This window comes from Gymnodraco acuticeps, unplaced genomic scaffold, assembly GCF_902827175.1.
Source record: "Gymnodraco acuticeps unplaced genomic scaffold, fGymAcu1.1, whole genome shotgun sequence".
Taxonomy (NCBI): domain Eukaryota; kingdom Metazoa; phylum Chordata; class Actinopteri; order Perciformes; family Bathydraconidae; genus Gymnodraco; species Gymnodraco acuticeps.
In genome coordinates this window covers 82-72,170 of record NW_022990720.1, presented here as the reverse complement: position 1 = coordinate 72,170, position 72,089 = coordinate 82, and the positions used below count along the sequence as shown (strand labels likewise).

The following is a 72,089-nucleotide window of genomic DNA, read 5'->3' as shown; positions in this document are numbered from 1 at the left end:
ATGGATTATAAATTCAATCATTTTTTTATACATAGACGTTAAAAACCTATGGATTAACCGATTCAGCTGCGTTTTTTCTCATTTTAATGCCATTGAACACGTCTTTTGATCAGATTGACAGCTACGGTGGTGAGACGATCTCCCTAGAAGCTCTGTGAAGGTACGTGTTGTGATGACTGTATTTGATTCCCCTGTCGCGAGTCCGGATCACTCAGTGATGATACTATATACCTACATAATCTGTGGAGTCTCAGCTTTAATCGGATATATTGTATGTGCAGCTACGATAAGTAATAAGGGTACTTTTATCTTGAGTTCTGTGCCAATGTCCGTTAGCATTTTTCGCTCAGGGGTCATTTAGATGCTTCTTATGAGACTTGTGTTTTGTTTTGGTAAACATGGTTTGTATCGTCAGTTAGCTGAGATTATTTCCGTTAATCTGGTATAACACATTAATAGGTTCTTAAATATTAAGATCCCCTGAGACACAGTATCGTGAAAAAATTTTTTTTTACATTACGTTTTTTATGAATTGAACAACAGAAAAATAATCGTTAGATTAGTCGACTAATCGATCAAATAATCGCCCGATTAATCGTTTTCAAAATAATCGTTTTCAAAATAATCGTTTCCCCCCAGCACTATTGATCACCCACCCTGCTGCCCAGAGTGTATCGCCCGGAGTGAGGAGTAGCTGGTCTTGTGTCACAGAAGAGGCAAGCTCAGTAATGGGAAGAAATGTGATGGTGTTTATCCATGTCCTTGTTCTGTTGGTGAATGGAAGAATCTTCACTTCAGCTCCTCTGAGGATCTTAGCTTTGTCAAGTGCCTTCAACTTCACTCTGTGGACAGCTGCTGTCGTCTGGGGATCTGGCAAAGATGGTGCCGGAGAGGTGACTTTGATCCAACCCATTGAATGGAAAGGAGTGTTTCCCTGAATAGAGACAATGTTTAAATCTATATTGTCTCCGACAAACTGAGTGAATACATTGGTTGTTTCCCCAACCTCCATGGCCTCCATGACCACCCGATTGTCATGGCTAGTTTCACTTCCACTGGCTGTCATACATGATAGATCCTCAAGTGCAAGTTTCGTGTCTCGGAATATGACTGTGTATCCAAGCTGGTGTAACTTGTTCAGCATCCATTTTGACCCAAATCTATGATCAAGTTGTATGGCAAGCCCCATCTGGTATGGCAAAACTCCTGATCGAGGCCGACAGGCCTTTATGAAGTTCTGCCCCCAAATGGCTACTCTTTCGTCGGTCTTCACTATTGGCCTCAGGAACATCTGAAGACTCTCAGGAACAAGAGCCAGCTGACTCTGGATGTCAGTCATACTGTGTGCTGTGGGGTATGACTTTGGGTCTAGATCGACCATGGCGATGTCATTGCATACGAACTTTAGTGCAGTCTTTATGATCTGAGTCTTCTCATCTCCATGCTCAAGATTAGCATGATGCTCTCGCAGAATGTTGTCTGTGTCATCTTTGAGGCAGAGCACATCTGCCCTTCTCTCCTGTGATGTGAAATACAAGGTGTCATGGAATTTATCTTGGAGTTTCTTCTTTAGCCAATACTTTGAATAAGAGAGGCTCTTATCTGGTGACGGATCAAACTGCTGTAGCTTTTCGTGGACTTGGTCAAGAGTCATCACCCCATGCTCGAGTTCTGAGTCTAACCAATCACAGAATTCAACAAAAACAGCCTCTCGTTCCTCATCAATTTTCTTTTGTCCTCTCTTCCTTTGTCCTCTATCTTCAGTCTTGGAGTAATGGCCACCTGTCTCAAAAAGAGTTTTGTAGCGCAAATGGTATAGGGTTTCTTCTGCCACAAGGTCATTGATCCCTTCCAGACGTCCAACAACTTCAGTGCCCCAGTCATCCCCGCGACTCTGTGCTGCTGCAGTCAAATTATCTGGCACTCTGTATCTCTTTCTAGCTTCCTCTGGATGAGTTTTGTAGATCTGTGCAGGTTGGTTGCAAAGAATGCATACATTCTTGTACAGAAGCTGAACGGACCGTGCACTTGTAGAACTGCATGCAGAAGCTGCACTGAAGTCAGAGCAAGTGCGTCCTCTCTTCTTCTTAGCTGCCTCTTTCTCTGCCTTTTAGACCCTCCAGAAAAACGCGATTCTGCGATCGCAGAATTTACCGCATAATCAGCAAAATGGCGCAGATTTTAAAAAGGCCGCATATTTATGAAAAGGCCGCATAATCCCCGCATTTTTCCACACAAAGTTGAGAAAAAAAAAAGTTAACTCGTGATGATGATGATGACGTCATCAGCTCGCGCATCTCAGAAGGTAAACAACACCGTAGAGTGAACATGTGGAACTCAGAGAGAGAAAACACCAAGATGAAAAAATCTAATCCATCTAATTTACCGACGAACATTTCTGCTAAAGACCGGGCAAAGCAGTACCCCGATGTCTCGCACGAAAGTGGGGGGAAACTATTCTGCACCCCGTGCAACTGTGTGTTGGAGCATTAGAGAACATCAACGGTGACGACCCACTTTGATTCATTCAAAGATTCGAAAATGCGTTCTGCTGCTGCGGACAAGAAAGCCAAACAACTCGCGTTCACCGAGGAATCGACCTCCAAAACCCTTTCGAGGGCTACAAGAAACGAGGTGAGAAGCCTACAAGATTGAAGCTGGTCAGATAACGAACGAGTAAATGAAAACAGAATGAGGCGGAGAAGTAAGTGTGTGTGTGTGTGTGTGTGTGTGTGTGGGTGTGTGTGTGTGTGTGGTGTGTGTGTGTGTGTGTGTGTGTGTGTGGTGTGTGTGTGTGTGTGTGTGTGTGTGTGTGTGTGTGTGTGTGTGGTGTGTGTGTGTGTGTGTGTGTGTGTGTGTGTGTGTGTGTGTGTGTGTGTGTGTGTGTGTGTGTGTGTGTGTGTGTGTGTGTGTGTGTGTGTGTGTGTGTGTGTGTGTGTGTTAGGGGTTTCACAACTACCAATATTTACTAGTCGACACGTTTTTCAAAATAGCAGTCGACTATTCGACTAGTCGTTACGTCATAATAAAGACACACAAAGAGAGGTGTACAACTGTATTTTATATCGGAACTCATACAGTTACATTAAACACTGCATTTTAATTTGTGTTACATGGCTGAGTAAATAACAAACAGTAACTGGACTTAGTAAATAACAAACAGTAACAGGACTTAGTAAATAACAAACAGTAACTGGACTCACCAAAATCGACAGCAAAAAACTCTTGTTTACTGAAATGCCACGCAAATCCAGTGCGCAACAGCGCATTGCGCAACACTTTACTCGCTGTCCTCCACGATAACGTCCACCTTTCCAGATTTTTGGTTTGCGTTGAGGAACACCAACGCATCGACATGTGAGGGAAGGAGGCTTGACCGCTTTCGGGTGACAGTGTTGCCTGCCAGGGAAAAAAACCCTCTCACTCGGGGTGCCTGTGGCTGGAATAGCTCCTCGAAAGCTTGGCTAAACGGGGGACGCGGTGCACGTTTTCTGCCCACCACTCCAGTGGGTTATCCATTGTGGGGATATGCGGTGTCAGCTGGCAGTAAACCCTAGCTCATCATCCGCATCACTGTAGACCCGTTTTTTCTTGCTGCTCGTCTGCCTCTGTCCTGTGCTGATGCCGGTCCGTTGCTCACTGGTGCTAGCATTACTGCTAGTGCTAGCTGTCGGCAGCGGGTGTCTCATCTTCAGATGGTTGCGCATAGCAGATGTATTTTTGTTGTACTTCAGTACAGCTGTACACAACTGACACTTCACTGTGGAGTTGGTTACATATTTGTTGAAGTACTGCCATACATAAGAATGTCGGACGTGTTTTCAAGCATTTTGCAGCACCTCGTTTACCTCCATTTTTTTCACGACTAGTCGACTAGGGCCTACAGCGCCGACTAGTGGTAAAGGTAGTCGACTAGTCGATTAGTTGGTGAAACCCCTAGTGTGTGTGTGTGTGTGTGTGTGTGTGTGTGAGAGAGAGAGAGAGAGAGAGAGAGAGAGAGTGTGATTAAAATAGCCCAATTGCTTTTACAATAAATAAACATTGAATGTGTTTAATTGAATAGTAAAGGGGTTTAACGTTAGTGGCAGGTTGTGTGTGTGAGAGAGAATAAATAACTAAGACAGTCCAATATTTATTTATTTCGCAACTTTCCGCATATTTCGCAATTTCACCGCATAAAATCACATAAAACCCTGCATGTTTGATCGCATAATCAAGGATTTTAGCCCGCATAATCAAGGATTTTAGCCCGCATAATCAAGGATTTTAGCCCGCATAATCAAGGATTTTAGCCCGCATTTTTCTGGAGGGTCTAGCCTTTAATGTTTGGCCTGAGTTCTTGGTGACTTCAAGAAACCTGTTGTATAAATCATCTTTACACTTTTTGTGGTACCTGAGTCTTCCTATGTTCTGAGCCTCCTTCAAACGCTCCAAAATCTTAGCATTTTCAACTACTTGTGCTTGTTCCAAAAAAGTAGGGTATCCTTTAGGAGTTGGCTGTATCAGCCTCTGAGCTGGTGTCTCCGGGCTTTCACAGATGAAACCATTTAGCAAAGGTGGAGTCGAGTCTTCATCAATACTGCTAGACTAATATGTCCTACAAAGTAGAATAAACATTGTATTATTCAGTCATAATATCATTATTTTGTGACATTAAAGACAATCTCATGTACAGTAGATGATTAACATTGTAATAGATATTATTGCAAAGGAAAATAGAAGGTGGGCGTGGCCGTTTTTCCACAAAGGAATGATTTTAGTGAAAAATAAATGATTGCAATCAACTCAGAATCATGAAAAACCCCTAGTTTGACCCCTCACAAGTTACCCAAGGCCAAACTGAACATTTTAGATTTTTCGAAAATCGGTATTCGGTACCTCAACTTTGAGCAGTTGTTATGAAAAAACATACAGGATTTGAACTTCAACTTTTTAATACATCTTACTACACACCTTTACAAACACATTAGTGAAGAAATTGATTGGTAAGGATTTAGTTTGCAGATCGGTCAAATATCTGATAAAATGCCCTTACTATATGTGGGTTTGTTGAATCATTGAACTGTAAGGAAACACCTCTGGTGGCAGTGGATGGCGCTCTCATGTTTCAGCTCTGATCTCCCTGAGGGGTTCTGGAGAGGAAGCTGCTAGTCGGCCGCCGGCTGAACAGCAGATAACATCAGAAATCGAGTTAGGGGAGAAAACAGGAAGCAGATGTGGGAGCAGCAGATCTGATGAAGATATCAACTCTTCAAATCATCTCCTGAACCACTCTGAACATCTGCTGATTGGACGGAGGTGAGCTGGAGCGACCTGTGATCCAACATGAGCTCACATTTGACCTTGTTGTAGCTAAAATAAAAGATATTTAAACGGATAAAGGGATGATGTTGTATGTTGAATAAATGGTGTTCTGAGGATAAATCTATTGAAGACGGTAAACCTTAGCGGCCCTGTAGCTGTAGTTGGTAAATGAATCTGGAACAGGATAGGGGAGAAACGTATTACATCTAACGGGATTACTTGATTGTGATACAACAAAACAACTGTATTCCCTTACAGTTGTATAAAAACGACATCAATTCAATTCAATTCAATTCAAAACCTTTATTTATCCAGGTAAAATCCCATTGAGATCAATGATCTCTTTTTCAAGGGAGACCTGCAGCATCAAATTACAGTTACATTTGTAAAAGACTAGAAAAAAGCACTCTGTCAATGCAGTCCATTTAAAATGTGAGATCTCTCTGCTCACCTTAGTGTGTGTGTGTGTGTGTGTGTGTGTGTGTGTGTGTGTGTGGTGTGTGTGTGTGTGTGTGTGTGTGTGTGTTGTGTGTGTGTGTGGTGTGTGTGTGTGTGTGTGTGTTGTGTGTGTGTGTGTGTGTGTGTGTGTGTGTGTGTGTGTGTGTGTGTGTGTGTGTGTGGCCTAGCATTACTATACTTGTGGGGACCTAAATCTGTTTACACAGTCACGTGTGGGGACTCGCCTCCCTTATGGGGACCAAAATGGAGGTCCCCATGAGGGGAATCATTAATTTTAGGGTGAAGACTTGGTTAGGGTAAGATTAAGGGTTAGGCATGGGTTGGTTATGGTTAAGGTTAGGATAAGTCTCCAGGAAATGCATGTAAGTCAATGTAATGTCCCCTGAAGTGATGTATACATGGGTGTGTGTGTGTGTGTGTGTGTGTGTGTGTGTGTGGTGTGTGTGTGTGTGTGTGTGTGTGTGTGTGTGTGTGTGTGTGTGTGTGGTGTGGTGTGTGTGTGTGTGTGTGTGTGTGTGGGGTGTGTGTGTGTGGGTGGGTGGGTGCAGTCTCTTGGGTCTATAATGTATTCCTTTTGCTTTTTATTTTATTTTAAACTCTCAAATGAATATGCATAGAAACAAAAAATAGACCCTTTAAGGTAAAAATCTCTTTGGATTGTTTTTTTGACTAATCTCAGAATAAAATGACATTGACATTTTGTTCATGCATCTCCTTTTACTCCTTTGAGCTACTCTATCAATCCCTGCTGCACAGAGGACATGCTGGGCTGTCCAGTGATGTCACTGGTTAGAAATGCATGCTGGGAAGTTCCTCTTTCTTTCATCCAAAATGTCCTGCATACCAACAACAGCATTTTATAGGAGGGGGGAATGGAATGTCAAATATTGTTAGTTTTACCATAAGAATCATTATGTTCTTGTTTATTAACATGTGAGGAACTATATAATTAGTTATGAAAGCAATTTAATAATTAGCGTTTTGAAATAACAGCTCTTTTAAAAATGTCCATTCTAGTGGATGTCAGGACCATCTTCATGGACTTAATGACTCAATATTGTTGCAGGAGACGGAACTAAAGCAGACATTTTCTGTACCAGATAGTTAACCTGTTCAGCCCTGAGCCTGTTTTCCAGGTCTCAGGCATGAAAATGACATTCCCAGAACAAATTACTATAACTTCACTTCTAAAAGGGTTAAATTAATAATCTTTTTTCTCAAAGCAATGATAAACCTGTGAGTTGGATGTAGAAGAGTCAGAATCAATATAGATGTTTTTTATTTTAAAGTAAATTCAGACAGCTAGTTTAGCATCGGGAGAACCGAGGGAAGCTAAAGCTAAGCTAACAAGGACCTAAGCTAAGCTACTGAAGCTACAAACGCAAAAGCCATGGAGAATGGAACCACGAGGAAGAGCAAGTGGCCCATGTTCGACGGGAAAGCAGAAGAGTATGAGCTCTGGGAAGAGAGGATGCTGTGTTGCATGCACGGAGTGAGATTGAAGGAGACCATCCATCGAGCACCCACTGAGGGCTCAAGACGACAAGCTCAATGCTGACGCCTATTGTGAGTTAGCGCCGCTACTCGACAATACCAGTTTAGGCCTGATATTCAGAGACACGAAGGACAAGGGCCGAGAAAGTCTCCGAATATTAAGGGAGCACTATATTGGAAAAGGCAGACCCAGGATCATCACCTTGTATACAACCATGACTGCGCTGAAGAAAGCTGATAATGAGACGGTAACAGAGTACATTATCCGAGCTGAGCAGATCATTACGGCACTCAGGAGCGCGGGAGAAGCACCGAGTGAGGGACTAATAATGGCGATGGTTATGCGGGGATTACCCGAAAAATACAAGCCGTTCACTCTAATGGTGACACACGGTGACAGTGAAGTAACGTTGGGAGAGTCCAAGGCGAAGTTGAGGAACTTCGAGGCCTAAGAAGATTCAGCCTCAGACGAGACGAGCGAGAGGGTGCTGAGGGTCCAAGCAGCAACAAAGAGAAAGCCCGCCAAACGATTAATCCCCGATGGCGACGGAGAACACGTCGGCGCATGTTGGCGATGCAGAGAGAAAGGCCATCGAAAAGATGACTGCAGAAAGAAAGTCTGGTATAGCTTTTGTAAAAGCAAAGGGCACACAGACAAAGCGTGCACAAAGAAGGACCGCGGTGATGCCGCTCGGTGTGCGAGCATGCCAGGTGGTACCGGAGAAGCTGCGGGAGGAGGTGACTACACCCTCAAAGTGCGAGCTGAAGAGACCAGCCTACACAGACAACAACTACAGACCCACAGAAAAGGATTGATCGTGGACACGGGAGCGTCGTCTCACATCATCAACGATAAGAAGAAATTCAAGATTTTTGACAGCATGAAATTGGCAGACGGGAGGCGCACCTTCGGAGTGGTGCACGGCAGAGGAGAAGCAGAAATGTGTCTGATAGACAGCGAGGGACGACGGTGTAAAGTGACTCTGAAGAAAGCGCTATACATCCCATCGTACCCCCAAGAACTCTTTTCCGTGAAGTCTGCTACAGCTAACGGAGCCAAGGTGTTCTTCGACGAAGGTAAAGATGCTCTGATGTTACTGGATGGTACCAAGTTTGACATTTATGTATGTAAGAAAATGTACTATTTGCAAACAGAGTGTGATGTTGAAGATAAGTGTCATGTCAGCCATGATATCCAAACGTGGTATGAGATTATGGGTCACTGTAATTATGAGGATGTGTTAAAGCTGCAGGATGTAACTGTAGGTATGCATATTAAGGGTACAAAGCGTAAGCCTGATAAAGATTGTACAGTATGCATAGAGGGAAAGTTCACCCAAACGAGAAACAGAGATCCGACCGATAAAGCAAACACACCACTTGAGTTGGTGAACACTGATCTAGCTGGTCCAGTTAACAACGAGTCCATAAATGGCTTCAAGTATATGCACTCATTTACAGATGTGTGTACAGGGGCAGTGTTTGTTTATTTCCTGAAAGCGAAGAGTGACGCAGTTCAAGCCACTGAGAAGTATCTGGCAGATGTAGCTCCCTATGGGACTGTGAAATGCATTAGATCAGATAATGGGACTGAGTTCACTAGTAAGGAGTTTCAGACACTATTGAGAAAGAACAAGATCAGACATGAGACGTCTTGTCCTTATTCCCCACATCAAAACGGGACAGCTGAAACAGAAGGGCGCACTCTTTTTGAAATGGCCAGATGTATGCTTATTGACAGTGATCTGCCTAAAAACCTTTGGCACTATGCCATTCAGGAAGCAGCACATACCAGAAACTGGTGTTTTAATAAGCACACGGGCACTACGCCATATTCAGCACTGACAGGGAAGAAGTGTAACTTAGCGAGGATGCATAAGTTTGGAGCAGTGTGCTATGCGTACCAGCAGGACAGGGGAAAATTAAATACTAGGTGTGAGAAAGGACGTTTTGTAGGGCATGACAAGGGAAGCCCCGTCTATCTAGTTTACTACCCCGACAAGGAGAAGGTTCAGAAGCACAGACTAGTAAAGTTTATCACCAGCACAACTTGTGATAGCGAGACTCAGACACAGTGGTTAGAACAGGATTCGGAGGAAGAGACTGTGAAGAGGGAGTAAAGGCCCCACAGCCTAGTATACTGAGCAAAGATGTACAAACTAACGCTCCACAGTCAGCACCAGAGGATGATGGCGAACAGCACCCTAGGGCAGTGGTTCCCAAACGGTGTGCCGCGGCACACTGGTGTGCCGTGAGGCAAGTCCGGGTGTGCCGTGGGATTTTGTGACAACCATACGTTATTATTGCAATATACAACTACACAAAAATAATTATTTTTTAATTGACTATATCAGTACTTTGTAGGTTTATAAGTACGTAATCTGCGCGACTTGCGCGTCCACATCTCCACGTGCAGTGCTGCATAAACATGGCTGAGTCAGCGATAGCTTTCGAGGGGTGGAGGTATGCCCATTATTTTGAGTTCGTCCGAAGAATAGACAGGAATGTGACGGTGAGGTGCAAACTGTGTCCAGGCCAGAAGCTGTTATCCACTGCTGTAAACACCACGTCAAACCTCAACAAGCACCTGCAAAGAACACATGCTAAGGTGAAGCTAACGCACACGCTATTTGTTGTTTGTTTATATCACGTAGTCTGTTCTTCTTCTCTGTCTTCCGGTTGTTGCCTGTTTTGAATGACACATACACACTACCGCCGCCTGCTGGTAAGGAGAGTTATTGCCACTCACGCATGCACAGTTCGTACGTGCTCGGCGAGTATAGTAACAAATTACTTTATGTAGATAGTTACGAAGTAATGTAATATATTACTTTTTTAAAAGTAATATGTAATCAGAACAACAGGAGGTCACGGCTCTCTGTTGAACAGGACTTGCGAGTGGCCCTCTCCTCAGCGCCCCGACACGCACATGTATCTCACTAATTTGTAAGTCAGCACATGTTTCAATGCTGATTGCTGAAATGTTACATTTATAATTTGTAGTTCAGGACCATGGACAATGCAGCTTCCTTGCATTGACAGTTCTCTGTGCTGAATTTCTGCTGAGTTTCCTTTGCCTCATTTTTAATGTTGTGACCTGTCTGGTTTAAATGAGTGTGTTGCTGCTTTGATGAAGCCTAATTTGATAAAGTTTCAAATTAATTTCTGAAATATTTCGTTAATAAATATTTCATGAGTAATATAGTTGTCTTTGTCACATTTTATTTGGCATTAGTAAATAATTATGCACATTTACAGATATTTTACATGATATGAGTGATAACACGTGTTATAAAGGCTATTTTGCACAATAGGTGTACCTTGAGATTTGTACTTGTCCTTTGGTGTGCCTTGGGCACAACAAGTTTGGGAACCACTGCCCTAGGGTGTCGTCACATGCCTCAGACAGTGGGAGATATCCCAGTAGGGAGCGCAAACCCCCAGAGTACTTTAGAGATTATACTCAGGAAGATAGTGATGAAGAGGATAAAACACTCACTAGTATAGATTATTGTTACAGAGCAGTTTGCGGTGTACCTCTGACCTTTAAAGAGGCCATGACATCGACCGAGTCAGAAAACTGGGGAAAAGCGATGGATGAGGAAATTAAGTCTCTAGAAGACAATCAGACTTTTACCCTGACAAAATTGCCTGAGGGCAGGAAAACAGTGGGAGGTAAATGGGTCTATTCAGTTAAAGGAGACGTTGACGGACACGACAAGTACAAAGCTAGGTTCGTAGCAAAGGATACAGTCAGAGGGCGGGGATAGATTACGGGGAGACGTTCTCACCTACAGCCAATCTGACAAGTGTACGTGTATTAATGCAGAAGGCAGCCCAAGAGGATTTGATTTTACACCAGATGGATGTAAAGACGGCCTACCTGCATGCACCCATCGATCACGACATTTACATGGAACAACCTGAGGGTTATGTAAAAGAGGGAGAAAAGCTAGTGTGTAAGCTAGAGAAGTCGATTTACGGCCTGAAGCAGTCAGGGCGAAATTGGAATACGATGTTGCATGAATGCTTAACAGATGACAATTTTACACAGAACCCGGCAGACCACTGCGTGTACTCCAAGGAGTCTAAAGAGGGAAAAGTAATAATTGCTATCTGGGTCGATGATCTTATCATCGCAGCCAGCAACACCAAGATTTTAGAGAAAGTGAAAAACATGCTTTCCACAAAATTTAAAATGAAGGATTTAGGGAGATTACACATTTTCTGGGCATGGATTTCAGTCAGTCTGATGGCTGTGTGAAAGTGTCACAAAAGAGGTATGTTGAAAAGATACTGGAACGTTTTGACATGCAGGAGTGTAGGGTAAGGGACACACCTTGTGACCAAAAGTTAGATTACACTGAAGATGCACCTAAAATAGTGGATGTGAAGAAATACAGAGAGGCTGTTGGCAGCCTAATTTATTTGACTACCTGTACACGTCCAGACCTATGTTTCGTGGTAAGCAAGTTATCACAATATTTTGCTGAACCGACAGATGAACATTGGGTTACAGTAAAACACGTTTTGTGTTATCTCAGGGGTACTGCAGACAAACAGCTTTGTTTCAGAAAGAGCAGCGAGAAACTAGGCCTACAGGCTTATAATGATGCTGATTGGGCTGCAGATAAAACAGATGGACGCAGTATGACAGGGTATTGTGTGAGCATGAGTAAGGACAGCTCACTAGTCTCTTGGAAAACCAAGAAACAGCCTACAGTAGCGCTTTCCACATGTGAAGCTGAGTATATGGCTCTAGCTCTAACAATACAGGAGTGTATTTACTTGGAGCAGCTACTGGAAGGGATAGACACATACGTGTATAAGAAAACAGTTGTAAACGAGGACAATCAGGGGACAATAGCCCTTGCTAAAAATCCTATGTGTAGACAAAGGTGTAAACACGTGGATATTAAGTACCACTTCATAAGGTCCACCATAAGGCAGGGAAATATGACACTGGTTTATTGTCCTACAGACGAAATGGTTGCAGATGTGATGACCAAGCCTGTTTCCAAACTGAAGCTGAGGAAATTTGAAAGGATCATGTTTGGTGTGTAAAATGTGTGGAAGAAGCCCACATTTAAATCATTTGTACCATGTTTTTGTTTTGTTGATTAGATATGAACAGGTAAACAGTAAGCACATAATTCATAAGTGGGAGTGTTGAGATATAACATACAGACATGTATAGTGTATGACTCCATGTATTACTGTGTACCATATATTGTTTATGTAAGTAGCTGCGACTACTAACTGTGTTCATTGGTTAGGGCTGTACCACATGATTGTGATGTCACTACCTGGGGTATAAGACCCTTCTCTCTCTGTCCTCAAGCCTCTTGAGATGTGTGCCTATAATAAATAATGCCGTGATGAATGGCTAAACTTGAACTGCTGAGATTATTCACCTTTCTGCTGCAGGAGACAAAAGGTTTAAGTCTAAATCTGCTAACAGCGAGTATCGGGCAACAGTCTCCAAAACGACTCTCCCCTCTCATTCCGTTTCATTTGGAAAAATAAGTCGCCTTGTAGTTCGCACAGTTCCATTTGTAGTTCAGGTGGCTGGTCATTCACAACCGCTGAGATGGGGTCAGTGAAAAGCTGGATTGTGCCTCGCATGTCGTGGAAATCCTGAAAGCGATTGTTGAATTGATCCTGCAACATTTTAAGGGCTTCTCTGTAGCGGTGGATCGTCATCTCACATTCGGCCAATTCGGGGATGTCATTGCGCAGCTCTCCACATGCGGGGAAGTGTGTCAAATTCGGGGGATCTGACGCAAGGTTACCTCTGAACAGGCCGAGTTTCATCTGAAAACTATTCACATGACCAAAAAGGTCGGACACGGTCTGATCTTTGCCTTGCAACCGGACATTCAAGTAATTGAGATGTCCAGTTATGTCAGTGAGAAAGGCCATGTCACAGAGAAAGTGTGGATCCCTCAATGTATCACAGTACGCACTTGTATCCGCAGTAAGGCTGTTCTCCAAAAACACGGGAATTTCGAGGCGCAGTGCGTAAAACCTCTCCAGGCATTTACCGCGGCTCATCCACCTGATGTCTGTGTGCAGCTGTAAATCACCGTAGGCAGCATCCACCTCCTCTAGAAAGGCTGTGCATTTCCGATGATTTAGAGACCTGTTCCCCCCCGAATCAGATTGGTAACTTTTGTTACCACATCCATGACATGCGTGAAGTTCAGATTCTTTGCACAGAGGGCCTCCTGGTGTATGGTGCAGTGCAGTATCGGGCAATCCACACCACTTTGACGGAGGAGTCCAGCAAAGCCAGTGCGCCTTCCTTGCATTGATGGAGCCCCATCAGTAACAACGGCAGATAGCTTGTCAAATCCACCATATTCGCTGACAACACCCTTCACTGCGTCGAAAATGTCCGATCCCTTTGTTGTGCCGTGCAGTGGTACACGTTTTAATAGTTCCTCGTGTACATCAAATGACGCATTTATTGATCTGGCGTACACCAGTAGCTGGCTAACATCGGTAACGTCTGTACTTTCATCTAACGCTAACGAAAAGTATTAACAGTCAGACATGATTTGTTTCAGCTTTCCCTCCACATTACTTTGAATGTCAAAAATCCTGCGAGTCACTGTGCGTCGGGAGAGGGACACCGTTTCAAAATGTTTGGCCATTTTTCCATCTCCAAAGGCGTTAGCCATCTCAATCGCGCATGTTTTCAACAACTCTCCTTCTGATAGTGGCTTCTTTGCTTTGGCAAGCTGGAGTGAGACAGCATATGATGCTTCCAGACTTGATTCTTGGACACTTGTGACCTGGGTGAAACAGCACTGTTGTTTTTGTACTTTTCCTTTCAGGTCCGCTAGGATCGCTGCTCTGGAGGCCCTGGTGTACCTGTCATATTTGTCCTTGTGTGAAGTGTTGTAGTGGCGGCTCAAGTTGCTTACTTTCATGACAGCAACGGTCTGCAAACATATTAAACATCATGGTTTACCTCTGAATTCAGTGAAAAGATACTCTTTCTCCCACTTTTCTTGGAAAACACAATTTTCCTCAAATATCTTTCTCTTGCTCATGCTGACATCCACATAGGGCTGTGTTCATATGTTACCCGCTCTATCGAAATCAGTCGGAAGTTGCAACGGCGGATTTCAAAATAAAAGTGGATTTGTGTAAAAAACGAGTTTTTCGGGGTTCGTTACAGTTTGTTTTCTACTGATTTCAAATAAATACAGTCTTGACTTTTAGAATATTAAACTCGTTTTGCCAAATTCAAATTCATGATAAATACAACTTTGAAGCTTGTAACGGCATAATTACAAGCGGAGAACAGAGTAATTTAACCAGGCATAACAACAGCGTCACAGATTATTTTGCGGTATTTGGCTGCCGAACGAAATCACGTAGCATCAGTACTATAAGTTAAAAATATATATATCTTTTTTTTTATTAAAGGAAGATTCAGATTTGGAGCTCTCCAACCCAGTCTCATTGCATTTCGTGTTCACCAACACGAATTTTTATCTATTGATTCGTGTTCACCAACACGATTTTCCCCTTTTTTTCGTGTTGCACAGCACGATTTTAAAAGCAATGTATTTCTACTGGTAATGTGTTTCGTGCCTGCAGCACGTCTTTTTGTCCGGTCGGGTCGTGGAAGACCGGAAGCTGTGTGGTTCATAAAAACATGTTCTTACTCAATATCAAGCCACAATGATTGCTTTTATTTTAAATCGTATAATTTCTGACTTTTGTTGTCGTCTGAGGAAAATAAATGGGGCTCAGAGCCTCAGGATACTGAAATCTGTATTTTTTTAAAATATTTGTTTCCTTCTAATTTGTTATTATTTTCAAAAGAACACACTGTTATTTACTCACCAATAACACACAATTATCCTTGCTTTTATTTATTGATTTAATTCCATAATCTTGGGGCTTTTTAGGCGTCCGTCAGGAACTGAATTTCAAAATAAAAATAACCGGAAACAGACGTAGGCATTTCGAGCGATTACCCAAGATCCTCAGTTATGGTTTAAGCTCGCTGATTGGATGTTTTAGCCGCAATGCATGCTGGGATTTGGTGTTTATATGATATGAAATCCGGAAAACATTTTAAAAGAATAAAAGAATACTTAATTCCGAGTGTTCTTGCTTTTCTCTTTGAAAGTCATCACATAACGGCATTGTAATACACGCTTCGGCTGCATTACATATTACAGATCTGCCGTAGTTCTTTATTTATAGAGCCCTGATGAGAAGACCTTTGGAAAAACTGGAAGAAATGCCGCCAAAACTGAATACTTTACGTGGATCATAAATATATCAACAATTAAACAACATCTTCAATTTCTCTTCACACAATACGTCTCCTTGCAGTATCAACACTAATTCGGCTGACTTTTATATTTGATCTAATTCATAGATAGGTTATATTTACACCATAACAGTGCACAGCTGATATAAAAGGACTTGTAGTTTTTAAAGATATTACTGATTTTCTTTGAATATAAGAATGTAAATACTGAGTCTGAAATAATATAGCAATATGCTGTAAAATGATGTGAAATCATGAATAAAACTACACATCTTCAGATGTTGTACATACATAAGTGTCCTACACTAATAATACAAAGTTATTATGGTTGTGTGTACCTTGTGTGCACCGCCTAGTGCAGTGGTTCTCAAACTTTTTCTGCCCTTTGGAGAAAAACAAAAGTCGGACCCCCCCAACACAAATAGTCAGGCTCAGTGGCGGAGCCAGAGATTTATTTTGGGGGTACTGTGGGGTAGCTTGACGTTACATAGAGGGTGCTCAAACATTTAGGGTTTCCCATTAATGTACCGGGCGCTACAGTGGAACTTTCTACTTTAAAGCTTTTGAATAAACTTTTGTTTATTTTGTATGTTTTTATTATGCCTCCTGTAGCACCTTGGGATTGCTGTGAGCAATGAAAGGTGCTTTATAAATCGAATTTTTTATTATTATTATTATTACTGCAACACTCCCCATGCACATACACAATGTCCCCACGACAGTTACAATGAAGGCTCGATAATCAGCTCACGGCATATAGGTGTAAGCAGGGGTAAAGTGCTATTTGTATAGGTGGTGTGTGGACCTCACATAGGGGGGTCCGGGGGCAAGCTCCCCCGGGAAGATTTATTTTTAAATATTGAAGTTAAAAGCATCAATCTGGTGCACTTTGAGAGCAACATGAAGAGATCGATAGATACATCTCTCAACACCCATTTGAAACAGAACTGTAAACAGTAACAACAACGATCTCCGGTACCGGTGCGCTCTCTCTCTCGCTCACGCACGCACACAAAATGGCTCGTTTCACACACACACACAGAGCGGAGCTCTAATGAAACACAGTGACCCAGACGTAATAGTACTGTACTGTATCATATTATTTTCTAATCAATAATTGTTCAAAATATGATTTTTTTAAAAATTGTAATCTTTTTTTTAATAACCATTTTTCCTCCTGGTCCCCCCCTGTCATGCCTCTGCGCCCCCCTGGAGGTGCACGCCCCCCACTTTGAGAAAGCACGTTATTGAATTATTGTTTTTATGTGTTATATTTGATTAAAAAAATATTAAGAGTACATACTTTCATAGGGGGAAAGTAGAAGGTCAATGATAGAAATATTGTCACGATTCTTGTGTTGTGTCACGTGTTTAGTTTTGTGTGTCTGGTAGTGGGTGTTTTGCTTGTCTCCTTGTCATGTTTTCATCCCTGTGTATTGTCTGGTCTTTTCCCCTGTGTTTTCCTGTCTGTCGTTAGTTTCCCTGGTGTGTCTAATTTCCTGATTGTTTTCACCTGTCACCCCTTCTGTGTCTCCTGTGCTCATCAGTGTCAGCCCCGCCCCTGATTGTTCCCACCTGTGTCTTGTTACCCTGTGTTTAAATTCCCCTATCTCCCTGTCTCCCAGTGTTCAGTGGCAGTTCGTTTCACAGTTTTGGAAGGAATTCTGCAGCCTGATAGGAGCCACTCCCAGCCTCACATCTGGTTACCACCCACAGGCTAATGGTCAATCAGAGAGGATCAACCACGAACTGGAGACGTGTTTACGGTGTTTGGTGTCCCAGAATCCCACAACTTGGAGCAAGCAGCTGATATGGGTGGAGTATGCCCACAACACCCAACCTACATCTGCCACGGATCTCTCCCCTTTTCAATGCGCCTATGATTACCAACCTCCTCTGTTTCCAGAAGTAGAGAAGGAAGTGACTGTACCGTCAGCACATGCCCTGGTGAGGCGGTGTCGCAGAGTCTGGGCAGGAGCTCGCCAGGTTCTCCTGAAGAGTGCTGCTCGCATGAAGAGGGCAGCAGATCGACATCGTCATCCGGCACCTGCCTACAAACCCGGGCAAAAGGTTTGGCTATCTAAAAGAGATCTACCCCTATGTGTGGCCTCCAGGAAGCTGGCTCCGAGGTTTGTGGGTCCGTTTCCCATAACGAAAGTTGTTAACCCGGTGGCTGTTCGCCTGCGTCTGCCCAGGTCCTTGAGAGTCCATCCTACCTTTCATGTTGCCAAAGTCAAACCGGTTCGGGAGAGTCGTTTGGTTCCTCCAAACAAGCCCCCTCCTCCACCCCGGATGTTAGACGGCGGTCTGATATATGACGTCAAGAAACTGCTAGCAGTCAGGAAGAGAGGACGCGGCCGACAGTTCCTTGTAGACTGGAAAGGATACGGTCCAGAACATCGGCCGTGGGTACCAGCAAGTTTTGTTGTGGATCAGAAACTGATAAAGGACTTTTTCAGACTTAATCCACAGGACTCTGGGCCGTCCGGAGTCGGCCGTAGAGGGGGGGGGGGGTACTGTTGTGTCTCGTCAGATCTGTTAGTATTATTTCTCTGTGAGTCTATATTGTCAAGTCCGTGTCTGCCATTTCCTGTTTTACTTTGTCATTTCCCTTCTCATTTCAGGTAGTTCGACTCCTACCTTGCCTGTTTGTCCACTGACCTGATTACCTGCCCCGCCCTTATTGTTTGCACCTGTGGAGTCCCTTGCTTTTGTATATATTCTGTGTGTTCCCTGTGCCAAGTGCCAGATCGTTTTTGAACCTTGTGAATGGATTACCTTGTGAATGGATTACCTTGTTTTATCACCACAGTAAAACCTTTTTTTTAAATCATCTTTTGGAGTTGTGCATTTGGGTCCTATCAGTTTTTGTGTGCTCCAGTCGTAACAAATATAGAATATAAAAAATCAACAAGATACTATAAGTGATCTCTACAATAAAACAGTTTAGTGCAGGATGTACAAAGATATTAATATGAGGAGGTGCAAAACAGAAAAACGAATTAACCTTTATTTAAACATTAAATAATACTTTAGATTAAGGTCTTCTTTTAAATAAGAAAATAACTTTGGGGGTATCTATCTACAGATAAATATTAAGCCTGACAAAGTACTTAACGTCTAATATATTGCTTTCCTGCAATGTTAACTGTGTTGAAGCACTTATTTTAACTGATATTATACACATTAATTATACTCTTATGTATGTAGATAGTATAAGAAATGTGCAGAATTTGACAGTGTAATGGTGGAGGGATACACACATATTGATAGATGTCTTGAGCAACCTGTGACCCAAGTTTTTCATTCATTGCATAACTACACCGTAGTTGTGTATGATATGTCAATAAACCTTTGAAAATCTTGAAATCTTGAAAGGGATGTGCAAAATAGCCATTATACAGTCTTTAATTAACTATTAGTAGAGAATAACGAGTAATAAATATATTTTATTACTCGTTTCCATTCATGTCAATTGCAGATAAATGTTTAGTCTTCTCAAGCACCAACTATCAAATATCTCTCCTGATTGTTGGCACTTGACATTCACCCTACTTGAATTTACTCAGGTGTAACTAAAGTCTGATTTAAGGGTTGTTTATATTTCACATCATTAATCAGAATCTGCAAAGTAACTCAAATAAATGTAGTGGAGTAAAAATACCAGGTTAACCTCTGAATTGTAGTGGAGTAGAATTACAAAGTAACAATGAGCTATCATGTGGGTGTTTATTAATGCTGCACATTATGGACACAAGCGATTTTCACCCATTTATTAATTATATGTTTTACATTTGATAACACCAATGTGTTTAATACTGGCAACTTCTAATTGTGGGAAAAACGAAAACGTTCAGTAGAGACGTCCCATAGAACATTTTGCGAAACACAATAGCCAGCATGTGTAGTTCTGGGGGGGCGTTCGATTCCAGTTTTGGATATAGTCTGGCGTGGTTTCGTTCCATTTCAAACAGCTGTTTGACACTCGGCGTAACCTTGGCGCACTGCCACTCCAACATCCAATCCCAGAGCTTGAAGATTAATCACGGGGACTGTAGTCCTAAACGATAGCTGGGGATTATGGGTAGTGTAGTGTCTTCGGCCATCCTAAACTCAGAAATGTTGACAATCGCAATGATGCTTGAAATGTCCCTTGTAGGCCTACGTCTGTTTCCGGTTATTTTTATTTTGAAATTCAGTTCCTGACAGACACCAAAAAAGCCAGAGATTATGGAATTAAGCCAATAAATAAAAGCAAGGATAATTGTGTGTTATTGGTGAGTAAATAACAGTGTGTTATTTTGAAAAGAATAACAAATTAGAAGGAAAAAAATATTTAAAAACATACAGATTTCAGTATTCTGAGGCCCCATTTATTTTCCTCACAGATGGCAACAAAAGTCCGAAATTATACGATTTAAAATAAAAGCAATAATTGTGGCTTGATATTGAGTAAGAACATGTTTTTATGAACCACACAGCTTCCGGTCTTCCACGACCCTACCGGAGAAAAATACGTGCTGCAGGCACGAAACACATTACCAGTAGAAATATATTGCTTTTAAAATCGTGCTGTGCAACACGAAAAAAAGGGGGAAATCGTGTTGGTGAACACGAATCAATAGATAAAAAATCGTGTTGGTGAACACGAAATGCCATGAGACTGGGTTGAGCTCTCAGATGATGCAACACAGTCTCACGGCATTTCGTGTTATAGTCACGAAATTAATCTATTGATTCGTGTTCACCAACACGATTTCGCCATTTTCTTCGTGTCACACAGAACGATTTTAAAAGCAATGTAAATAATGACAAATTAGAAGGAAAAACAGATTTAAAAAAATACAGATTTCAGTATTCTGACACAGAACTATTTTAGAAGCAATGTATTTCCATTGGTAGTATGTTTCGTCCCTGCACTAAATAATAACAAATTAGAAGGAAAAAAGATTACAAAAATACAGATTTCAGTATTCTGAGGCTCTGAGCCCCATTTCTTTTCCTCGCGGACGGCAAAAAAAACTCCGACATAATACAATTTCAAATAAAAGGGACAGGGTTAGGCTTAGGGTAAGATATTGAGTAAGAAAATATTTGTATGAACCACACAGCTTCTGGTATTCCAAGACCCGACAGGCACGGAACATACTACCAATATAAATACATTGCTTTTAAAATCGTTCTGTGTGACACGAAAAAAAATGCGAAAATCGTGTTGGTGAACACAAATCAATAGATTAAATTAATTTCGTGACTATAACCCCCCCAGAAGGAGGACTCGTCGGCGAGCGTCTGGTGGCCGGGCTTGACATGGAGCCCGGCCGGGCCCAGCCCGAAAAGGCAACGTGGGCAACACCTCCGCTTTTCCGTCCCGCGGGCCCACCACCTACGGGAAACAGCGATGGGGTCGGGTGCGCTGCCAGAAGGGTAGCAGTGAAAGCAGAGGGTCTCGACGGACCAGACCCGGGCGACAGAAGCTGGCTTTGGGGACGTGGAACGTCACCTCTCTGGGGGGGAATGAGCCGGAGCTTGTGCGGGAGGTGGAGCGTTACCAGTTGGATCTGGTTGGGCTCGCCTCTACGCACAGCGTCAGCTCTGGAACCTTACTTCTGGATATGGGTTGGACTCTATTCTTCTCCGGAGTTGCTCAAGGTGTGAGGCGCCGGGCGGGTGTGGGGATACTCACAAGTCCCCGGTTGGGTGCTTCGTTGTTGGAGTTTACCCCAGTGGACGAGAGGGTCGCCTCCCTACGCCTGTGGGTTATGGGGGGGAAAACTCTGACTGTTGTGTGTGCTTATGCACCCAACAGCAGTTCAGAGTATACGGCCTTCTTGGAGACCCTGGAAAGAGTCCTGTATGGGGCTCCTGAAGGGGACTCTTTAATCTTGCTGGGAGACTTCAACGCACATGTGGGCAATGATGGAGACACTTGGAGGGGCGTGATTGGGAGGAACGGCCCCCCTGATCTGAACCGGAGTGGTGGTTTGTTACTGGACTTCTGTGCTAGTCATGGATTGGCCATAACAAACACCATGTTCGAACATAAGGATGCTCATAAGTGTACGTGGTACCAGAGCACCCTAGGCAGAAGGTCCATGATCGATTTCGTTATCGTATGATCGGACCTGAGGCCGTATGTTTTAATACTTAAATGTAACCATTACATTTAATATGAACTAAGAAGGTATTGGTGTTATAATGTATTTCTTTTAACAAACAAAGAGAAAACCTATAGAAATTCTAAACATAGCACTCCACTCAATTATTGGACAGTCACATACTTGATAGAACCAAACCTTTAATTTAAAGTAGTTCAGGTGCAGTATAACAAAATAACACACGGTTTTAACATCAAATAAACATTATCATAAACTTAATAAAATATATACATATCATATATATAAATAAATATCAAACTGTACACCGAACTATATACATAAATAAGTGTCCAGTGTCCATGCCTCTGGTGGGGGGGATATACATTTTGTTATGTCCTCCAACCATTGCTCCTTTGGCACAATGTAGTTCACTACTCCCTGTACTGGCTGTGTCCAGGGTCCGCTGTCCCAAACCTCCCACACCTCCAGACGTGTTGGGCAGTACTTTGCGGGTCAGTGTTTGGCTGTATGGAGCAGGAGCAGGAAAAGCAGAGAGAGGCTGGCATTCAGAGCCTGTGGAGCAGCGACCAGGACAGGAACCTGTGAGCTCACTGGAGTAAATATCATGGAGCCCAAAGGTGGAGCAGGGAAGCGCTGCATCACCACCTGAGGGCCAGAGGGTGGAGCAGGGAAGAGCTGCAACACCACCTGAGGACCTGAGGGTGGAGCAGGGAAGAGCTGCAATACCACCTGAGGACCTGAGGGTGGAGCAGGGAACAGCTGCATCACCACCTGAGGGCCAGAGGGTGGAGCAGGGAAGAGCTGCAACACCACCTGAGGACCTGAGGGTGGAGCAGGGAAGAGCTGCATCTCAATCTTGCTTTGATGCTTTGTGATCTGGATCGTGACAACAGCGAAGTTGAGGCATTTATTAGAAATGATCTATAGCAGTTAATGTTTCCAGATTTATAACCAAACACATTTATAATAAAAACTAGTTTGTAATGTTATTGTTCATAAGAGAGTTTAACACACACGGAAATCAAATACACAGTCACGTTATGTTTGACCTTTTTGGTTGAGTCCATCTTTAAGATGGAACCAAATGTGGAGGTGATGCTGGCCTTGATATGGTCCATGTGGGAGAGGATATCCCTGCCATACATGGACAGCACCCAGAGACTGCTTGGGAGGAGAGTAGTTATACACATACCAGTCTCGTCAAAAAAGTGACAGGTGGTGTGACAGGTCACACCTCTCCCTACTTATTAAGCCCCGCCCACTTCCGACTAAGCCCCGCCCCCTCCAGCGGAAGTCCCACTTCCGGTTTTCAAAATAAAATTTACAAATATTTTAAAAATGATAAAAATAAAAATGCTGCCCCTACCGGTCGCCCCCGCTTCCGGTTTTCAAAATAAAATTTGAAAATAATTTTAAAATGATCAAATAAAAAATGCTGCCCCTACCGGTCGTCCCCGCCTCCGGCAAAATAACATGAAATGTAACAAGCAGGAGAAAATAAAATGCTGCCCCCTACGGTTTTACAAAATAATAATTTTATAATGAATCACATATGCATAGGATCAATGTCCCTGCCACCTAGTCACTTCCTGTGCGCCTGTATACAGCAGTATTGACTGTAACTTACAAATACTTGCAAATAACATGAAATATAGCAGCCATATATTTTTAAAAGTACTGTCAATCTCACTAACTCTCTCTCTCTGCTTTTCTCTGCCGTGAAAAGTTTGGTGAACAGTCTGAAGACAAGCTAGGACACGTGTGAGAGAAATCATAAAACCCTCGACATCCTCTACAGGCAAATGGGGGCGAGGGGAGGGGGGAACACACACACACACACACACACACACACACACACACACACACTTCCCCCGCCCCTCACCCCTCTCCCGTTCAGGATGTTTTCTTTTCAAGTTTTTGTGAAACTGCTAAAGAAGTATCTGTTTTGCAAAAGAGGTTATTTTCAAAAGATCTTATTTAGGTTTTAATAGTGATACCTAAGGGTATTCTCTTTTAGTTGTATGGATTTGTGAACTAATGTGTAATTACTTTTATTAACTATAATTGCACAGGATCATTCTAAGAAGAGTGAGAGGGCTAATGAGCCAGCACCATACCTCCTCTATGCATTTTCTTGACCTGTATCTGATCTTGAAAAACTTGACTCTTTTAAAAAAAGTTATTTTTCATCTATCATTTTCAACCATGCAGCAAGAGATCAAATTTAAGAATAAGTAATAGTTTGTCACGATTTTACGGGAAATAGTCAGTGCGCAATGTCACATCTTAAAGACAGCTTGAACTGGATAAATGGTTAGTCTTTTTTTCAAAACATACCGTACGTTCTGCATGTTAGTATATCTGGTCAATCGATTTAGACCCTACTGCCCTCAATAGGGAAGTCACGCTTTGGGAAGAGGTGTTTCATTTCACAGATCCACCTTGATTTGTTGTTGTGAGGGGTGAAGGAAGAGGGACGGGGGAGGAAAATTCAGAGGATGAAGAAGTAGAAAACATAACTTGTTTTGTAAAACGGTCAGCATGTCAGTTTCAAGAAAGACGTTTGCATACATAAAAAAGTGTATCTTACAGTTCCTTTTGTGAGAGAATTACACACAAATCTGCAGAGTGTCACTAAAAAGTTGTAACACAGGGACTGACATTCTGTATGGGGTTTCACACGGACACAAAGTCTACTTCATTATCTACTTTTTCAGCTTTTATACACAAAAGTGTATCTTTCAGTAACTTTCTCAGAGAATTTAAGCATAAATCTGTCAAAGATTCTTAACGAAATCTACGGACACAAAGTACTTCATTATCTACTTTTCAGCTTTTATACACAAAAGTGTATCCTTCAGTAACTTTCTCAGAGAATTTAAGCACGTCAGTTTCAAGAAAGACGACAATAATTAGTAGTTAGACATTTTGGATATCGTGCGTTCTGGCAGTACTATTCCGGTCATTGGGAAACTTTTTGGGACCCATTTAAAACCATTTAAAAGAGAAATGTTCTCTGTTGTTCTTAATGCAAAAACAAATCATCTCTACTCCCTTTGGGGTGAAGTCCAGGAATATTCTCGGGGGGAGTGGACACTTGCTGTTACATGGCATAAAGCTTCTGCAGTGTGCCAATAAATGTATAGTTTCCCTAAAGCTCCATACATTTACACATATTGACTAATGACTCAGCACATGAGGGGTAAATACAAAACAAATCTAAATATCACCAATTATTCCAGAATGTGACTAGAATAGAGTCTAGAGAATGGACCCAGGCTTTGTCTTCAGCCACCAACTAAATAGGGGCGTGCTTTATTGAATCACCAGTATGTTACTCACCATTGAAGACAGTGTTGAGGGGGCAAGCAAAGTGTACTCAGCGGCAGATTGCATGGAAGCAGAAAGGCCTAGCTCAGACACCATGTCTCCAAAGGTTGACTGGGAACTTCCAACCAGTTCCATCACCTGTTTAGCTTGAGGCACAAAGGGAATTTAAACACCATTAAAAATATGGATTACAGAAAAACAATATATGTATTAATGTAGTAAATCGGGTAAGCATTAATAAGGGGAAAATGTGCACGTCTAACCTGAGTCTGGCATGAGCACTTGATCAATAAGGTGGATGACAATGTCCTTCTTGAGCACCAGCTTGATGCCATTGACTGTTAAACTCTCGCCATCACAGCCTTGAAATCAAAGTAACGCTTCTAAAAAACATATATTTTAGAAAAGTAATGTTAGTCATGTCAAGTTATCAAGACTGCTGTGTTTCATCGAAACAGTGTTAAGAGTCACAGTCTTTAAGAAAATCTGGTCAGAAAAAGTACTTAACTTTCTACCAGTTGTAAGTTGTCATACATATAAAAAAAAGTAAGAGACTTACTGTTTCCTTTGTGAGAGAATTACACATAAATCTGCAGAGTGTCTGTAAAAAGTCTCAAAATCTCCATTGAAATAGCGTTAAAATCAAAAAGTGCCTCTAAAGAAAATGTATTCAGATAAAAGTATTTTATTTTCAGAAATGTTTAAGGTTTTGCATACATAAAAAGTGTATCTTACAGTTCCTTTTGTGAGAGAATTACACACAAATCTGCAGAGTGTCACTAAAAAGTTTTACACAGGGACTGACATTCTGTATGAGGGTTTCACACCTGAGCTGCTGGGGGGAGGGCGTTGAAAAGGGGTGAGTATGTTTGGCTCTCTGGTGTGTTTAAGAGTCACAGTCTTAAAGAAAAATCTGGTCAGAAAAAGTACTTAACTTTCTACCAGTTGTAAGTTGTCATACATATAAAAAAAGTAAGAGACTTACTGTTTCCTTTGTGAGATAATTACACATAAATCTGCAGAGTGTCTGTAAAAAGTCTCAAAATCACAAACTGCAGACGCCTCAAGGAGAGACTTGAAAAGATCCATGCCGAGTGGGGGGAGAAGAAGAAGACTAATAACCAGCAGTTGACTGAAGCCAGGGACTTGTTCGATACATTGACTTTTTTCTTTAAAGTAAAATAAAAATGGGAAACTACTATGCAAAACGCTCTGTATATATTGATCAGAATGTAGTCAATACCCTTTTAATAAGTGTGGTGATGAGGACGATTGAAAACAGAACGAGTAGTGACCCCTGTGTAAACAGAATGGCTGAAGTTTGTAAACTAGAAGACATTTTGGCTATCGTTCGTTCTGGCAGTACTATTCCTGGTCATTGGGAAACGATTGTAAACGAAACATTTAAAGTGGTCCTGGAATCTTCATTTTCCGAAACATTCTGTAACATTATCTCAGAAATGAAACAAACATCAAAAGTGTATCATGTGCTCTCAGTGTATGCTCTGTTTGTAGATGTAATGCATCTCTGTGCAGAAAGCAGCATACACATGAATATTCTGACTGAAGTGAAAAAACTCCATCACGATATCTCCAGTCATATGGGGAATTCTAAGCTGGAGACGGTCCTGCGGATGTTGCAATCAGTATAACTATTTGATTTTTGTGTGTGAAAAAATAAAAAAGTGTTTTTTACATTTAAAAACTGTTGTCTTCATTATAGCAAGGGGGAGCGTGTCTCATACATGTGTATTACAGTCCTTCTTTTTGTGTTTTTCAGTGTTTTTCTGTGTGTCTGTACACACAAAGCACAAATCATTTCAAACAAACCCTGAATCAAATTTAGAGAGGACCATTAAGAGTCAGAATCTTAATGAAATCTACTAATACAAAGTACTTCATTATCTACTTTTCAGCTTTTATACACAAAAGTGTATCCTTCAGTGACTTTCTCAGAGAATTTAAGCATAAATCTGCCAAATGTTTCAAAAACAGCCTTGTTTCACTGAAATAGCCTCAAAATCACAAACTGCCATTAAGAGTCAGATGCTTTTACGGAATCTAATAAAACAGAGTATTTTCTACAGATGACTCCTCCCACTCAACGCAATAAGTCCCATCCCACTCAGCAAATCATATAAAACTAAGGACCCCCACTAAGACGACCGTTGAAAGTAGCCATGAATCTGAGAAAAACCAAGTCTGATGTAGCCTCCCCTTATTATCACCAGGATAACGGATATGGGCTTAATGACTGGATGTTACAAAGTAGGGGAGAGGATGTTCCCGAAGAAGAGCTCTCCTCTATATCATATCCATGTAAGGTCTTTAGGACAAAAGAGGACCACGATAACATGACATATGAAGAATATCTTTCTTTAAAAGATGGTATTATAGATAACCTTTATAGAAACAGTATATCTCATACCACTCGCCAAGATCGCAAACGACAATTAGCAGAAAAGAAAAGAAAAAGTAAAGAAAAACAAAGAAAAATGAAAAGGAGAAGAAAAATGAAAAGCAAACCCAGAATGCGAATGAAAAGAAAAGGACGGAAAACCAAAAAGACAAAACGAAGGAAGGTGAAAAGAAAAAGGAACAAAGTGAAGAAATGTAATGGTGTTGTTGAGTCATTACCGGATCATAATAATCTTATAGATCATCTACCGCTAACCGACTGCTGCGAATGTGTTGAACAAATACCAAAAGCAATGGCAGAGCTTTGCTTCAATATAATGAGAGAAAAAGCACGATACTGTGGAATTGCCCAAATTGGCGACAGTGCCAGAACATGCATTAAAAGACTGCTGGAGGATTTCTATTCTAGTGTCGGTTGTCATTACATCGAAGGATATGCCAAAACGTGTGACGACATAGACAAAGCTTTTGAAGACAATGATATGGTACCTGTCCTTACAGCTAAACAAATCCTACGCCAGGTATTCAACAGACCACAAGAAGCACAAGAAGCCCCAGAAAGGATTACATTCAGAGCTAATAACGGTGAAACCGAAGAAGAAGCAAAGCAGATTATAATCGTTGCGGGTGAAAGGATAGAGAATTTGCATGTGATGTTAATGCATTTATCTGATATAAAAAATGCATTCGTATACTTCCAAGAGACCCCTAAACATCTACTTGGGCAATGTGAATTGAACGATAAACCGATCACTGTCAATGAAACGCGGAGAGAAGCAGCAGTGCAAATCATTAAGTCTATTACCTTGTATGCACTACGACATTAACTTGGTAAAATGTAATGTGTTTTTATGAAAGTGTGTTGAATGTTGTGTTTTCAATTAAACAACCATTACAAAATGAAAATGTGTTTTTTTTTTTTTTTGCTCTCATATATAGTAATAGTATTGTAAACGAAACATTTATAATAAATCTTCGACAGGCTGACACACAGCCTGCAGCCCGTCACCCCGACCCTCAGTATGTGCACTAAAGAATGGGCAAAGATTACGGCTTTTTCGGTTTTCTAACCACCATTAGGCGTCTAAAAAGAGTTGGTTTTACTGGGGCACCATATTGATTTTTGCTCCACCACAAATGGAGTCATTTCAGCTTAGGACCCAGGGTTAGGTTTAGGGTTAGGATTTTCATTGCCTAAACAACGCTGTTGTGCATACAGTATGTCAATACAACTTGGTATGTTGAATTGAAACTTGTGTATATGTTGTCCAACAGTATAATCAACCAGTGCTGCTATAAGCTCCGTGGCAGGGGGAGACGTGATGGCAGCTTATAGCAGCACTGGTTGCTATACATATACACAAGTTTCAATTCAACATACCAAGTTGTATTGACATACTGTATGCACAACAGCGTTGTTTAGGCAATGAAAATCCTAACCCTAAACCTAACCCTGGGTCCTAAGCTTCTCCAATAATGCAACATACAATATACTCAAGACATAAAAAGATAAGTGAAAACACTTCACAGAGCTCAGGAGTTTTACAGCCTTATTGCCTGTACATCCTTCGTGCACTCAGTTTGCCCCGGGGCAAACGAGAGTGTTGCTGAAGCCCAACCCTGCCTTTATACCTAAGGTGGCTGGCTCATGTACCCCAATTGACATTGTGGCATTTTCCTCCGCCGCTGTGTTCCTTCCTCAAGCCACACCTGCAGGAAAAAGTGCATAATAAATAAATCACTAAAAGTCAATATCACTCTATTATTGCCACTTCTGTTAACAAGGTTACCATTGAATGTCTTAACTTTTAAAAAATGGTTTAAAGGAGTATGTATGAGGAGTTATCAGAATACCTTTATTCGTCCCACAGAGAGGAAATGCATATTTGTTACAGCAAGTGAAGAGTCAAATATAGTGGAGGAAATAAGTATTTGATCCCTTGCATATTTTGTAAGTGTACCCACTTACAAATAAAATACTGGTTTATTTTAACAATGAGAGTAAGAATATCAAAAAGAAAATCCAGAAATTGACATTATATAAAAGATAAAAATTGATTTGCCTTAAACTGTGGGAAATAAGTATTTGATCCCCTTGCAAAACATGTCTTAGTACTTGGTGGAGAAACCCTTGTTGGTCAGCACAGAGGTCAGATGCTTCTTGTATTTGGTCACCAGGTTTGTGCACATCTCAGGTCCTTATGGTCAAGAAAATGACTCCATTTGTGGTGGAGCAAAAATCAATATGGTGCCCCAGTAAAACCAACTCTTTTTAGACGCCTAATGGTGGTTAGAAAACCGAAAAAGCCGTAATCTTTGCCCATTCTTTAGTGCACATACTGAGGGTCGGGGTGACGGGCTGCAGGCTGTGTGTCAGCCTGTCGAAGATTTATTATAAATGTTTCGTTTACAATACTATTACTATATATGAGAGCAAAAAAAAAAAAAAACACATTTTCATTTTGTAATGGTTGTTTAATTGAAAACACAACATTCAACACACTTTCATAAAAACACATTACATTTTACCAAGTTAATGTCGTAGTGCATACAAGGTAATAGACTTAATGATTTGCACTGCTGCTTCTCTCCGCGTTTCATTGACAGTGATCGGTTTATCGTTCAATTCACATTGCCCAAGTAGATGTTTAGGGGTCTCTTGGAAGTATACGAATGCATTTTTTATATCAGATAAATGCATTAACATCACATGCAAATTCTCTATCCTTTCACCCGCAACGATTATAATCTGCTTTGCTTCTTCTTCGGTTTCACCGTTATTAGCTCTGAATGTAATCCTTTCTGGGGCTTCTTGTGCTTCTTGTGGTCTGTTGAATACCTGGCGTAGGATTTGTTTAGCTGTAAGGACAGGTACCATATAATTGTCTTCAAAAGCTTTGTCTATGTCGTCACACGTTTTGGCATATCCTTCGATGTAATGACAACCGACACTAGAATAGAGATCCTCCAACAGTCTTTTAATGCATGTTCTGGCACTGTCACCAATTTGGGCAATTCCACAGTATCGTGCTTTTTCTCTCATTATATTGAAGCAAAGCTCTGCCATTGCTTTTGGTATTTGTTCAACACATTCGCAGCAGTCGGTTAGCGGTAGATGATCTATAAGATTATTATGATCCGGTAATGACTCAACAACACCATTACATTTCTTCACTTTGTTCCTTTTTCTTTTCACCTTCCTTCGTTTTGTCTTTTTGGTTTTCCGTCCTTTTCTTTTCATTCGCATTCTGCGTTTGCTTTTCATTTTCTTCTCCTTTTCATTTTTCTTTGTTTTTCTTTACTTTTTCTTTTCTTTTCTGCTAATTGTCGTTTGCGATCTTGGCGAGTGGTATGAGATATACTGTTTCTATAAAGATTATCTATAATACCATCTTTTAAAGAAAGATATTCTTCATATGTCATGTTATCGTGGTCCTCTTTTGTCCTAAAGACCTTACATGGATATGATATAGAGGAGGGCTCTTCTTCGGGAACATCCTCTCCCCTACTTTGTAACATCCAGTCATTAAGCCCTATCCGTTATCCTGGTGATAATAAGGGGAGGCTACATCAGACTTGGTTTTTCTCAGATTCATGGCTACTTTCAACGGTCGTCTTAGTGGGGGTCCTTAGTTTTATATGATTTGCTGAGTGGGATGGGACTTATTGCGTTGAGTGGGAGGAGTCATCTGTAGAAAATACTCTGTTTTATTAGATTCCGTAAAAGCATCTGACTCTTAATGGCAGTTTGTGATTTTGAGGCTATTTCAGTGAAACAAGGCTGTTTTTGAAACATTTGGCAGATTTATGCTTAAATTCTCTGAGAAAGTCACTGAAGGATACACTTTTGTGTATAAAAGCTGAAAAGTAGATAATGAAGTACTTTGTGTCCGTAGATTTCATTAAGATTCTGACTCTTAATGGTCCTCTCTAAATTTGATTCAGGGTTTGTTTTAAATGATTTGTGCTTTGTGTGTACAGACACACAGAAAAACACTGAAAAACACAAAAAGAAGGACTGTAATACACATGTATGAGACACGCTCCCCCTTACTATAATGAAGACAACAGTTTTTAAATGTAAAAAACACTTTTTTATTTTTTCACACACAAAAATCAAATAGTTATACTGATTGCAACATCCGCAGGACCGTCTCCAGCTTAGAATTCCCCATATGGCTGGAGATATCGTGATGGAGTTTTTTCACTTCAGTCAGAATATTCATGTGTATGCTGCTTTCTGCACATAGATGCATTACATCTACAAACAGAGCATACACTGAGAGCACATGATACACTTTTGATGTTTGTTTAATTTCTGAGATAATGTTACAGAATGTTTCGGAAAATGAAGATTCCAGGACCACTTTAAATGTTTCGTTTACAATCGTTTCCCAATGATCAGGAATATTACTGCCAGAACGAACGATAGCCAAAATGTCTTCTAGTTTACAAACTTCAGCCATTCTGTTTACACAGGGGTCACTACTCGTTCTGTTTTCAATCGTCCTCATCACCACACTTATTAAAAGGGTATTGACTACATTCTGATCAATATATACAGAGCGTTTTGCATAGTAGTTTCCCATTTTTATTTTACTTTAAAGAAAAAAGTCAATGTATCGAACAAGTCCCTGGCTTCAGTCAACTGCTGGTTATTAGTCTTCTTCTTCTCCCCCCACTCGGCATGGATCTTTTCAAGTCTCTCCTTGAGGCGTCTGCAGTTTGTGATTTTGAGACTTTTTACAGACACTCTGCAGATTTATGTGTAATTCTCTCACAAAGGAAACAGTAAGTCTCTTACTTTTTTTATATGTATGACAACTTACAACTGGTAGAAAGTTAAGTACTTTTTCTGACCAGATTTTTCTTTAAGACTGTGACTCTTAACACACCAGAGAGCCAAACATACTCACCCCTTTTCAACGCCCTCCCCCCAGCAGCTCAGGTGTGAAACCCTCATACAGAATGTCAGTCCCTGTGTAAAACTTTTTAGTGACACTCTGCAGATTTGTGTGTAATTCTCTCACAAAAGGAACTGTAAGATACACTTTTTATGTATGCAAAACCTTAAACATTTCTGAAAATAAAATACTTTTATCTGAATACATTTTCTTTAGAGGCACTTTTTGATTTTAACGCTATTTCAATGGAGATTTTGAGTCTTTTTACAGACACTCTGCAGATTTATGTGTAATTCTCTCACAAAGGAAACAGTAAGTCTCTTACTTTTTTTTATATGTATGACAACTTACAACTGGTAGAAAGTTAAGTACTTTTTCTGACCAGATTTTCTTAAAGACTGTGACTCTTAACACTGTTTCGATGAAACACAGCAGTCTTGATAACTTGACATGACTAACATTACTTTTCTAAAATATATGTTTTTTAGAAGCGTTACTTTGATTTCAAGGCTGTGATGGCGAGAGTTTAACAGTCAATGGCATCAAGATGGTGCTCAAGAAGGACATTGTCATCCACCTTATTGATCAAGTGCTCATGCCAGACTCAGGTTAGACGTGCACATTTCCCCCTTATTAATGCTTACCCGATTTACTACATTAATACATATATTGTTTTTCTGTAATCCATATTTTTAATGGTGTTTAAATTCCCTTTGTGCCTCAAGCTAAACAGGTGATGGAACTGGTTGGAAGTTCCCAGTCAACCTTTGGAGACATGGTGTCTGAGCTAGGCCTTTCTGCTTCCATGCAATCTGCCGCTGAGTAAACTTTGCTTGCCCCCTCAACACTGTCTTCAATGGTGAGTAACATACTGGTGATTCAATAAAGCACGCCCCTATTTAGTTGATGGCTGAAGACAAAGCCTGGGTCCATTCTCTAGACTCTATTCTAGTCACATTCTGGAATAATTGGTGATATTTAGATTTGTTTTGTATTTACCCCTCATGTGCTGAGTCATTAGTCAATATGTGTAAATGTATGGAGCTTTAGGGAAACTATACATTTATTGGCACACTGCAGAAGCTTTATGCCATGTAACAGCAAGTGTCCACTCCCCCCGAGAACATTCCTGGACTTCACCCCAAAGGGAGTAGAGATGATTTGTTTTTGCATTAAGAACGACAGAGAACATTTCTCTTTTAAATGGTTTTAAATGGGTCCCAAAAGTTTCCCAATGACCGGAATAGTACTGCCAGAACGCACGATATCCAAAATGTCTAACTACTAATTATTGTCGTCTTTCTTGAAACTGACGTGCTTAAATTCTCTGAGAAAGTTACTGAAGGATACACTTTTGTGTATAAAAGCTGAAAAGTAGATAATGAAGTACTTTGTGTCCGTAGATTTCGTTAAGAATCTTTGACAGATTTATGCTTAAATTCTCTGAGAAAGTTACTGAAAGATACACTTTTGTGTATAAAAGCTGAAAAAGTAGATAATGAAGTAGACTTTGTGTCCGTGTGAAACCCCATACAGAATGTCAGTCCCTGTGTTACAACTTTTTAGTGACACTCTGCAGATTTGTGTGTAATTCTCTCACAAAAGGAACTGTAAGATACACTTTTTTATGTATGCAAACGTCTTTCTTGAAACTGATGTGCTGACCGTTTTACAAAACAAGTTATGTTTTCTACTTCTTCATCCTCTGAATTTTCCTCCCCCGTCCCTCTTCCTTCACCCCTCACAACAACAAATCAAGGTGGATCTGTGAAATGAAACACCTCTTCCCAAAGCGTGACTTCCCTATTGAGGGCAGTAGGGTCTAAATTGATTGACCAGATATACTAACATGCAGAACGTACGGTATGTTTTGAAAAAAAGACTAACCATTTATCCAGTTCAAGCTGTCTTTAAGATGTGACATTGCGCACTGACTATTTCCCGTAAAATCGTGACAAACTATTACTTATTCTTAAATTTGATCTCTTGCTGCATGGTTGAAAATGATAGATGAAAAATAACTTTTTTTAAAAGAGTCAAGTTTTTCAAGATCAGATACAGGTCAAGAAAATGCATAGAGGAGGTATGGTGCTGGCTCATTAGCCCTCTCACTCTTCTTAGAATGATCCTGTGCAATTATAGTTAATAAAAGTAATTACACATTAGTTCACAAATCCATACAACTAAAAGAGAATACCCTTAGGTATCACTATTAAAACCTAAATAAGATCTTTTGAAAATAACCTCTTTTGCAAAACAGATACTTCTTTAGCAGTTTCACAAAAACTTGAAAAGAAAACATCCTGAACGGGAGAGGGGTGAGGGGCGGGGGAAGTGTGTGTGTGTGTGTGTGTGTGTGTTCCCCCCTCCCCTCACCCCCATTTGCCTGTAGAGGATGTCGGGGGTTTTATGATTTCTCTCACACGTGTCCTAGCTTGTCTTCAGACTGTTCACCAAACTTTTCACGGCAGAGAAAAGCAGAGAGAGAGAGTTAGTGAGATTGACAGTACTTTTAAAAATATATGGCTGCTATATTTCATGTTATTTGCAAGTATTTGTAAGTTACAGTCAATACTGCTGTATACAGGCGCACAGGAAGTGACTAGGTGGCAGGGACATTGATCCTATGCATATGTGATTCATTATAAAATTATTATTTTGTAAAACCGTAGGGGGCAGCATTTTATTTTCTCCTGCTTGTTACATTTCATGTTATTTTGCCGGAAGCGGGGGCGACCGGTAGGGGCAGCATTTTTTATTTGATCATTTTAAAATTATTTTCAAATTTTATTTTGAAAACCGGAAGCGGGGGCGACCGGTAGGGGCAGCATTTTTATTTTTATCATTTTTAAAATGAAGTAGGGGCGGGACATCCGCAGGAAGGGGCGGGGCTTACGGAGGGGCGGGACTTCCGCTGGAGGGGGCGGGGCTTAGTCGGAATGGGGGCAGGGCTTAGCCGGAAGTGGGCGGGGCTTAATACGTAGGGAGAGGTGTGACCTGTCACACCACCTGTCACTTTTTTGACGAGACTGGTATGTGTATAACTACTGAGGAGGCTGGGCTCTGGGGGCTCCTGGCAGGCCACAGGGAGGAGGCTGGGCTATGGGGGTAACTACTTGGGGTGTGATATAAAATGTATGCATGAGGCATTTCTTTATCTGAAACTATCATCATTATCATCATCATCTACGCCTCTACGTTACATATTACATATAATAAAGTACATATTTTGACTGAAGAGGAACCACAGGTGAACATTATAAGCAGTATATGAGTGAGTCAGCAATATATATTACCAGGTGCAACATCAAATCAGTATCAGTATCCACTTCCTCATGTTACATTACATTACATTACATTGCATTTAGCTGACGCTTTTGTCCAAAGCGACTTACAATAAGTACATTCGACCAGGAAGACACAACCTTGAAGAAAACAGAATCATATAAGTATATCAGGTTTCATAGAGCCAAACATTTCAAGTGCTACTCAACTGGCTTTAGGTAATCCAGTCCTTTATTGGTATAAAAGTGCTTCGTTAATCGTTCTAACGCTCGAAGTGGAGTCGAAAGAGATGAGTTTTCAGTTTGCGCCGGAAGATGTGCAAGCTATCTGCCGTCCTGATGTCAATGGGGAGCTCATTCCACCATCTTGAAGCCAGGATAGCAAACCCACGTGTTTTTTGCCGATGGGAACTTGGGTCCCCCTCGCAGCGAGGGGCGCAACGAGTCGTTTGGCTGATGCAGAGCGTAGTGCACGCGCTGGGGTGTACGGTTTAACCATGTCCTGGATGTAGGAAGGGCCAGATCCATTCGCAGCACGGTAAGCAAGTACCAGTGTCTTGAAGTGGATTCTAGCAGTTACCGGAAGCCAGTGAAGGGAGCGGAGGAGCGGAGTGGTGTGGGAGAATTTAGGAAGGTTGAAAACCAGACGAGCCGCTGCATTCTGGATGAGCTGCAGAGGTCGGATGGCACATGCAGGTAGACCAGCCAGGAGGGAGTTGCAGTAGTCTAGGCGTGAGATGATGAGAGCCTGGACCAGAACCTGAGTCGCTTTCTGAGTCAGCTGGGGACGTATCTTCCTGATGTTGTAAAGCGTGTATCTGCAGCAGCGGGTTGTAGCAGCGATGTTTGCAGTGAAGGACAGGTTGTTATCTAGGGTCACACCCAGATTCCTTGCAGTCTGAGTCGGGGAAACAACTGAGGTGCCGATGTTGATTGTCAGGTCAAGAGTTGGACAATCTTTTCCCGGGAGGAAGAGCAGCTCAGTCTTGTCAAGGTTGAGCTTGAGGTGGTGAGCAGACATCCACTGAGAGATGTCAGCTAGACAAGCAGAGATGCGTGCGACGACCTGGGTCTCTGAGCGGGGGAAAGGACAGAATTAATTGGGTGTCGTCAGCGTAGCAGTGGTAAGAAAAACCATGCGGGCTAATGACTGATCCGAGCGAGTTTGTGTACAAGGAGAAGAGGAGGGGACCAAGAACAGAGCCCTGAGGGACCCCCGTAGTTAATTGACAAGGGTCGGACTCAGACCCTCTCCAAGTCACCCTGTAGGTACGGTCTTTCAGGTATGAGGTGAGGAGGGAAAGTGCAGAGCCAGAAACTCCAAGTTTTTGGAGAGTGCGAAGGAGGATCTGATGATTCACCGTGTCGAATGCAGCAGACAGGTCCAACAGGATGATGACAGAGGAGAGGGATGCAGTTTTGGCAGTGTGCAGTTCCTCCGTGACAGCAATGAGAGCAGTTTCTGTGGAGTGACCTGCCTTGAAACCAGACTGGTGCGGATCCAGAAGGTTGTTCTGATTGAGATAACAGGAGAGTTGTTTAAAGACAGCGCGTTCAAGTGATTTAGACAGGAACGGGAGGAGAGAGACAGGCCTGTAGTTTATAACATCAGACGGGTTGAGAGTGGGTTTCTTTAGGAGAGGGTTTACTCTTGCCTCCTTGAGACTGTTTGGAAAGTGACCAGAAGTTAGAGAAGTGTTGATGAAATGTCTCTTCTACATCAACATGTGTCCCCTCTTCTTCACGTCTCTTCTACATCAACATGTGTCCCCTCTTCTTCATGTCTCTTCTACATCAACATGTGTCCTCTCTTCTTCATGTCTCTTCTACATCAACATGTGTCCCTTCTTCTTCATGTCTCTTCTACATCAACATGTGTCCCCTCTTCTTCATGTCTCTTCTACATCAACATGTGTCCCCTCTTCTTCATGTCTCTTCTACATCAACATGTGTCCCTTCTTCTTCATGTCTCTTCTACATCAACATGTGTCCCCTCTTCTTCACGTCTCTTCTACATCAACATGTGTCCCCTCTTCTTCACGTCTCTTCTACATCAACATGTGTCCCCTCTTCTTCACGTCTCTTCTACATCAACATGTGTCCTCTCTTCTTCATGTCTCTTCTACATCAACATGTGTCCCCTCTTCTTCATGTCTCTTCTACATCAACATGTGTCCCCTCTTCTTCATGTCTCTTCTACATCAACATGTGTCCCCTCTTCTTCATGTCTCTTCTACATCAACATGTGTCCCCTCTTCTTCATGTCTCTTCTACATCACCATGTGTCCCCTCTTCTTCACGTCTCTTCTACATCAACATGTGTCCCCTCTTCTTCACGTCTCTTCTACATCAACACGTGTCCCCTCTTCTTCACGTCTCTTCTACATCAACACGTGTCCCCTCTTCTTCACGTCTCTTCTACATCAACATGTGTCCTCTCTTCTTCATGTCTCTTCTACATCAACATGTGTCCCCTCTTCTTCATGTCTCTTCTACATCAACATGTGTCCCCTCTTCTTCATGTCTCTTCTACATCAACATGTGTCCCCTCTTCTTCATGTCTCTTCTACATCAACATGTGTCCCCTCTTCTTCACGTCTCTTCTACATCACCATGTGTCCCCTCTTCTTCATGTCTCTTCTACATCAACATGTGTCCCCTCTTCTTCACGTCTCTTCTACATCAACACGTGTCCCCTCTTCTTCACGTCTCTTCTACATCAACACGTGTCCCCTCTTCTTCACGTCTCTTCTACATCAACACGTGTCCCCTCTTCTTCACGTCTCTTCTACATCAACATGTGTCCCCTCTTCTTCATGTTTCCTCTACATCAACATGTGTCCCCTCCTCTTCATGTCTCTTCTACATCAACATGTGTCCCCTCTTCTTCATGTCTCTTCTACATCAACATGTGTCCCCTCTGTGTAAAGAGACTCTGAAAGTTTCAGGAACAAAGATTATCTCTCTTTTTGTCCTGATCCATTTCTATAAAAACCTGTCTGAAAATGAGCTGATCAGATTTTGGCCTCTTTATGATGTCATAACGATTTTTTGGCTTGTGTAACCATTAGCCAATCACCAACCAAGGTAACCCCCACCCTTGACTACTGTAACTCACTTCTCTACGGCATCCGCTACCCGTCCCTCGATAGACTCCAAATTGTAAAATATGTAGCCGCCCGACTCCTCACACACAGCAGATCATGGCACCACATCACACCAGTCCTCAAAGACCTTCATTAGGCGCTTTCACACTGCGGTACTTTTCCCACAAAGGTTCATGTGAACTTAGTTCATGTGAACTCTTTTATCGCGTTCACACCAAAAAGAGCCGGTACTAAAATTAGTTCATGTGAACCTTTTTACCCCCTCGAAAGTCCCTGCTAGAGAGCAGGGACTTTCGAACGGCTCTTTTGTGAGAAAAGAGCTACATTTCTGATTGGCTGGAAGGATTGCAAACCACGCCCCGTGACACTCTGAAAATGCCATTTTTATTTCCTCGCATTATTGCCCAGCGCACCAACGGAGAGAGAACTGTTTTTACAAGAGAGAACTGTTTTTAAAAGAATGGCAACTGTTATTGCAAAGAAGTAATCGGAGCGGTGGAGTGATGAGGATGTGTCGGCGCTTCTGTCGATTTACTCCGAGGACGCGACCCAGCGGCTTCTGCTAAAGGCAGTTTCAAATACGAAGATGTACGACCGTTGTTCACTGAAGTTACGCGACCTGGGAATCTTCCATAACGCTAACTCGTGCAGGGACAAAATAAAGAAGCTCAGGCAGGACTACAAAAAAATAAAAGACCACAATAATAAAAGTGGTAACGACCGGAGGACGAGCAAATGGTACGATGTATTGGATGCTCTGCTGGCCACAGGCCCTCATTCTCCGGCACAGCGTCTACCATCGATTCGGGTGCGCTGGTGTGGGAGGCCGCTGAAATGGCGGATTCAGTGGTCGACGACGACGACGAAGAAGGTAAAAATAAACTACATGCACTGCACTGTTTTAATCTGCACAATACTGGTCTCATATGTACCTTTATTTGCTCAGTACATCGAGCTGGCCATGCTAGGCTGAACTGGCTAACACTGTTAGCATGCCGACCCATAGCAGGCTAATAACAGCTAGCTGGCTAGCTATTCTCGGCCGCTATGAATACGTTTTGACTTGTGAATGAGTGTGCAATGTTTCTGTAATTTGCTTCACTAACTAATCGTGTGTTTTCAGGGGCAGAGATGGGACAACTCTGTCTAGAAACGAGTGAGCTTTCCCCTCCAGATCGGGACAGCAGTCCTCGCTCGTCTCCCTTGCCACCAAACAAACGCAAAGGTACATACAAACACACTGTTACTACTCTGGTCTTGAAAAGAACGTTATGCATCGAACTGATGTCCACTAATCACGTTTATTTCCGTCTTGGTACAATTATGAAACACCGTGAAAATACATAGTTTACACTTTTAGCGCCTTTTTTCACTCTCACAAACTTCCGGGCTAGATGTAGCTTGACTTCCGGTAAGAAAACTCCTAAGATTTTTGACAAAAAACTAAGTTCAAGCATACATTAAGCACTCTTCACAAATACAAAACAATAAATAAGGGCACTACATATATATATATGTACACACAAAGTGTGTGTGTATTATATATATATGTATGTGTATATATATATATATATGTATATATATATATATAATATATGTATACACACAAAGTGTGTATATATATGTATAAAGTGTGTGTATATGTGTATATATATGTATACACACAAAGTGTGTGTATATATATTATGCTATTTGATCCTATCTTACCTTCTACTTTACACCCGCATTTTTTACACTGTCCCTGCCTGCACCCTGTCCAATGTTGTCTCTGTGAAAAACCTACTAGTAAACAAATGCCTTGTATGTTGTAAAACTACATGGAGAATAAACTGATCTTGTATCTTGCTTATTTGTCCTCTTAGGAAAGCGGGCTCGGGATGAGAGCTTCCTAGACACCATCGCGGCGATGGAGGACCGGCGTGCCATGGCCAGCAAGGAGAGTGAAGACCGACGTGCCATGGCCAGCAGGGAGATGCACGATGAACAGATGTTGTCTCTTCACAAGTCCCAGGAAACAGACGACAATATGGTCATGGTGATGTCGCGCCAGGCTGACGCAATGTCGCGCCAGGCTGACGCAATGTCGCGCCAGGCTGAGGTGTCTGCGCAGCAACAACAGGCCTTCCAGGTTGGGCTTCTGGCAGTGCTTTCCGAGCTGGTTAAATCCAACAGGCCTTCTTCACTGTAGTGTATATATTAGGGGGGGGGGGCTGTGGCTCAGTGGTTATTGTGCTGTACTTTGAATCGGGGGGTAGCAGGTTCGAGTCCCACTGCAGTCAGCATGTCGTTGTGTCCCTGGGCAAGGCACTTCACCCCAAATTGCTCCTGTGGTTCTCCACAGTATTGAGTATGTAAGTCGCTTTGGATAAAAGCGTCTAACAAATGACATGTAATGTTATTGCCACTGTTTTGATACTGACACTTTACTTGCACTAAGGTGTGTCTGCTGCTGAGCCTATCCCTACACAGTTTATTTTGTATTGTTATTATATATATATATATTGCCACTGTTTTGATATTGACAATTAACTTGCACTAAGGTGTGTCTGCTGCGGAGCCTATCCCTCCAGTTTATTTTGTATTGTTATTATATATATATTAGGGCCGGGACTTTAACGCGTTAATTAAGATTAATTAATTACACAAAAATTAACGCATTTTAATCGCACTTATTTTTGCACCGCGGAACGTTTCTCACTGGATGAGTTTCAGGCGTACCGATTATACTGGAGCACCAACTAACGTTCATGACTTCAGACAACAACAAACCACAGTGAACAACAGTGGGATATGTTGTTTTAAAAAACGGACGGATGGAAGCGTCGATAAGAGCACGGTTGTGTGCAAATTATGCAAAAAGGAATTCGCATATCACCGCAGCACATCAAGCCTCAAGTATCACCTCAATGCAAAACATATAGCAGCTAGCGTGGACGTTAGCCTCTTTTATCGCGTTCACACCAAAAAGAGCCGGTACTAAAATTAGTTCATGAGAACCTTTTTACCCCCACGAAAGTCCCTGCTAGAGAGCAGAGAGCTCTAGAGAGCAGGGACTTTCGTACGGCTCTCTTGTGAGAAAAGAGCTATATTTCTGATTGGCTGGGCGGATTGCAAACCACACCCCGTAAAACTCCCAAAAAGTTTTGTGAAGCCGCCATTTTATTATCCTCGCATTAGCATTATTAGCATTAGCCCAGCACAGAAATGCAGAGAGACTAATTTATGGCAACACAAAATAAAACATGGGAGCGGTGGAGATGAGGAGGTGTCGGCGTTCTGGCGATTTACTCGGAAGGCTGCAGGGACTCCCAGCAGCTTCTACTGAAGCCAGTCCCCAACTCTGGGGACTTCCGGCCGGGGACTTTGGGCGGCAGTATACGCCGTGAAGTGGTTTGCGGCCTGCCAGTAAACCCAAAGCAGAAGAAGAAGAAGTGACGTCAGCGGCTTCATTTGCCTAATCCACCCCCAGGTTCAAAGAGTTCTCATGAACTAAATTCTCATGAACCTTTGTGGGAAAAGTACTGCGGTGTGAATGCGCCTAATGGTATACTAAAATCCATGTGAAAAAAATTCCTTCTCACTGTTCTTAGGTCAAATATTTATATGTGATTAAAAATGCGATTAATTTCGATTAATTAATTACAAAGCCTCTAATTAATTAGATTAATTTTTTTAATCGAGTCCCGGCCCTAATATATATATATTGCCACTGTTTTGATATTGACACTTAACTTGCACTAAGGTGTGTCTGCTGCGGAGCCTATCCCTCCAGTTTATTTTGTATTGTTATTATATATATATATATTGCCACTGTTTTGATATTGACACTTAACTTGCACTAAGGTGTGTCTGCTGCGGAGCCTATCCCTCCACAGTTTATTTTGTATTGTTATTATATATATATATATTGCCACTGTTTTGATACTGACACTTAACTTGCACTAAGGTGTGTCTGCTGCGGAGCCTATCCCTACACAGTTTATTTTGTATTGTTATTATATATCCCAAGTGAAGGAGTTCAAGTATCTCGGGGTCTTGTTCTCAAGTGAGGGAACAATGGAGCGTGAGATGGGCCGGAGAATCGGAGCAGCGGGAGCGGTACTGCAGTCGCTTTACCGCACCGTTGTGACGAAAAGGGAGCTGAGCCAGAAGGCAAAGCTCTCTGTCTACCGGGCCATTTTCGTTCCTACCCTCACCTATGGTCATGAAGGATGGGTCATGACCGAAAGAACGAGATCGCGGATACAAGCGGCCGAGATGGGTTTTCTCCGCAGGGTGGCTGGTGTCTCCCTTAGGGATAAGGTGAGAAGTTCGGTCATCAGGGAGGGACTCGGAGTTGAGCCGCTCCTCCTTCGCGTTGAAAGGAGCCAGTTGAGGTGGTTCGGGCACCTAGTTAGGATGCCACCTGGGCGCCTCCCTAGGGAGGTGTTCCAGGCACGTCCAGCTGGGAAGAGACCAAGGGGTAGACCTAGGACCAGGTGGAGGGATTATATCTCTTCGCTGGCCTGGGAGCGCCTTGGGATCCCCCAGTCAGAGCTGGTTGATGTCGCCAGGGAAAAGAAAGTTTGGGGCTCTCTGCTAGAACTGCTACCCCCGCGACCCGACCACGGATAAGCGGGAGAAGATGGATGGATGGATTATATATATATTGCCACTGTTTTGATACTGACACTTAACTTTGCACTAGTGTCTGTTGCGGAGCCTATCCCTACACCTGGGACAGTTTATTTTGTATTGTTATTATATATATATTGCCACTGTTACTATATTGTTTTGGTACTAAAACTTTAACTTATACGACACACCTGGGACAGCGTGATGCCGTTATTGTGCTAAATAAAAGAGAACCTACATAGCGATTAAACAGATCCTGTATCTTGCTTATTTCTCCTCTTAGTCTTACGCATACACACAAATAATTTATCATATCATTTTGAGATAAATAATGAAAATACAAGGGTTAATATCCTTTTGTTAAATCAGCCTGAGAGGACACTATATAAATAAATGTACATTGTTGTAAAGCACCCTTATAACTGTGGTGTGTCTGCACTATTGTAATTGTGTCTGTCTTGACTGGTAAATAAAAGAGAGAACCAAAAGCACTGTACAACATATCAGTTTTATTGTCAATTAACAAATTTCAACGCTGTTGAGATGCCTCATAAGGGCTGTGCGCGTGTCTTGGGGAGGCTGCCCCCCAGCCTCCCCAATGGCTGGCGCTGGCCCATCAAGCTGGGTCGCCGGTAAGGCAGTCCATTCGGCCCTGTACTCATCGCCATTACTCTCACAAAGGTTATGTAATATGCAACATGCTGCCACCTGGATTTTTATCTTGTCAATCTTGCAGTCGTTTCGCTTCATCAAGCACCTCCATCTGCCCTTCAGTCTGCCAAAAGCGTTCTCCACCACCACTCGTGCTCGGCTTGTTTTGTAGTTGTACACATGTTGCTCGGGTGTGAGCCTTCCATTATCTTGGAACGGTTTCATCAGCCATCTTTGCAGGGGGTAGGCTGAGTCACCAAGGATATAGTAACCCACATCATGTCCACCAATATCCCTTGTCACATGAGGAAGTAGACCACCCCTATCCACAAAACTACCCAGTGATGACATGCCTAACACTCTGCTATCATGCATGCTACCTGGTAAGCCAACAAAAACACTCCAAAAGAGGCCCTTGCCATCCACAACACCCTGCAGGACGAGCGAGTGCCAGCCTTTGCGGTTGAAATACTTGTTGTGGTGTTCCTCTGGTCTCAGAATGGGGATGTGTGATCCATCTACTGCACCTACACACTGTGGCACACCCCATCTGCGCTCAAAAAATAACGCCATCTCCTTTAACTTCTCAGAGCTCGGCCATGGCATAAACTCAGGAAGGAGTAGTGTCACAACAGAGGAGCAGCACTCATGCACACAGCAAAACACCGTAGAGATGCCGACTCCGAACAAATGAGAGATGGTCCTGTACTCAGCGTTGGTCGCAAGTTTCCACAGTGCTATGGCGATTTTTTTACACACAGGTACACACTCCCGGAAGCTTGTGTCGCTTCTCCCCAACGTTGCTTCCAGGCGAGAACAGAGGTATTGAAAAGACTGCTTGGACATTCTTTAATCCACTGCTCATCGGTGTACGTTGGCACCACCATCTCCCACCAGGCCGAGGTTCTATTGTAGAGAGAGCGTGGGATACGACGCGCACCGTAGTATTCGCATATCTGGAACACATACAAAGGCACAAATTAACTCAACATGGGTCATTCCAGAATTGGAGGACAATTTAGACACCAACATTTTTGAAAAATGAACCTTTAATTTGATAAAAAATGGTTATGTATTTAGGAAAAACAGATAATAAACCATCAAAAAAAGTGATTTTCCCAGCTAGGCATCAAATGTATATTTTCCAATGAAGAATTACCCCGGTTACTCTAAAAATCAATGCTAATTTGAGCTTTAACCTCAGGAATTATTGCTAGATGTAGCATGTAATGCTATTTTCAAGGCAAGGACAAACTTGGATATCTAATGCAAGAAAGATAACTTTGAAATTAATATGCTTTATTCTGATAATATCAGTAACAGGGTTGAGTGGGTCAGAGTGCCACACTCTTTTAAGACTGAAAAGATTGTAAACGCATGTTGAGGGACACACCTTCTGTGCAAAATTACTGTTATTTAAAATGTGTTTATGATTTAACAAATTGATTTTACCATTACAAGAGACATATATAAATAGAATAATACCAAAAAAAGTACATAAAATCCCTATTTCAAATGTTATATTTGACTTGCAAGTTGGTCACCAAGATTTTTTTATATAGGGGACATGAAATGTCCTCCAATTCTGGAATGACCCACATAACTCCACAAATCCTACATTAGATAGTATTATGATTTACTGATAACTTACCATTGCTGTTCTTATGACGTGATAACGCTCATCATCCTCAGCCGCCCTACGGTCGAACAAGGCCAGAGAGCGTGCATTCCGTCGTCCAATCCTTTTGATATCGCTTCTTAACCGTCTTCGCTTCCGAAGCAGCGTTGCTATTTCATTTGAGGTGGTGTAGATCTGCTTTTGTGGCTTAAATAACTCAGTTACAACGCTGTATAACACGAGCACAAAAATCAACTCCATCATGTCTGAGATCGGAAAGTTTGTGTTGTTGTTCTTATCTTGGTTCTTCTTCTCTCGGTTTTTGGCGGATTGCAACTTTAAAGTGCATACCGCCACCTACTGTATACGCCGTGAAGTGGTTTGCGGCCTGCCAGTAAGCCCAAAGCAGAAGAAGAACAAGTGACGTCAGCGGCTTAATTTGCCTAATCCTCCCCCAGGGACTTTTTCCAGTGTGAACGCGATCTGTACTTAGTTCATGCGAACTAAAGAGTTCACATGAATTAAGTTCACATGAACCTTTGTGAGAAAAGTACCGCAGTGTGAAAGCGCCTATAGGCTTCCCGTCTCCCAACACATCAACTACAAAATACTGGCCCTCACCTATAGCCCTCCACCATCTGACCCCCCCCACCCCCTATCTCACTGGTCTTCTCACCCCCTACCAACCCCCGCGGTCCCTCAGATCCACCTCAGCCGGTCTGCTGTTCCCCCAAGTCCAAACTAGGCAGCTTTGGGGACCGAGTCTTTTCAGTTGCAGCTCCCAGGATCTGGAATCCCCTCCCCCAGGATCTCCGCTATTCTGAGACCCTCACAGTATTCCAGTCCCTTTTCAAAACTCATCTCTTCTCTGTCTGCTCAAAGCCCCCCCCCCCATCAATCCATGCCAGTTAATCAAGTTTGATAGTCCCATACCCCCCACCTTAACCTTCCCTTATATTGTAAAGCGATTTTGAGTCCTTGAAAAGCCCTATAAAAATATAATGTATTATTATAATTATTATTATTATTATTATTATTATACTGACAGGTATCAGATTTTGCTGGGTAAAATAATCTTCCTGAGAGGTGTCACTTGTGATGTCGTCTGTGTGGTCTACAGTGAATGTAGTCCTGACAGCCTCTGGTGATAAGAATCAAAGGTTCCCATAGGATCCCATAGAAAATGCATGCGGGTAATTTTTGACCCACTTATGGAAGCTTGGGGTAGTAATACAAAAACTACAATTTCTTAAAATGTATAGAATTTAAATTTAAAATTTGAATGGCATGATATCCAAAACATGTTTTTTGAGGAATAGCTGGAATATGAAATGATACAAAAATGTAATTACAAAGATACTTCAAGAAAACCACCTCACCGGGTCCACAAAGACCCACTTATGCATCTAAGGCCCCGGCCACACGAGGACGAAAATGGCTAAACGTATAGGATTAACGCAAACGCAATCGCAGAAAAGCTTCCGTCCACACGCAATATTCACCGGATAGTGTCTGTCCACACGAGACAGCTCCGTTTAGCTCCAACCGCTGGAGAAGCTGCAGTACATATGCAGGAGCCTGTACGTGGCGCTGTAACTTCCTCCACAAAAGCAGCGAAGAAGCATGGTTGTCATGGTTGCCCTTCTGTTTATTCTCCGCGGTGGGGGCCGAGGGAACCGGGCAGAGTTTTTCGCCTGTCAACGTGTATTAAAGTTTAAATCTTCCGGACAAAATTATAAAAGTGCCGGTCAAAGGTCTTCTTTGTTATTTATTGAGCTTTAAAACAAATGAATAACGACTCTATATAATATAATAATAAAATACACGGAGCCTCTCTTTTTCCTCCTTCTCTTCGGACAGCGTCAGTGTCTGTCTCATGCAGCAGCTGATCCAGTAATGAGTGACCCGGCCGACAGTAAAAATAAACATATTTATAACTAGTTTAGGTAGTTTGAGAGGTGTCTCCGTCCTGTCAGATTAGACTTCACTCCATATATATACTATACTATACTATACTATATGTCCATATAAGAAAGATAAATAATCTGAATTCAGTATGCAGTTTACTTTGACGCGGGGGTGAGCAGCAGAGGTGGGGAGAGGCGGGGCTATTGCCTCATCATTATCAGAAAATGATCGTATAGGGCGTACACACGGAGCCGTTTGACCCCCCAGAGTGCTGCGTATGCCGTTCTATCCACCTTGGGACCCGTTATCGTTTCCGCAGTCGTTTAGTGCCGTATTCGGTTGTCCTCGTGTGGCCGAACGGTCTATATGATACTAAACAGTAACGCAAACGACCGTTTTCGTCCTCGTGTGGCCGGGGCCTAAGGGTTAAACCAAATATCTCTCAGAGGGGCGTGGGGAGTGGCTACTTATTTTTCATCTAAAGTAACAGACAGAGAATCAGCACTTTTGAAACAAATTATTTTATTCAAAACCTGTATCGTTCAGGAATTACGTTTTAAAATTTCACTTATATTTACCTGAAATATGAAATGAAGTCGAGTCTACGTTTCCAGATGAATATAAAGCAGGAGAAGTCCAGTAGAGTCCGGATGATAAACGGCCCTGAAAACTGATGGCCCTTTAGGGCTCTTCTGGGGACAAATCAAATGTTTTTAACAACGTGATGGAAAACATATTGCAGAATTATTCAGCAGGTTTTATTGACCAAATGTTTTCTGGCTCTCACCTCCTGTCCAGTTACTTGTCTTTCATCTTTCTCTTTTAAGTGTTTTTATTCTAAGGTTAGAAAGTAGTATTCGCTCCAAAAGCCCCTAAAGTTACTCAGATCATGATGTAGGACGGTTTATTTTTCCAGAACAACACAGAGATCTGTTTGGCTTTAATCAAATCAGAAGCTTCCCTCCGCAGGGCTGACCGTACAGAAGTATAACAGGAAAGAAGAAAGAAAGCCTCAGCACACACGTGGACTGATGAAGACATTCAGCCTGTGTGTCAGGAAGAGAGGAAGAAAAGGACAAAGAGCGCTGATAGCTGCAGGAGTCGGGCATCACACTCACTGATCCAAAGATCTAGTGCTCAAAGTGAAGCACTAGATTTCAGCTTTACGGCAAAATTATTTTAAAGGAACATTTTTATAATCATTGAATACCTCAACTCATCCGGCAGATTCCATAACATAGTTCAGAGAGAATAATACAAATAATAATAATAATTAAGTTAGTTTAGAAATAGTACAAAGTAAAAATGTTGCCTTCATGCCAGGCACAAAAAAAAAACATGTTTACAATAGAATATTAGTTTTATCATGGAGGACTTGGGGTTTAATGTGTTGCTCCATTTTATTTTAAAATAAAAAAAAATAGATAAACAAATGTGGTCCTATGTTACGTTATGGGTTCAGAAAAGGTATTGCATTATTGGTAAGTTTTTACATTTAAACGTTTAAGATACAATTCCAACTCTGCCCCGGATGCTAATGCTAAAATTGCAATGAAAGAACTGCACACAGCCATTAGCCAACAACAAACTGCACACCCTGAGGCAGCTATCATTGTTGCGGGTGATTTCAATCACTCCAGTTTGAAGACTGTACTCCCCAAATTCCGACAACATGTCTCCTGCCCCACGAGAGGCAACAAAACATTGGATCATGTTTACACCAACATGGCCAATGCATACAATGCCATCCCCCTCCCCCACCTCTCACTGTTCCTTTACACCACATACTCATCAAACGTGTGAAACCCACAGTGAGGACTGTCAAGGTAAGGCCTGAGGAGGCAGACTCTATGGTACAGGACAAGTTTCAAATTACATGTCACTTGTTAGAAGCTTTTATCCAAAGCGACTTACATACTCAATACTGTGGGCAATCCTCACAGCAGCAATTTGGGATGAAGTGTCTCAGGGACACAATGACATGCTGACTGCAGTGGGGTTTGAACCGGTGACCCCCTGATCCGAACACCAACGCTCAACCCACTGCACCACACGCCTCCAACACACAGCCTGGAGCGTGTTTGCCACCCAGGCCACCTTGGATTCCCATACAGACATTGACCACTACGCCTCCTCCGTACTGGACTACATCAGCACCACCATCAACAGTGTCACCACTCTGAAGCAGATAACAACGTACCCAAACCAGAAGCCGTGGATGAATAAAGAAGTTTGCCAACTACTGAAAGCACGAAACATCTACATGACCTTGCCTTCTTACAGTGCAGACGCTTTTCTGCTTGCTCTTGCCTCTGCTTACTTTTTTATGCTCTTTTTCTATTTTTCTTTTCTGAAAACTTCGAGCAGCGGCTCCTGGACATCAACCTATCACTGGGACAGATATTCTTCGTAAATAGACGGAGGGTTTCAGCCATATTTCAATATTTTGACCTCAGTCTTACAGTAGCGTGGCCTAGCAACAGCTAAAGCATGTTACTGCATGCTATTTAGCTTAAGCTAGTTAGCAGCAAAATGCCTCCGTTCTCTACAGATGACTTCCACAAACTTCTACAGAAGATGGCCGTGTTGGAAATGAAAATGCAACGGTTGGAAGTTACGTGGAAGTGAATGGACTAGGTTGGAATGACACCACTTTACCAGTGTTGCAAAATAATGGACAAAGGCATGCTAACTCAAAGCTAGCTAGCAGCTACAAGGATTCCAAGGAACAGGAGGGCTGTGTACCGGGTAATAAATCTACAAGTGGTAGTGCTCCCTCGAACTCTCTGGGTGTAAGGCCGAAGAGTAAATCATTTCCATGGGATTTGGGAGGACGAACAACAGGCAGAGCCCAGCGCTCTGAAATCTGTGATGCGACCGGCTGGCCTGAATTGTTATCACCCAGGAAGAGCGCCTCTTCAACCCCTGTTCCTACTAGGAAACAGACGTGGACAGCTGCTAAAGGGAGAACTACAAAAAATCCTCCTAAACCACCGAGTGTGCCAATCCAGAACAGATACGCTCCGCTGACCGAGAACCGGAGATCTCTTTCTGATGACCTGGATAACCCGTCCTCTTCACATAGCAGGGTAAGGACCAATAGCTACTCCAAAAGTAAAAGGCTAGAGGGAAAGCTAACGACTGGGCCTGAAACTCTGATTGTGGGTGACTCTGCTGTAAGAGATGTAAAAAGTCTGTGTAGTAAGAACAACACCAAAGTACTCTGTTTTCCCAAGGATATGGTCTCTGACTTGGCTGAGAAGATCCTGCATATTGGGGCTGAACATCCGACTGTGAAGAATGTGGTACTGCACATTGGAACAAATTATGTCAGAAGTGCTGAAAAAATACTTTAAATGTCTGTTGGAAACTGTCAGCTCTCTAAATGCGGAGGTGTTCATCAGTGGTCCTCTACCGCCAGTCAAAAGAGGAGTGGAGAGATTCAGAAGATTGTTTGCACTGAACACCTGGCTTTCAACTGTCTGTATTGACCATTCTGTCAATTTTATTGACAACTTTAACTTTTTCTGGGACCGCAGACATCTTTTTAAGGCAAATGGAGTTTGTCTGAACAAATCAGGAGTGAAATTGTTTATCTCTAACGTATTCAACTGCCTGCGTCATCAATCTGTTCCCTCTGCCAAGGACAAGCAACAAGAGGAATCAAAACAAGAGAAAGACACAACACATCGCTCAGAAAACCTTGAAAATCTATCACTGCACCCGCCTGAGGAATGTCTTGATTATGGGAGACAAATGGAGGAGTCTCCACCGCCCTTCACCCCCCCTATCACCTCTGAGGATACTCTTCCTTCACCCCACAGCTCTCTCTACTCTCCGTTCACCCTTTCACCCTAGCCCACCCTCCTGGAGATCGCTGAACACACAAAGGAGATACAGAGGGTTGGCACCGATTCCTTCCTGGAGTTCAAAGACCAAACTAAGGCGATACGCAGGGTTGGCAGAATGTCCTTTACCCCCGCTCCTCAACGACGCCCACCAAAATCACCGCAGAGACGCACACCATCTCCCTCGTCTTCATCACCGTGCCTACGTCAACCACCTCCCCCCCTGGCAGCATGTCCTCTACCCCCGCACCATCTCCCCCATCTCCATCACCGTGCCTACGTCAACCACCTCCCCTCCCTTCAAGAAAGCATCTGCAGTCTCCGAAGCCTGATAAGGATGTGTGTGTACAAAACGCTGGGTCCAGGCTCAAGGGCGTATGGCACTCTCAACTCTTTCCAGGACATGCCGGGGCCCTGCCTGCCAGTAGCTTTGCCGATATCTGTGTTGATAGGTAATAGATTAAGAGCAGTGAATCAGCTTAGAAACAGGAAGTGCTCAAACGTTCGTGTGAGTTTATCAAATTTAGCAGTGATTCCATGTCAGCCACAGCTTGTCACAAAACTTCTTACTGATAGTGTATTTAACAAACTTAAACTAGCTTTATTAAATGTCAGGTCTTTGGAAGGAAAAACATTTTTAATCAATGATTTTATCACTGAGCACAATCTCGATTTTATGTTTTTAACGGAAACTTGGATTGAACAAAATAACAGTGCAGCTGTTCTTATCGAATCAACCCCTCCCAACTTTAGTTTTATGAGTCAGGAAATAATGCATAAGAAAGGGGGTGGAGTTGCTATTTTGTTCAATGATTCCATTCAATGCAGGAAGACATCTTATGGGAACTTTGCTTCTTTTGAATATGTGGCCCTTCAGCTGAAATGCTCCTCTCGAGCTCTGTTCCTAAATATCTATAGACCACCCAAATACTGTACAAGCTTTTTTGATGACTTTACTGAACTGCTGTCTATAGTGTGTATTGACTTTGATCGTCTAGTCATTGTTGGTGATTTTAACATCCATGTTGACAACCCCCAGGACAGAGGGGCCAAATAACTGTTTTGTGTTCTTGATAACTATGGACTGACTCAGCATGTGACGGAGCCCACGCACAATAAGGGGCACACTCTGGCCTTAATTATCTCAAAGGGTCTGAATATCTCTAAGGTTGTGGTGACTGATGTTGTACTCTCTGATCATTCCTGTGTGTTCTTTGAGAGCTCTATTTCTGTTCACAACAATTTTCAAAAAGAGGTAACCACAAAGCGATATTTAACTGAAAATACTAGGGAAATGTTTACTCAGAATTTTTCTTCCACACTTGCCTCTGCTAACATCTCAGTAAATGAGCTAGTAGATCATTTTAATTCAAACATTTAAATTTGTATAGATGCCATTGCTCCAACTAAGGTAAAGGAAGTGACTGGGAAGAAAATATCTCCATGGAGAAAGCCCATGACCGTGAGAGCAGAAAAAAGAGAGTGTCGAAAAGCTGAACGTAGGTGGCGAAAAACAAATCTCCAGGTTCACTTTGAAATCTATAAAGAGAGACTTGGCCTTCATAATTTTGAATTGAAAAACGCACGACAGTCTTTCTTCTCTGACATCATTACCAAAAACAAAAACAATGCACGTGCCTTGTTTGCTACCGTCGACAGACTAACTAACCCCCCAGTGTCAGTAGCCTCTGAATTTCTATCCACCAGGGCATGCAATGATTTTGCCTCCTTTTTCACTGACAAAATTCAGAAAATCAGACAAGCAGGCATCAGGTACAGCAAATGTGTTGTCCCTATGTCCACCTAATATCAATTCAAACACCATGACACAATTCCATCAGATTAATGATAAAAACCTAGAGGACATTATTCAACTTCTGAAATCCTCCTCCTGCTGCCTTGATATTATTCCAACAGGATTTTTTTCAAAGATGTTTTGCCTTGCATGGCCTCAGATCTACTTCATATAGTAAACAAATCTCTTCACTCAGGTATTTTTCCACAGGCCCTGAAAATTGCAGTCATTAAACCGCTAATCTAGATGCTTCAGTAATGAACAATTACAGGCCCATATCAAACCTGCCATTTCTAGGTAAAATCATTGAAAAGTTGTTTTTCAACAGTTAAGTAATTTCTTGCATTTAAATAGTTGTTTCGATGTGTTCCAGTCAGGCTTTCGTCCAAACCACAGCACTGAGACTGCTCTTGTAAAGGTCTTCAATGACATCCACTTAAACACAGACAGTGGCAGAACTTCAGTGTTAGTATTATTAGATCTCAGTGCTGCGTGTGACACTGTTGACCACAACATATTACTCGACCGACTAGAAAACTGGGTGGGACTTTCGAAAACAGTTCTAAATTGGTTTGAATCCTACTTAAAGGACAGAAACAACTTTGTTTCTATAGGTACATACAGATCTGAGTTGACAAATATGACATGTGGGGTACCTCAAGGTTCCATCTTGGGGCCTCTTCTCTTTAACATCTACATGCTACCACTGGCTCAGGTAATGAAAAACAACAAAATAAGTTACCATAGCTATGCGGATGACACACACATTTAGGTAACAATTTCACCAGGAGACTATGCTCCAATTCAAACACTGAGTAAGTGCATTGAACAAATCAATGACTGGATGTGTCAGAACTTTCTCCAATTAAACAAAGATAAAACTGAGGTAATGGTTTTTGGAGCCAAGGCAGAACGTATAAAAGTTAGCGCTGAGCTTCAGTGTGCAATGTTCAAAACAACAGATAAAGCCAGAAATCTAGGTGTAGTCATGGACTCTGACCTGAGTTTCAACAGTCACATTAAAACAGTTACTAAATCAGCCTACTATCACCTAAAGAATATATCTAGGATTAAAAGACTAATGTCACAGCAGGATTTGGAAAAACGTGTCCATGCTTTTATCTTCAGTAGACTGGAATACTGCAATGGTGTCTTCACAGGTCTCACTAAAAAATCTATTAGAAAGCTGCAGCTGATTCAAAACGCTGCTGCTCGAGTCCTCACTAACACTAAGAAAGTGGATCACATCACTCATGTTCTGAAGTCTTTACACTGGCTTCCTGTGTGTCAAAGAATAGATTTCAAAATACTGCTGCTGGTTTATATAGCTTTGAATGGTTTAGGCCCAAAATACATTTCTGACCTACTGCTAAATTATGAACCATCCAGATCTCTCAGGTCTTCAGGAACTGGTCAGCTTTCTGTCCCCAGAGTCAGAACTAAACATGGTAAAGCAGCGTTCAGTTATTATGCTCCAAATATCTGGAACAAACTCCCTGAAAACTGCAGGTCCGCTGCAACTACTTTTAAATCCAGACTAAAGACTTTTCTTTTTGCCGCTGCTTTTAATTGAACTATTCACATCTTAAACTGCACTGTAACTTTTATCCATGTATTTTTTCTTTTAATGTTTATTTTATTATCTTTTCTTTTTAATGACTGATTTTAAATGCCATTTTCTTAATGTCTTTCTTTTTTTAATAAAGCACTTTGAATTGCCTTGTGTTGAAAGGTGCTATATAAATAAACTTGCCTTGCCTTGCCTTCAGATCAGGTGACGAACGGGCTTACAGTTTATCCAGGGCTCACCTAAAGAAGGGCATTAGGAGGCCAAGCACTGCTACAAACTGAGGATTGAGGAGCACTTCAATAACTCCGACCCCCGAATAATGTGGCAGGGCATTCAGGCCATCACTGACTACAAACCCACCACCCCCTCTCTCCCGTCAAACGATGTCTCCTTCCTCAACGAGCTGAATGATTTCTATGCTCGCTTCGACAGGGACAACCAGGAGACAGCCACTAAGGCTGTTCCCCCTGCAGACCACCAGCCCCTCACACTCTCACCTTCTGACGTCTTCACCACACTGAGCAGGATTAATGCACGCAAGGCTGCTGGACCCGATGGCATCCCAGGCCGCGTTCTCAGGGCCTGTGCTGGGCAACTGACTGAGGTCATGACGGACATTTTCAACCTGTCCCTCGCCCAAACTGTTGTCCCCACGTGCTTTAAAACCACCGTCATAGTGCCAGTGCCCAAACACTCTGCTGCAGCAGGCCTGAATGACTTCCGTCCCGTTGCACTTACATCCATTCTCATGAAGTGCTTCGAGAAGTTGGTCCTAGTACAGCTTAAATCCCGCCTATCACCGACACTGGACCCCCATCAATTTGCATACCGGACTAATAGAAGCACGGAAGATGCTGTTTCCATAACACTTCACACCGTCCTCTCACATCTGAAAAAAACCAACTCCTATGCAAGACTGCTGTTCATCGACTTCAGTTCAGCCTTCAACACCGTCATCCCCTCCAAACTAATCACAAAACTCAACGACCTGGGCATCAACGCCCCCCTTTGTAATTGGATTTTAGACTTTCTAACCAACAGACCCCAGCATGTCAGGTTGGATAATCTCTCTTCCATGACCTTCAGCCTAAATACCGGTGTCCCACAAGGCTGCGTGCTGAGCCCCCTCCTCTACTCCATCTTCACCCACGACTGTACCCCTGTACATGGTTCAAAGACCATCATCAAGTATGCAGACGACACAACGGTGATCGGCCTCATCCACAACAACGATGAGACAGCCTACAGGGAGGAGGTTCAGCATCTGACTGAGTGGTGTGCTGACAATAACCTGGCCCTTAACACAACAAAAACAAAATAACTAATTGTGGACTTCAGGAAATCGAAAGGCAACACACACACTCCCATCCACATAAATGGAATGGCGGTGGAGCGTGTGTCTAGCTTCAAGTTCCTGGGGGTCCACATATCCGATGACTTCTCATGGTCCAACAATACCACCATCATATTAAAGAGGGCTCAACAGCGTCTCTTCATCCTGAGGAGACTAAAGAAAGATCACCTCTCCTCAGATTCTGGTGAACTTTTATCGCTGCACCATTGAGAGCATCCTGACCAGCTGTATCACAGCCTGGTATGGGAACTGCACAATGCTCAATAGGAAGGCATTGCAGAGGGTGACGAAAATCGCCCAACGCATAATCGGTGTCCCACTCCCTGCCATCGAGGACATCCAGTGTATACGGTGTTAGCAGAGGGCGCACAACATCTTCAAAGACACCTCTCATCCTGCAAACTATCTTTTCGTCCTCCTACCCTCGGGGAGGCGCCTCAGGAGCCTCCAGTCCAAGACCAGCAAGTTCAGGGTCAGCTTCTTCCCCAGGGCTGTTACCCTGTTGAACTCTGCCCGCTCATACCCACCTGTTTATATATTTGACTGTCAATGCCGTTTACACTGTATATATTCATCTGTTTATAGCCTATTTATAATTATTCTATTTATAATAATTCCATGTATAATTATACACTGCTATATTGCACTTCTGGTCAGATGCATAAACTTACATTTCGTCTCTAGTACATGTACTACGTAATGACAATAAAGTTGAATCTGGATCTGAATCTGAAAGTGTTTTGTGACTTATAATTTATTAATATTACACGTCATTTTTTAACTGGGCTGCATGTGACGTGACGCAGCAGCAACAGCGTGCAGAGAGAAGTTTTTGCGACTATTAACAATTTACTGTTGTGCATGCGTAACATACAATATAACATCTTAATCGCTGGATTCTATCAAAGTACTTAATGGGTCCAAAGAAAACCATCGCTGCGGAGGAGGTCGAGGACATTAAAAAGTCGCTCGACTTCCTGGCGGAGGAAATTTCTGCTGTCAGGTTGCAGCAGAAAAACATTTTGGACCTTGTAAAAGAGGTTAAGGATCTGCGGATCCAGAATTCTGAGAAGGACAAGAGGATAACTTACCTGGAGAGCAGAGTGGAGGACCTTGAGCAATATACCAGGATGAACAATGTTATCGTTACCGGGCTCAACATAAAACCCCGGTCATACGCTCGTGCTGTGACCGTTAACAACAGGGGTGAGCCCGGGGAGCTTGATGTCAGCTCCACGGAGCAACAGGTGGCTGCTTTCCTCCAGTCCAAGGGGATCGAACTGGGCTGTGAGAACATCGAGGCATGCCACCCCCTGCCAAGGAGTAACGCTGGCAACAAACCGGCTATTCTCATCAGGTTTGTGAACAGGAAACACAAAACGGCCTTACTCAAACAAGGAAGGAAGCTGAAAGGATCAGATGTCTACATCAACGAGCATCTGACCAAGTACAACGGCGACATAGCCAGAAAGGCTCGCTTCATGAAAAAACAGAAGAAAATTCAGAACACCTGGACAACAAACTGCAAAATATTTATAAAGCTAAACGGAACACCTGAGGAGGCCAAAGTACTGGTCATCAGAAACATGGAGGATCTGGATAAATACCAATAATCTTCATGTTCTGGACCACACATAAGGTAACAAGCACACACAACCATGACTCACACTGAATGGAGGCAATCATCTTCAATAGGGGAACATTTTAATATGTCTCAGATGATCAAGGAACAAGACCAACTGTTGCTAAAAACATTTGAATACACTGACTATAAAACAAAAGATCTGGATTATGAAATAGACCCGGACAATAATTTATTCTCTTCTATCATCAACAACTGCTGTTATTACACTGATCAACAGTACAACCAGAGCATATCATCAGAGGGCAAGCTATCTATTATTCACTTCAACAGCAGAAGCATGTATGCAAACTTTAACCTCATCAAGGAATATTTAAATCAGTTTCAACAAACATTTAGCATCATTGCCATATCTGAAACTTGGATCACGGAGGACAAAGGCATAGACTTTGAGCTGGAGGGCTATGAACTCAGATAATAATAATTCCTTACATTTATTATAGCGCTTTTTCAATGACTCAAAGCGCTTTACATATACACACATTACACATATATCATACATGCAATGGTCAGATACTGTGGACAATACCCACAGGAGCAAGTTCAGGTGAAGTGTCTTGCCCAAGGACACACCGGCTTTACAGACGCAGCAGCGGCGGGTTTCACCCCTTGATCTGATGATCATTGCACAGCGCACTGCGGCACACCGTCCATCTTCACGCCTCGAGGTCATCGAGGCGCTTTTACAAGTACACATTGGTATTATACATGTACTGTGGACAATACCCATAGGAGAAAATCCAGGTGAAGTGTCTTGCCCAAGGACACAACGGCCTGACAATAGACAAAACAAGGGTGGAGGAGGAGTAGCCTTGTATGTGGACAATACTTTACAATTTAAGGTGATGAATTATATGTCAACAGTGATTGATAATGTATTGGAATGTATCACGATTGAAATCTGCAAAGAAAAAACGAAAAATGTAATCATCAGTTGTATATATAGAGCACCCGGCTCTAGTATTGAGATTTTCAAGGACTGGATGGAGGAAATATTCTCAAAAGTGATTCATAAAGCAGTTTTCATTTGTGGTGACTTCAATATTGACCTTCTAAATCCAAATAATCACAGCATGACAGAAGAATTTATCAACACAATGTACAGTATGAGTTTATATCCAAAAATTACTAGACCGAGCAGAATCACATCGCATTGTGCTACTCTCATAGACAATATATTCACAAATGACATAGAAAACAATACAGTAAGTGGACTCTTAATAAATGATATAAGTGACCACCTACCAGTATTTGCAGTTTATGACAAAAATTACAGTAATAACATGCCGGACAATGCTACTCAATACAGACGAGTTAGATCAGAGGAAGCAATGAGCGCTTTAAAAAATGCTTTACTGGCACAAAGATGGGATGATTTATACAAAGAAAACAATATTGACAGTGCATATGATCAATTCCTGAGAATGTTTTTATCATTATATAATACATACTGCCCAATTGTCAAATACAGTAGAAAAATGAAATATGCAGAATGTCCATGGATCACAAGGGGTTTACAAAATGCCTGTAAAAAGAAAAATTCATTGTATAGAGATTTCATGAGAAATAAAACAAAAGAGACAGAGATTAGATATAAAAAATATTAAAATAAATTAACAATTATAATAAGGACCTGCAAAAGTGAATACTATCGGAAATTACTCGACAAAAATAAAACAACATTAAAGGAATATGGAGCATACTGAATAGTATTATAACAAATGGGTCTAGAAAAAGGAGTTATCCAACATACTTCATTGACAAGGATAAGGAAGAGGAAAATATGGATGTTGTATCCAACAGTTTCAATGATTTCTTTGTAAATGTTGGACCTAAATTAGCAGGTAAAATCCCTGATGGAGGAACATCAGAAGAAAAACTGGAAAACTTAATAAAACTTAATCCTTTCTCAATGTTCCTCACAGCAGTGGATGAAAGAGAAGTTGTTGATATTGTAACGAAAAGTAAAAACAAAAAATCTACCGATTGTGATGACATTGACATGACTGTATTAAAAAAGGTTATAGATGTTATTTCAAAACCATTCACACACATATGTAACTTATCATTCCAAACTGGTGCATTTCCTAACAAAATGAAAATAGCAAAAGTCATACCTTTGTTCAAAGCTGGGAACAAACATCACTTCACAAACTATAGACCTGTCTCACTTCTACCACAATTCTCAAAAATTCTCGAAAAGCTTTTCAATAACAGACTGAACAATTTCATAGAAAAACACAAACTTCTCACCGAAAGTCAATACGGATTCAGAGCCAATAGATCAACATCGATGGCTTTAATAGACTCACTTGAAGAAATTACTAGCTCAATTGATCAAAAGAAACATGCCATTGGAATATTCATTGACCTAAAAAAAGCATTTGACACAATTAATCATGACATATTAATAAAGAAACTGGAACGTTATGGAATCAGGGGTGTAGTTTTGGAATGGGTAAGAAGATATTTAACCAACAGGCAACAGTTTGTGAAGCTGGGAGAGTGTTGTTCTTCATATTTGGACATTACATGCGGTGTCCCCCAGGGGTCAGTATTGGGGCCAAAACTATTTATTATGTATATTAATGAAATATGCAATGTATCGACAGTACTCAAGTTTGTTTTGTTTGCTGATGACACCAATATATTTTGTTCTGGGGACAATGTACAGCTACTACTGGAAGAGATCACAGCTGAAATATGCAAACTAAAGTTATGGCTAAACAGTAATAAGTTATCATTAAACATGAATAAAACAAAATTAATCATATTTGGAAATAGCAATACACTAGCATCCATTAAGATAGATGGGATTTTCATTGAGAGTTAAAGAACATAAATTCCTTGGAATCACAATTGATGAGAAACTGAGCTGGAAACCACACATACAACATATTCATTCCAAAGTCTCAAGAAGTATTGCAATATTAAACAAGGCAAAACAGATTCTTGATAAAAATTCCCTCTACATTCTTTACTGTTCATTGGTGTTACCTTATTTAAGTTACTGTGCAGAGGTTTGGGGCAGTAATTATAAAACTACAACACAATCCCTGTTTATTTTACAAAAAAGAGCAATAAGACTTATTAAAACTGTCGGCTATAGGGATCATACAAAGCCATTATTCTTAGAGCTAAAATTATTAAAACTGTCAGATCTTGTTGAATTCCAAATTGCACAAATCATGTTTAAGGCAAAAAACGTTCAATTACATGGGAATATTCAGATATTGTTCAATGAAAGACAAGGGAATTATAATTTACGTGGTTCATTTATATTCACTAATGTTAGGGTGCGCACAACAAAGAGACGTGTTTCTGTTTGTGGGGTGAAGATCTGGAACAATTTGAGTGAGGAGCTAAAGGGATGTCCAGACATCAAACTATTTAAAAAGAGGTATAAAGACACAATTCTCACTAGGTACAGGGAGGAAACTGCTAAACCATAACTGTTATGTTCTTGTTTTGTATTCAATTTATGAATTTATGTTTATGAATTTGTGTATATATATACTTATGAAAAATATAGAGACAATTCTCTTAACTTGCCTGTATATATTATATGAATGATTATATGAATTATTCAGGGTTAGGGTATTCATTTATATTGTATGTTAACGTATATTAAGATGTAAAAAAAAAAGTAAAAACAAAAGGGAGAAGGGGTCGGATTAAATAAGTGTAAACTTCTTCCGACCCCTTTTCGGACGTGTAATTAGCTAAAGTTTTTATTTATTTTGTATTGTTATCAGACAATGATACTACAGATTATTCAATTATTATTTAAATATTTCGTTTTGTTATTGCATTCATTTGTATAGTACTGTATCATGTCTGTATCATCTTTTGTTTCATTTGTATTTTCTTTGGTTTTACATGCTCGAAAAAAAAAAAAAAAAAAAAAATATTAGTTTACGACTTAAGACTTAGATGCGATCAGATTAAATATAGTTTATTGATCCAACATTTTGTAATTGTTTTGTTACAGCAGCATTATAACAAAATGTAAAGAATATTGCATCTATATATAAATTACACAGTATAACATGTTCAGTTGAAATGCACTAATAGACCAACCTACTAACAAAATATACAAAAACACAGAACACTATATGGATGCAATATACAAGTATGTTCAGGGCTATTGAAAATAAACGACATTTAAATACTAATGCTGCATTAAAGTGCCTTATATTTCTAGATAAAGCCAGTCATAGTTGTGAGCATACAACCCTCAAGTCGAATGATGTTGTAAGATGAACCTTTATTAATCCCCGTGGGGAAATTCAGTTGTACAAAGCAGCAACAGGGTAAGCGTGAAAAAACAGGACAGCAAAGATTCACACAGATTAATAAAATCAAAAATAAATTAAATCAAGATTTTTTTTTTTAAATGATAATAATAATAAAAGACTATGAAATAGGAGATGAATAAAAATAAGAGTAAAATAACTGTCAGCATATATACATATTTGGTCATCTAAGTTATAAAGTACGGAGTAAGTTAAAGTGACAAGTGAAAAGTGAAAATGGACATCTGTACATATAGTGACATATATATCTACCTATTTGGTCTACTACTAATATATTAATATGGGTTGTGGAAACAGTGTATATTTATGTCCAGTGATTTAATTTTATTTCTTTTTCATTATTAACCCCTTGTTGTGCAGCCTGATGGCTACAGGCACAAAGGACTGTCCGAGGCGCTTGGTGCGTTGTTGTGGAGGGATGAGTCTGTGGCTGAACGTACTCCTCATCTTCACTAGCTCTGCGTGGAGCTTGTATATCAGTGTTTGATCCAAAGTCAGTGTATTCCAGCAGAGCGGCTGCAGGCTGCACTCAGTCCTATTTGAAATGCAAATTGTAAATTGTCTCTCTGAGAAACTGAGCCAAAGAGAACCAGCCAGAGGAAGCCATTATATTAGCGCCATCAGACCATCAATTGTTAAATAACCCTGCATGATGCATTCATGTCACGCAGGTTTTCTGAGTACATGCAGTCAGAGCTGGGACTTCCTGCAGGATCCTGGACAGAAACTATCAGATCTCCACATGAGGAAATAAAAAGCTCAGAGCAGTGTGAACAGACTCCATGTGTGACTCTGAGGTTCACGAGGAACGCTGAGACACTGAACGCACCGCAGAGTGAAGAAGCTCCAGCAGACCCCTCGTCTGTGTGTGTTCAACATGAACCAGTGTGTGTGTGTGTGTGTGTGTGTGTAAGAAATCAGTTCAATCAGGAGAGACGTGATGTATGGAATACATGTTTATCATCGGTCACATTATATAAATGAAACATAATGATGACAGTTTATAACAAGTGAATGAAATGGTGTTTTGGCGATTAGGCCCAGGTTTTGTAGGACATCATTCGGGAAGGGAAGAACCGTTTCCGATTAACCCCCCTGGGTCTAGACACTGGTGGTGGTGATAAGTGGTTAGGTCCGGTTGGAAGGGAGTTGGTTAAGCTTGGCCCTGAGTTGGAAGCAGGAGGTGAAGGGATGGAGGAGGGTTGCGCATTGACACCTGGAAGACAGCTGATAGAAAAGGGGAGAGCATATATAGAGGGATTAACAGGTGCGATAATTAGGCTTGTGAATGGAGGGAGTGATAGGTTAGCTAAGGAGTGGCGCTCCCTGTCATCTAGTGAAGGGAGCGAGTATTGCCATGACGTACAATACGGAGTGATAGGTCTTCCTGCCTGAATTTGCGCTGAGCTTAATTTCAATCAGGAGAGACGTGATGTATGGAATACATATTTATTATCGGTCACATTATATAAATGAAACATAATGATGACAGTTTATAACAAGTGAATGAAATGGTGTTTTGGCAATTAGGCCCAGGTTTTGTAGGACATGATTCGGGAAGGGAAGAACCGTTTCCGATGAACCCCCAAAAGAAGTGAAGTATGAAGTACTGAACGTGAAGAAATCTTACCTTGTGGGATGCAGTGGAAATCTATGGATGAAAATGAGAGGTTAATACATATGGAAATTTAGACGTACTGATGCCTCCCAGGCATCCTTCCTGGACGTACAGGGCATCCTGGACGTACAGGGCGTCCTGGACATACAGGGCGTCCTGGACATACAGGGCTTCCCAGACGTACGGGGCATCCTGGACGTACGGGGCATCCTGGACATACAGGGCGTCCCGGACATACGGGGCGTCCCGGACGTGCGGGTCGCCCTGAACGTGCAGGGCTTCCCGAATGTGCGGGGCAACCTGACTTAGCAGGGACACATTTATACAGACCCGAAGGTTTACGACCCGGACATACAGGGTTAGACATGGCAAGAATAAACATGAGCCGCGGGGCGAACATACGTGCTGACATGCTAAGAACCACCACCAGTTATATGCATACGTACCAATTTTTAAGGTTGGAGAGACCTTTGGATAGCCAGCACGGCACTGAGGTCCGGGCGAATGTAGGATGAGAAAGCGGAGGAGGACCACCGTCCGAGTTGTTGCAGGGATGAGGATGAGACACCTTGATTTGCAGCGGAAGTTATTCTAAATGAATGCCCCGTGTATAGAAGGGGTGATAACCCGGATTTAATGAGAACTTGCTTAAATAGTGATTGAACTGTCGTTGAGTTAAGGGAAAATTCCCTGAGATAAGAAATAATGGTGAGATAGGATTATAGGTAGGTCTAAGCTGTAGGAATTTGATCATAGATTTATAAGGGCAGAACTGGGAGTCGTTGCGGGCGGCGATGACGGAGCAGGCGCCGCCGCATTTGGAGTGCTTAAGATATAAGCTAAAATGGCTGGCGTGAAAGGATATGTCAGAAAAGCTGACGTCTCGATTGACTTCTTCTTTTCTGAGGGACGCTAGTGTTAGATCCAGCGAGTGTGATAATAAATGTGTAGCAATAGTGGAAATCTGAGTGTGCCGCTATGCGGATGATCTCATGCAGATGTCCCCCCCAAAACGGAGGATGTGCGGTGCACGTCCTTAAGTCGGGGAAAACGTGGTCGTCGTGAGGCCGGCGGATGCCACGTCCAGGAAACGGGAGATGATGGCGTGCCGAAGAATATCCGCATGCAAAGTACGGTTGCCCGATGAGGAAGAGCAACTGTTGTTGAAGACGTTTATGTGGATGCACGCAGTTTGGTTAGAGGAACATTAATACCATGAGCTTGATGTGATGCCTAGGAACTCCAGGTGTGTGACTGGGCCTATAGTTCCTCATGATTAGGAACGCTGTGCTCCTGGAGGATTCTCTTCTTCTTTCTTCTTCTCTTTTCCCAGTTGAGCGCAGTTATAGGTTAGTAATGTTGTATTTGAACACTAGATGCGTAAAGGCAACGCATGAGGAGATCTCCCTGAGCAGTGGGTGATTTGAACTGGGGAGAGACAGCTATTAATATTATTTACCCGAATAGCCGGTGCACACGTAGTTTTTCCTTACTTGACTGCCGCTTAAGGCTGAAAGAGTTCCGCTGAACGATGATGGGAACTTTAAAGCGCGTCGTTAATATCTACTTTGAAGAGCCAGCCTTGGCCTGCGCACTATTAAGATTACATTATCTCCGTGCGTAGAAAGGGGGGAACATTGACCTTTGTCATCGAGATTGCCCTGAGCCTTTAACAAATCGTATTACATAATCTGATGACAGACTGTAAACAGAATAGCTGACATTTTAACAAACTAAATAACTCAGTTACCTCTAATCATTAACCCATGTTTGTATAATGTAGTTAACTCCGTGTGTTGCTGCTAGCATACATAACACCTGACGTTTGTTTGTAGCCTTTATTTAACCAGGTGAAGCCCCTTTAGATCAAAAGATCTCCTTTTCAAGGGTGACCTGCAAAAAGTGGAAACGTTACTCCTGGATGGGGCTACAGAGCTGCTGGAAAGACGGTCGAACCCGGTACATTCCTCCGTCTGAATGCGGTGCACTTTTGCTAAATGTTTAGACAAATTGCTCGTGCGCCCTTACATGCTAAACTCTTATTGCACTTTTGGTAACGACTATTCTCCACATCGAGACGGGTAAAGTTTAACCACACCTCGGAGCGCGTTCTCTCCGCCATCTCCGCAGTGTGCTCCGCTGCATGTAGCAGCTGCGTGTGTGTAAACTGCCCCGCCCCCTCGCACACAGACGGGGGAGAGATCTCGTCTGATCGAAAATACATCATAGACGCATTTGTTGTCTTTTGCATATTATAAACGAGTTGGCGACACTAAGACTGCGATATCATGTTTTTTAGCAATAATACATGACATATATTTTATAAATGTCTCCGGTACCGATAAAAGACCAATACTTTGGAACTTAACGGCGCGTAAAACACACGTCATGACGTCACCAATGAATCGACGACTGAATTAGTTGGTAACTAATTTGGTAATCGATTAAGTCGATTAGTAGTTGCACCCCTACTGCCGAGGAGATGTTGTTGTCGCAGATCCAGCCGTTGGTGCAACGAGAAACTGAATATTTCTTAGTGGAGAAGAAAAAGAGAAAAATACGATCATTCAGTCAATAATCATTAAATTAATATTGGGAGTGAATTCCTAATTTATTTAGTATCTGGTCGTGTCATAAACAGGATAATGTGCAGCGACTTGGTCATTGAGGAAAATAAGCCCTACGAAACGCCATGTATTTCAGGTAACACTGTGTTGAAGCTTGAAACTGCGTTAGTTACTGAGCATTGTAATGGGTAGTAATTACCCAAACTGCATTAGTAATGCAAGTAATACGTTACTGAACTCCATACTGTAACACGTTACACCCAACACTGCCTGCTGGGACTCACCTTAACCCTGAACTAAAGGTAGCAATGCATAGTGTTGAACTTCCTGTCGGCTCCCAGACCGTAGTCGAGGAAACGGGGGGGATGACTCTGTCGTCTCCCAGGGCAGAAGCAACACGCTTCGGGTTCAATAACCCATTTTATCGGAAATACTGGAGAGAGGCGAGCTCTTCTTGGGAGGTCGTTGCATTTATTTAGCTCTTCTGTTTCGCAAGATCACAGACCTTCCTTTTTCTGCTGCCTCTTATTTCTAGAAAACATTAGGCCATAAGGTGAACCCTGTTATCGTTTCAACCCGCTCCACAGAAGTGAAACTACACAATCTTTAGTTCATAAAAAAGAACGAGTCATGCTTATCCACCAAAAAAAATATCGTCGCTAAAATTCCTGCCAATTCTTCTAGGCACGTAATTATTGGCTGAACTAGACCCTTCGAAGCGTAATAATATCTTGGTCCAAAGTCGTGCCACGGTTCGTCACGTGATCGTGCTACACCAATTGGGTAGCTGCATATTGTCAACAGAAGTGAAAGATGGCGGCCGCCATGGTTACGCTAAACCAGACCAAATGGATTCTAAACAGTGCTGTATGCTTGTTTTATGTCATGTTTTGTCATATGTCTTAATACATCACTAAGTCCGAGGTATTTGCGTTATATACGCGGTATTTGTGAGAGGTTTTACTATCTGGGAACAGAGTTGACCATCGAATCAACATTGACTAGCAGCGTTTATCAGCCAACTCCAGCTACAAACAATTTCCCCACGGGGATTAATAAAGTATATCAAACTCATATTTATCAAACTATCATTCCTGGACTGCCATGTTCACATCGCTAGGTTCATTGGGATTATTCCATTAGACTGAGGACTTTTTGTCTGTCTGTTGTTACCCCTGTACACGTTAAATGCACTCTTAAAATAAACATGACTTGATTTCTGCGTCCAAGAAGAAGGTTAACTTGTTACGTTAAGTAATTTAGATCAATAAAATGCAGTACTTCCAGGCTGAAGACTTTTCTTTTTGTTGCTGCTTTTAATTGAACTATTCATATCTTAGACTGCACTGTAACTTTTATCCATGTATTTTTTCTTTTAATGTTTCTTTTATTAGCTTTTCTTTTGAATGACTGATTTTAAATGCCATTTTCTTAATGTCTTTAATTTTTTGTAAAACACTTTGAATTGCCTTGTGTTGAAAAGTGCTATCTAAATAAACTTGCCTTGCCTTACTTATACCAATGTCCATTGATTCATTTATTTACTCATTCATCCCTCCACAAATGAAAACAACACTGATGAACCATAAAAACGAGATTTATTACAAATATAAAAGGTATGACATAGAAAACAGTAGAAGGACATGTAATGTAGTATAATTGATTGGTGTCAGGCTGGGCGGAGCGGCTGATTGGTGCTGTGATTGCCTCAGCTGGTTAAAAGAGTCCTGCTGATTATACTCTGTTCTAGTACCAAAAACAAACGTATCTATGAGTGATGTGTGAGCGCGTCGGCCAGGCACTAAAACCAAAAGAACAGAAAAGAGCTTAAGAAAGATGGAAAGAAGGCTCTTTTATTCCTATTCCTCACTGTCAGTGTCAGGGCAGTCATCGTTCTCTTCCTCTGTTTCTTTTTTATTTGCACAATTTGAGCAACGACATAAGTCTGTGCAACAGAGTCCTGCAGAGAAGCATGAACATCTGCCTTTCTCACAGGCAGACTCTTTGCAGCTGCAGTGTATCACATGCAACACACTGTCAGGGACAGGATTTCTTGTCATCCAGGTGACGTGTAAGTTCCCATCCTCTATTTCCCAACCATATCCAGCAGGTGATGGAGCATTCATTTCTCTTTTGAGACAGGACCTCATTATTGCTGCCTGGTAATTTGCCCTTTTGCAGTGCTGATGGAGGGCATCATGAGTAGGGGGAATGCTTAATTCTGGCAAGGCCGATGATGCCATACAGAAAGCCTTGTACCTAGCATCATTTACATGTTCGGCTGCTGGCTGATCATACAGGTGACATACATACCGGCAAAGAAGTGCAAATGTTGATTGCTCCAAGTCAAAGTTAGTACCTAAACTTCTGAAAGCCTTAAGGTAGTCATCTTTCTCACATGCAACAGCAAATGACTTTCTTTTGCCTTTGCCATAGAAAGCGCTTGTGGAGTCACACCCAGAGAACGTGTGAATTCCAATCAAGGCTGAACACACACTGGTTCCGAGAGCTGATGACACCATGGCAATGTCAATGATCCGTGTCCTGTTGCCAGTCCCTGTGAACACATATAAGCTGCATGGCAAATCTGCCTGCAGACTTACAGCAATGACTGCCACATCAGTGTCCGAGCTCTTGATGATGACAGCTTTGTGCTCCTGTGCAGCATGTTGGGCATGTAAAAACACCCGTGTGTCACATTCCTCATGATCACACTGCAGGTCTTCAACAACATCAACAGACTGTACACCCTCCATGACAGTTACACAGTGGCATTGATTTTGATGGGCAATGTACAAGCTGAGGTTTTTACCCACTGTTGTGAGGTCTGCATGTGTCCATGCCACATAAAGGAATTCGGCCAGTGCTTCCTTATTTTTTCCGTCAGAGAGAAACTTCTTCCACTGGGTTGGAGTTCTCTGATCTGGGCTGAAGATTGTTATTAGTTGTGACCCTGCATCAGCTCTACGGGACCGTTCTAGGCTTTTGATGCTGATGGGTGGATACCGGTCAGTGACAAAATCAATGCGTGTACACTTGTGATGCAAAGCAAGTTGGAGTATGCTCTGCAGTATGGTCTCTGCAAGCTCTCCAAATGTTGCTGGTCTGGATGGCATGGCCTGCATGACTGCCATGCCATCAAAAAGAATGGCACCACCTATTGGAACTTTGTCAACCAAGCACTCTCCACCTTTGCTCTGCAATAGATCCATGAGAGCTGATTTGTTTGTTTTGGCAAGTGAACCATCAGCACTTGCTAATGGATATGACACAGTTCCCAAGGAATATGACAGAATTTCCCTCATTTCAATTTTCCTGCTCTGGCCAAGGATGAGGAGCCTGGAAAATAACTTCTTGTCAGCACGCAAAATCACTTCCTTGCCTGCTGGTCAACACTTTGGTCATCTTTCTTCTCAGCAGCTTTCTGCAATTTGCCTAAACGGAAAAAAAGGACAACTCAATGAGTTTGTTGACGTATCTCTCACACATAATTGTACCTTTCAGTTATTCAACCACAGAGAATGTGTGTGTGTGTGTGTGTGTGTGTGTGGTGTGTGTGTAGTGTGTGTGTGGTGTGTGGGTGGGGGAGGGGGTTTGCTTACCTGCTTTTAATGTTTCAGCCTTACACAGTTGATCCCTTTGTCGCTTGCCTGCTTTGATGATCATTTTCTCCTTCATCTTGCATATAATGCACAGGGCAGGAAGGACGGGGCCAGAGCCTGCGATTGGCAGGCCTGACCTTGATCGTAGCTTCTCTGTTTGGCTTCGGTACGTGCTGCGAGACGTCGATGGGATGGGCTCGACCTCAAGGTCCTCCCTAACGTCTTGATCTCCCTCACGTGCGAGCCGTCTTTCCACCTTCGTCATGGCCTTTGTGTCGGTAAACCTTATGTAGCATGTGTGGTGGAAGCCAGCGTCCTCAGGAATATCTTCGAACTCGAAATCAAGACAGTGCTTGTGGTTTTCAGCCACCACGTTCCGAGAGTCTCCCTTCAAGCCGAGCGACCGTTGTAAGCTTGTCCTGTACGTATTCCATCTTGTATTGGTAAAACAATCAACCTTTTCGTGCTTCACAGACGTAATATGCATGTAACAATGTTTGTGTGTTGACAATTTTGACTTTTTGAAACTTTCTGGTGCGTTTTCCTCGTCTCCGCTACTCGATGAAACCATGGCGGCCGCCATCTTTCACTTCTGTTGACAATATGCAGCTACCCAATTGGTGTAGCACGATCACGTGATGAACCGTGGCACGACTTTGGACCAAGATATTATTACGCTTCGAAGGGAATAGTTCAGCCAATAATTACGTGCCTAGAAGAATTGGCAGGAATTTTAGCGACGAAATCTTTTTTGGTGGATAAGCATGAATCGTTCTTTTTTATGAACTAAAGATTGTGTAGTTTCACTTCTGTGGAGCGGGATTTCTTTTCTAAAGGACTTTTCGAGGTTCACCTTGCGGCCTACATGTATCCCGCTCGCTCTACCATACCATGCCCGCGCAAACATGCACGCGCCACACCCCTCTCTTAAAGGGGTAGCGATCTCACTCTGCATGACCCAAATGTCATAACAATATACGAAACATCTCGTGAATTTGTTGCAACTGGGTCCGTGTACTTTTTGTCAGTTTGATTTTTCGTTTTAAACAAAAGCCAAAAAACGGAAATACCAGCGTTTTTCCGTTTTTTATTTAAAACGAAAAAACGGGAAACCAAAGCCGTTTTTCCGTTGTTGTTGTCTGAATAAAAAGACCGATAACGAGAAAACCTAATTAAAAAAAGGTAAGTGTACGTTTTGTTAGTTTGATTTTTCGTTTGAACCAAAAGATGAGAAAAATGAAAATACCAGCCTTTTTTCGTTTTAAATCAAAAACGATAAAACGTGAAACCAAAGCCGTTTTCCTGTTTATGTTGTCTGAATCAAAAACGGATAACAAGATAAAAACGGTCTGATTTTGGTTTTTGATAACAACTTCATTCAATGTTCCGTTTTGTATTGAAGAATGAAGAAAAGCAGTCCGCTTGACCGGAAGTTAAAGAACATATTTCAAAAATAAAAGACACAAGGCTATAATGGCAATGCTGTAAAAGACCCAGAAGTCTGACGACCCTTGGCCCCCCTGCTTCCGGCACCCATGCTGACGAGGATACGTTTATTTCTGCATTCACATGCAGATATGCGTTTATAGAGATTAATACAAGTATGCAAGCTCTGTGCATAATTGTATTCCTTGACTTCCGGTTTGTTCTGTGTTGGCAAATCCAGTGTCCATCTTGTCGCTGTGTGACAACGTCATGTTTGTTGCATACCTGCAAGATTTACCTGTGACAAATGTCAGCGATGTGAACAGAACTGTCGCCCTACTTTCACCTGCACCCAGCAGCAAGCGGGAGAACAATATATCATACAGTTCACACAGTAATGGAACAGTTGTTAAGCATTATTTTGTCCAACTCTCTACATTATGAATTTGATGTTTGTCTAAACTGCTAAGAAGCTGACAGCTGAGTTAGAACAGAAAGACATGCAGGCCATAATCACTAGACGCTCAAAAGAGGAATGTGTGTGTAGGCTTACATGAACTGAATTGAAACATTGTCCATTAGTTGATTAATAAACAAGACATTCAAGTCAAAGTTTTAGGCATTTTCATTTGTAGCACGCTGTAAATATGGACTATGAATGAACACATGCAATGTGGAAACACACAAATAGGTTTATTCTCAATACTCATAACCGTATCAGACACAATGACTTTACTAAGAGTGAAGATGACATGAACATAGTTACTGTATGGTACTGAAGACAACATACAGTATATTGCATTTACCTCTTCCTCTAACTCTCTCTCCAATATTGGCCTCCATTGT

General features: G+C 41.9%; 1 protein-coding gene and 1 long non-coding RNA gene across 2 annotated transcripts; one reads left to right on the top strand and one right to left on the bottom strand.

Annotated features, from left to right (window-relative positions):
• Positions 1-39,575: 39,575 nt before the first annotated feature.
• Positions 39,576-40,694, top strand: LOC117556358. Its single transcript, XR_004570541.1, has 3 exons — positions 39,576-39,586; positions 39,839-39,940; positions 40,578-40,694. It is a non-coding gene; the product is annotated as an uncharacterized LOC117556358 (long non-coding RNA).
• Positions 40,695-67,882: 27,188 nt separating this feature from the next.
• On the bottom strand, positions 67,883-69,920 carry LOC117556357. The gene is made up of 2 exons (XM_034231654.1): positions 69,819-69,920; positions 67,883-69,651 (listed from the first exon to the last, which is right to left on the bottom strand). The coding sequence occupies exon 2, from the start codon at positions 69,519-69,521 to the stop codon at positions 68,076-68,078; it is 1,446 nt and encodes a 481-aa protein (XP_034087545.1). The 5' UTR covers positions 69,522-69,651; positions 69,819-69,920; the 3' UTR covers positions 67,883-68,075.
• Positions 69,921-72,089: the final 2,169 nt, after the last annotated feature.

Coding starts and splice junctions, on each gene's coding strand:
- LOC117556357 (XM_034231654.1), bottom strand. CDS start 69,521: ATGAGGGAAATTCTGTCATATTCCTTGGGAACTGTGTCATATCCATTA.